Source organism: Medicago sativa, chromosome 1, assembly GCF_051527215.1.
Source record: "Medicago sativa cultivar Bolivia chromosome 1, Bolivia_mono, whole genome shotgun sequence".
In the NCBI taxonomy this organism is placed as follows: Eukaryota; Viridiplantae; Streptophyta; class Magnoliopsida; order Fabales; family Fabaceae; genus Medicago; species Medicago sativa.
Window position 1 is genome coordinate 85,337,778 of NC_140749.1, and position 53,268 is coordinate 85,391,045.

Consider the following 53,268-nt stretch of genomic DNA (forward strand, 5'->3'; position numbering starts at 1 on the left):
TTGAATTATGTGATTTTGCTAACGAGATCAATCAAGTTGTTCGAAAACTTGAATTGAGTCGAGTTTAAGACAAAAAAAAGTTTATATTAAACTTCGAGGTAAATCAATTCTCGAATTGAGTCGATCTAGATCAAGTTTGACTAGACTCATTTTTAATCCGATGAGAAATATCCTTATTTTTAGGATAAAATTACCAAATTTCAACATGGCATGCCATCACTTAGTTGAATTATTCTGTTTTGACATTGCTAATAAAACATATTTATTTCTAAATATGTAATAAGTAATAATAGTACATTACGTGCATTTGTGAATGAATGATGTTAATGAACAATGTTAATGATAATTACTTGAATTTTTTAAAATATACACAAGAGTAGTTAACTTCCTTCATCCACATTGACATTCCAATCTTTTGATCTAAAATTATACAAAATTAGAAAAGGTCATCCTATTCCTCTGTTTCTACCCTCTCCTCCCCTTTCCACAAAGACAAATTCCTAAAAGACATCTCTCTCTTGTTTTTTTATTTTGGTACAAAAAAAAAAGTTAATCAAAGTTAGACCCGTGACTGTTTATCTTAATAATCTGAGTCAGCAAATGATTAAGAAGAATATTCCTTAATTTCTGCTTTAAGTAACTTCTCTTCATCAACTTCTTTGCTGTCATCAACAAAAACATCACTTCTTGTTGTTGCTTCTCCAATTCCAGTTAATTTCTTAGCTCTTAGTGCTTCACAATCCCAATCCGTTTGACTCAAAACAACCAACATAGTCACAGCACAAGTTCCCTGAGCCACAAGCAACCCAAGCCACAAACCTTGAAAATCAAACCCAACATAAAAAGCTAACCAAATTGCCACAGGCATTCCAACAATGTAAAAACAACCAAAATTGATATTTGCACCTACTTTAGGCCTTGCTGTTCCTCTTAACACCCCACAACCTGTTGTTTGTGGACAATTTCCAAGTTCACATAGCCCTATTAGAGGTAACACTAAAGATGTAATTTTTATTATCTCTTTGTCTTCAGTGAACATGCTAGCCCAAATGTTCCTAACCATTATAGCAAAAAACAAAGCAAACACACCTAAAATGAAGCTACAAGAGAGTCCTACTATAGCTGAAAGTTTTGCTTTTGATGGCTTTTGAGCACCAAGTTTGTTACCAACTCTAGTGGAAACACTAAAACTTATTGATGATGGAAAAATATATAGCAAAGAAGTAGTTTGAATCAAAATTCCCATAGAAGCAACGGTTGCTCTTGGATTTATCAACAAACCACATAACAAAATCATGATTTCATACCACCACCATTCAAGGCAAACAGAAAGACAACTTGGTACAGCTAAATTAAGAAGTGATTTCCATTGTTTGAAACATTCTGATGAAAAACCACCCCATGTTTTCTTGTGTGTGCCAGAGAAAATTATGTAGAGAATCAAAGATGCAACAAGGTTGAAATTTGTCCACACCCCACTTAAAGCTACACCTTTGATTCCCATGTTGAGGTGAGAAACAAGAAAATAGTTTATGGGAATGTGAAGAAAAATTGCTAAAGTAGCACAAAGTGTGAGAGGCAGAGTAATGGATTGGCTTCTAAGGTAAATTCTTAAAGGATGTAAAAAAGATTGTGCTAAGAGATCAGGAATGGAATATAGAAGATAGATTTGAGCTTGTGTAGCTATATCTTCTTCTTGGCCACATAAAAGAAGGATATGTTTTGTGTAAAGCCAAAGTAACGAAATAGGGATAGAAGTTAAGAGTAGCAAGAGAATGGTTTTTTGTAAACATAGACCAAGGAGAGTGAATCTTTTGGCACCAAAGGCTTGTCCACAAATAGGTTCCATTCCTACAGCGAGACCGGAGAGGATTGAGTAACCGGTAATGTTCGCGAAGCCAACCGCAAGTGAACCACCGGCTAAGGCAAGTTCACCAAGGTGACCAAGAAAGAGCATGGAGATCATTGAACGACAATAGAGTAAGAGACCGGTGAAAATCATTGGAAAAGCAATTTTGGATATAGAAATAACTTCTTTGAAGGTAGCTCTAAGATGGGTTTTTTGGAATTGTGTTGTTGGATTTTCTATGTTTGTGTCTTTTTGGATAAGTGGATTGGTCATCATGTTGTTGTTGGACTCTTTTGTGTCTTTGATTGAAACTATTAGATATTCAGATTTTGAATTGCATTTGGAAGGAGGTTGAGAAGTTAAATGACACATAGTTTGTCTATTTTGAAAATAGAATGGTTTAGAGAAAGATTTTGAAAGTTGAAAGAGAAGGAGAGTCAAGGAGAATATAGTAGAGAGGGAGGGTTGTACAAATGGTTTTGTGTTGCATTTTATAGCATTTGAATGAGTACAATTGCCCTTAGGCACTTTTGGAGGGCTAAAACATTTAACATCGACCGGCCTAAATCGTATCATATATGACATAAAAGATATAAGATATCATATATGTCTTTTTTGTATTAACTATAATTTAGTAAATTATGAATCTTTTGAAAAATTCTTTGTTTTAAATTATTATAGTTTAATTATTAATATTTTTCAATAAAGTGTTATTTTTCGTTGATGAGGGGCCGTATAACACTTTGGAAGGATGATATAACAAGAGATTTCAAATATAACATTATCCATGAGTATCTTTTATTAAATTGACAAAAATATTCAAATATAACAAATGATTTGATTTCATGACGAGGGGCCAAATCAAATTTGGAAGATTTAGAGGCGTTAGAAATTTGTTTGTTTTTTCTTTTGTTCTTGGTAATTCAAAAATAAAGTTCTCCAATAAAAGAAACAACCAAAATGATTATAAATTTTAACTTACGCATATGCTAAAAGACACGAGGGTAAAGGATAATCCAAAAGTGATATTTTAGACAATAGTCACAGTTTGTATAGTAGTAAGGGTCAGTGTTGCTCTAGACACCAAGGTTGTCCTTGGACAGTTAATAAGGATCAGGTTTTGTAAGTAAACCAAAAGCCAAAAGACCATTAGAGTCCTTCAATGTTCAACCTTGATTTATAAGGAATTCTTCATCAGTATTAGAGGTACCTATATTGCTTAATGTCAAAATTAAATTGTTTGCTTCATAGATAAGACAAAGCCACTTAACGGTTTGTTCAACTGAGTGGGGTCCATCAAGAGATTCCATTGTATTGTGTTGTTTTCCGGGTGGCACTTTGGTGACATTAATGTCACCGTGCCATTGCATCTGGACCACACATTGTCATTGCCATTGCATCTGAACCACACAACACATCTAATGTCACCCAATGTGTGGCCCAGATTTAATGTCACCGTGACATTAATGTCACACAAGTATTTCCCGTTGTTTTCTACACCACGTGTACAAGAGAGATATATCACTCAAGTAAATGCGTGTTTGGTAAAGCGTTTGCAAAACAGTGTTTTGATGAAAACCACGGTAAAAAACCATATTAACGAAAAAGATGGTATTTAGAGATTTTGATAAATGTATCAAGAAATGTGCAAACGTATTTTTGTGTGTTGTAAACGGGAAACTAAACACAATCTAAGTGTTAATTTATATCATTGGTGAGACTTAAGAATTTTATTGATATACTCCCTCCGATGGTCCTTATTATAAGAAACAATTGACGTTTTAGGTTTATTGTATAAGTGATGTATCTAGTCTATATTTATAACAAGATACATCAATTCTTCATTGAATCTAAAAAGTCAATTGTTTCTTATAATAAGGGCCGAAGGGAGTAATTTTTATTAAAATTTACGGTGGTTTTTTGTTATTTTACCAAACTCAGTCAGTAAAAGTATGCACTTATTCTTTCCTTGAATCTTATAACTAAAAAGCATGTGTTTCATTGTCAATGTGTGCTGTCTATTAGCTATTAATATAACATGATTTAATTTAATCCTTTCAATTGTTATTGTTCATTGAATCTACAGAGTCAGTTATGATTACTCTATCGTTGAGTTTAGTTAGTTGAAAAGAAAATTGAGTTTACTTCTCTTGATTTTAAAAAATTAACATGGAGTCAAAGGTTGCACCGTTTGGAATATGCAAAAATAATTATATTTTAAAGCAATTAGTCACAAATTAATTGGTTTAATTTTTTTTTTTGACAAAATCTGATTGGTTTGTAAGTTTACCTATTCATGAGATAATCTATACTATGATACTATTAGAATATAACGAAAACAATAAAAGTATCAAATTTTGGTCGGATATTTTTATATAAATTTGTCATCAACAATATATATTTTTTTAAAACTTAAAAACAAATAGATATTATAAAACTGAAACAACCGAATTGAGTTAAAAAATACTATACCTTACAATAAAATATAACATACACATAGTTCATCTTTTTTCTTTTTAATTTTTTTTTCATGACTTTTATTACACTAAGGCTATGTTTGGACAACTTAAACTAATGGAGAGGAATAAAATAGAACAAAATAAATATTTTATTCTATTGTTTGGATATTTAATGACGAAATGAAACTTCCATTGTTTGAAAAGTGGACGAAACAGGATGAATTATAAATTTTAGGAGCCCTCACCTTAGAAGTCGCCTTAAAAGAACTTCAACATGTTGAATTCTCAACTTGATTCAATCAATATATGGTTATTTTGGCATTGTTCATGAGTAGCACCAACATGTGTGGTTCTTTTAAATGAGTACCTTCGTTCATAAGTCCTTAAAGTTAATACACCTTCGTAGTACCATAAACAACATAAAATCAATACAATACAATGCGCAAAGTCACACACATTTATATATCATCAGAAAACAACCCAAAATATCTTTTACTCCCTCCATTCTTATTTATAAGAAACAATTAACTTTTTATATTCATTTAATAATTGATGTATCTCATCTAAAATATAAACTGGATACATCACGACTAAAAGTTTTGGTTTGGTGGGTCACATTCAAAACGTGTTTGGTTCGAATGTCTCTAGTCTTTCTCTTGTGGAGGAGAGGTTTATCTCTTGGCATCAACCTCCTTTGGAGTTTTTGACACTTGATGTTGATAGTAGTGTGGTTTCTGATTACGGTCTTGGTGGATTTCGCAGTCTTATTAGGGATCATAATGAGATTTTCTTGCATTGGTTCTTTGGTTATGGCAATATATGGTGTACTAATGTTTTTTATTTTTTTTATTTATCAAAGTTTGCTTCTATGTTGGTTGCTGGGATCCAAGAATATAGTTTATCATTGAGACTCGGTCGTACCATACAATATTTAGTTGGTTCATGATACTTCAATTGTTCATCGTAAGTATGGGAACTTGATTTGTGCAATCATGAAGCTAATATTAAGGGATTATAATGTGACCATGTGTCATCTTACAATGTAACATTGTAATATTACAATGCGACATGTTCGTGGGATATGGTTTGCATAAAATGTTTTTACGTTGTAAGTTTAGTTGGGATTTCTCCTTTATCACGCAAAGCTTCATGTGGTGATGATGGTGGGATTATTCACAATTACTTTGGCTCTTTTAGTAGAGATCCTAGTTCTCGTTTGCTCTATATCCTCCACAGTCCACGTGGAGCTGTGGGACTCTTCAAGAGCTATTAAAAATTTAAGGATTTGTTAAAGAGTGTTCTGAGACACTCTTTAAGGATTCTATATTGAAAGACTGTTTATTAAAAAAAATTAATACTTCAGATTTTAATGTATTTGATACTAGATAAATTTTCATAAAAACATACTCCTATTTAAGATCCTTGCCTCAGGAACACTGATTAGTATTTCTCAAAATTTAAAAACAGTGTAAGACTGTAAGTAATGGTTGTTAGTTTGTTCATCCTTATTTATCTCGTCTCTCGTACTCGTAACTTCACCCATGATGAGGCAGATATGTTAATGTAACATCTTTCGTGAAAGCCAAGTAGGTATATGGAGACTTTAGGCAGATATGTTCTCTCCTTGATAATTGCCTTTTAGATTGTATGTTCTTAATTTGTTTATTTCCTTGCCTTTGCTAGATGACATTGTTGTATTGATTTTATGAGAAATGAACACTCTTTTAGCAACATTTTATATGACATTCACTCTTCTATTGGATGAAATTTATGTAGGTCTCACTTTTTTTATATGTGATTCATTTGAATGTTAAAAAGAGAATGTTGATAAGTTATGTTATTGTTTCTTTCCCGTTTATGCTTAAAAAATAAACATATTGCACGTATCTCAAATTCATCACCCAAAACTATCCAGCAAAGGTTTGAGCTAGACACGGGGCATTATAATCTTGTTATCATGCTTACAACCTTAAATTAAAGTAAAAAAGGTTTAGGATTTTCGGTTCAATTTTCTTTATGCTTAAATGTAGTTTTGAACTTTATATTTATTTTTTATTTCTTAAAAATGGAGTTTTGATCTTCTTATTTTAAAAAATCAGTATTTTGGTCTCTCATTTTTGGATTTTGATCATGGCTTAAATATATTTTCCGGCCTTTATCTTTTACTGAAAATTCATTTTGGTTATTTTTCCTCTTTTTAAATTGTTTTAGTCATTTATCTTTTTTCTAAATCGTTTTAATCCGTTATCTTGTTAAAAGGGTGATGTTTTAGTCCTTATTTTCATTCGTTGGTATGCCAAAAAGACTAAAATATCATCCTTTTAAAAATATGAAGGACTAAAACGATTTAGAAAAAGAAGGATAAAGAACTAAAACGATTTAGAAAAAAGATAAAGGACCAAAACAAATTTTTAATAAAAAATAAAACGATTTTTTTTATTTTTTTTTTAAATAGAAATGCATTTAAGCCTTTTCTCTGTCCATTTGTTTTTCAATTGATAAGAGTAAAACATGGGTGGATATGAAGGGATGTTTCATCATCTATATTGTATTCTTGAGATTTGATTAGGAGAGGAAGATAACTTGCTTCATATATGATTGCCATCATTTGAGAATGAACATTGGCAAATTATTCGTTTGTAGCTTATAAATCATGAGTAGGAGATGACGCATAAATTTTTGTACTTAGCCTTCTATATGTGGTAGCTAAATTATAAGAATATGATAGAATGGAGAGCGGATATTATTGAGCACTAGTATTTCATTTGGAGATTATTGAGCACTAGTATTTTCAGTTAGCCAATTGAATACTTCTATTAGCTCAAACGAAGTTTCCTAGCACCTCTAGACTTAAGTTGGGAAAACAAAAAAAGCTTGGAAAATATTTTTTGAAACTGGGTCGATCTTCTTCTACATGGTTAAAGTGTCGACCATATAACACTCTTATTAGGACGATGGGGCTAAAATCGTTAAACAAGGATTAGTGTTCCCTAGTAGGAGTAGTAGTTCTTATCATTAGGAGGATTTTGTAACAAAAAAGTTCTCTTATGTCAATCTCTCTTCATATATAGGAATCTATATTTTTTTTTTCTTATTGGATTCATGCGTAATATCCAAATTCAACTTCAGATGTTTTCTGAGGTGGAGGAGGTAGTCTACAACATGCATATTTGTTTCTTTGAAATTATTAGGAGATTCTTGGGAGTTTTTTTTTGTGAAAATCCCTCTGCATATATTAGTAACCTTTGTATAGAATAACACAAACTGCATAAATAGAATTGATAACGGTACGGATTAATGTGACCTTGAGGAGTTCTGATATACATAATTTTATTTGTTAGCAGATCAATGGTTTTACTTTGTTCAAATCAGATTTGAAACAAACCTTTAGAAGTCAAACCGTGCAATCTTCGTCTAGCAATTCTAGACGGTGATTGCCCGTTTTGGTGACTTCTGAGGATTTATCTCCATTCGTGGACTGATTCAGCTACCCAAGCTTTCTCTAAATCTGGCTGATTCAGACCTGTTCATACAGATTATCTATCATACAAAACGAGTGAATCATCAACTTCGTCCCTGAATTTTCATGGATCGGCCAACTTCGTCCCTCAATTATGCGAAATATCAATTTAATCCCTGAATTTGTTAAATGTCAATCAAGTTAATCGTTCTGCTCAAACGGAGCGTTAACGGGGCTGACGTGGTCGTTAACCTCTCACATGTCAGACGCCACGTAGGCAGGGACTAATATGGCCGATAATAACAAACATTTCGAAGGACTAAATTGAGTGATTTGCAGAAAATGTTTTGGTTTTCTTCCCAAATGACTCTTTTCTTCCCCAACGGCTCTTTCTTCCCCAATTGTATAAAATTGGAACCCTAATTACACAATCTGCAATCAACACTCTAAAATCACCAAAATTTCCTCCAATAATAAGTGGTCCAGTTCTGCCCCAATTCAAAAAACTTCAAACCCTAATTTTTTCGTATTGAATATGAAAGCCAAAATCCTCAAAATTTCTTAAAGCAAAACTATTGAAATTGAATCTCAAATGATGGGGGGTGGGAATATGGGAAAAAACAGTTATGAAAGTCGACCTTCATCTTCAAGCTCCAAGTTTAACGGTGTTGTGAGAGTGCTTGAATGTTGGTGTCCTAGAATTTGTGTTGTTAGAAAATCCAATACTTCAAAAAACCCAGGAAGGTCATTCTATGCCTGCCCTCTGCCAAAGGTTTGTTTAACTAATGAAAAGAGGTTGAAGATGATTGAGAAATGTAATCTTTCTGTAATAATATTACCATCAAAATAGTCCTTGAATTATTTCTCTATCTATCAAATAGATCCCTACGTTATATTAAAAAACCATCAAATAAGTCCCTGAATTGAGTCTAGCCCCTTGTGCTAGACTCAATTCCAATAGGTAGAATGCCTACACTTAAAAGCCATTACCTAGAATGCTTCAAGGGCACACGACATGACAACTACACAAGTTCGATAATATTCATGGAAGATATAGTACCACTATTAAGAAAAAATTCTACAACATTAAACTGAGAGTATGGAGCTATCTAAATGAATGGACACAAAAACTGTCAAACCAAGTTTCGAAGCTTTGTCGACTCTACACTAAAGCATTTTGCTGAAACTAAATTTAGTCCTGTAACGACCATGTTATACAATCTGTTGGCCCTTCAGGCTTTTTCATCAACGACTGAAATCATTCTTCTGCAGGGGGTGACTGGCTCTGACTGCAACATCACAAATATGCACAATTAAAATAGCGACCATATCAAACAAATGTAAAGAATGCAGGAAAGAATAAACAAAAACTCCAACCAATAAATAAAAAAATGTCTGCAAACCTGCGATATTGTTCATTCATGGGACTTTCAGGACCACCATAGTTGGGACTGTCCCTGGGTTCCGGCATAGTATTTGGGCTCCCTCCATAATCATTGTATGGGCTGGGGTTCCCTTTTGCATCAGGACTAGGGCTCCCTCTAGAACCATTGAATGGGCTGGGGTTTCTTTTTGCATCAGGACTACGCCTCCGGTCATGGCCATTGTCGGGGCTATCCTTCACAGTACCATAAGGACTAGGGTCAGATCCATGACCTTTTTGAGGTTCTATCCTCTCTCCTTCTTCAAGACTATGGGACCGAGATCTCCGCCGCTCTTTGTGATAAGGACTGCGGCTGGTGTCGCGAACAGCCTCAGCACCATCCCTCTCCCTTCTGTAAGGACTAGGGTTTCTGCGCCCATAAGCAGGACTACCTCGCTCCCTTCGATGGGGGCTTCTACTACGGCTGTTGCCACGCCCATAGTCAGGGCTGCTCCTCTCCCTCTTATATGGACTAGGCCCACGACCATAATCAGGACTACCCCTTTCTCGACGATAGGGACTGGGTGATCGCCTTCCATCACGGCTTCTGTCACGTTGACGATCACGGCCTCTATCTGGACTATGTCCATTTCGCCTATCATCATCTCTAGCAGCAAATTCAACTGAAATAACCCGATCCATCAACTTGCTGCAAATTAGGATTTGAGAAGTCTGGTTATCATTCAGGTTGTAAGACAATTACAAAACCTTAACAAGAAGATAAAACTGCCTAGAACTTAAAAACTTTGGCATCCATAATGATAATACAATATTCGGCCATGCAAACCGACAAGAGGACAAATGGATGAATGCATAAATATTGGCCAAACCCCAAATCCACCTGAAGTTGATAATAATCAAGTAATAATGACAGACAGTTTCAAAGGAAGGGAAAATATTGACCAATAAACAATTACCTGTTATTTGTAGCTTCCAGTGCTTTGCAAGCATCATCTTCTGATTCATACTGAACAAACGCAAAATTCTTTCTGATCCTCACACTGACTATCTTACCATATGGCTCAAAGTGCCTCTCCAAGTCCCTTGTTCTGGTCTGGTATGTATCAAAATTAATTACAAATAAGGTCTTTGATGGTCTCGCATTAGCTGAAGATCTTTTTGGACGCTCAGCAGGCCTTCTGACACCACGTTCTTGCTGCAGCACAATACACCCAATGAAGATAAAACATAATCAGCCACAACAACAACATTATAGCTTCAGCATTCTAGTGGAAAAAATAATGCCTTACCTTCGTCCATTCAACACGAAGTCTGCGCCCCTTTCGACCATATTCTATCCGATCAAGAGCACGGATTGCAGCCTCAGCATCTCTCTCATCTTCCATATAGATAAAAGCAAATCCTGCACAGCACCAAAAAATAATCTCAACTTTATATTAACATTTATCATAAAACTGAGAAAAGAAAATTCAGTCAAACAGTCCAATCAAGAAACACTTCACTTGTAATGTGGCAACTGACCCTTCTGCTATGCACAAACACAATACTAACAACTTGGAAATTAAATAAAATTTTGGTAAACCTCTTCATTTCTATAAACTAATTTGACCAACAGAATTAGTAACAGACCTTGGATAATAAACAAAGTGGTGTCAAGAACAAGAATCCAAAAGTGTAGGTCTCATGGTGGGTCAGTGGAAAGTGAGTGCCTTCTCCATTCATTCAGCTGCCTCTGCTGTGAGGTTTATTTATCATGTCCAAAAGTGGAGTGGCAAAAGGCACGAAAATTGAAAGGCAAATGTGACTGAGGAATACGTAGAGGTTTGCCATTGCGGATCAAATTGAATGATTCAAAGATGTGCATCACAGGCAGGAATCGGATTTCTGAAAAGCCCATCCATTAGCTTGGGAGTAAATGGATATGCAAAGATAATCCTGCGCCAAATAAAATGTTGAGTATGGGGGTTGATGCTTCATAAAAACATGATTTTTGACTTAAAATATCTTGAACCCCCCACAAATGCTCAACAAGGTGCTATACACCAAGGTCCAACTCTGGTCACTGAATCACCAATCTTCTATGATACATTGCAGTTGCTGACCCGCGGGAGGGTGGCTCCAAATGTCGGATAAAGACTCTGATGCTGCACCGTGACTGCTGGATGTCTTAAAGGTCTACTCGCAGATGTGAAAAACCATAGAGATAGGAGTTCGGGTTTGCTCCATTTATCTACCCACCATTTATCGCCCATTTATGATAGAGATAGATGCAAATGATAAATTAGTGGGGTCCACTTATTAAATTAAGTCCCACTAATTTATAACTTGTGTTTATTTATCTTATACATGGACAGAATAAATGGAGGTAGATAAATGGACCAAATCCGGACTCTAGAGATAGAGGTACTTTCTTTGTCAAGTGTTTTCAGTTCTCATGTTGAAACACTTAAATTTCAAATCAAATTAATTTATTATTTTAAACAGCAGTGGCATGTTACAAGGACAATTCTCATGAGACCCTGTCCCACTGTAAACCATCCTGAAAGTCCCTAGAGAATGCAAGTCATATAGTTTCTATTCAACTACTGAATTCAATAATATGGAAATTGATTCAGTCCACATTCCCCAAGTAAAAAAACTCTGTTTCTTAAATTGATTCAGTCTACTTCCGAGTCAGCAATCTGGTGTAAAACTCATGTACAACTATAAACTTTTCTGTTAGGAAATTATATAATCTAGTCAATTCAAGGATAACACATAGTAAGTTATTAAAACTCAACCTTTTAAGCATCCATTTTAAAATGTACAAACAAATAGATAATTATCAAATTGTGAAAAAACCAAAACAAAACCTTACCAGCCTTCATATCCACCCTATCAACCTTCCCGTATCTTCTAAAAAGCCGCTCCAGCTCAGACTCCCGGCAATCATATTCAAAATTTCCGCAGAAAATAGCTTTCATTTTCACTGAACACAGGTTAACAAACATTCAAAAATAAACACCAAGCTAGGCATACATACATGGATGAGCATAACTACATAAATCCCTGTTTGGATAACCAACTTATTTGCAGCTTATAGCACAAGCACTTAACAGAGCTTATAAGCTATTCCTATAGCACAAGATAGAATAAAGTTAATTCTTTTTTGTTACAAAGTTAAATGGTTTTTGTATAAGCCAAAAGCATTTTCATAAGTTCTCCGAAACAGTCTCCCAAAACTTATAAGACTAGATAAGCTCAACAAAATCAATTCAAAGAGACCTTAACCATCAAACTAAGAAAAATCATTTTTTTGAGTCTTCAATTAAAAGACAAAAACAAACCCCTTGAAGCTTCAATACATGTATATAAAGTAAAAGAAAAAAAATTAAACTAATACAATTATCATACATCATTGTTATGAGTCTTCTACTCAAAAAACTAAATTGTTGTATAAGCCAAAAGCGTTTCCATAAGTTCTCCCAAACAGAACAGTCAGACAAAACGTAAACCACTAAATAAGCTCAAATAGGTCAATCCAAACGGACCCTAATTATCAAACATTCAAACTAAGAAAAAAAAAATCATTTTTTATGAGTCTTCTACTAAAAAAACACAGACAAACAAACCCCTCGAAGCTTAAATTCATGTTTATCAGCTAAAAGAAGAAAAAATAAACTAATACAATTATCAAATACTATTATCATACATCATTTATATGAAAATTAAGCATTCCAATTACACGTTCTAAATGAAAAATTTAACACTAACAACTATAAAAATCAACAGGGAGAACAAAAGTTATAAATCTCAGATCTAGGTTTTTGGTGTAAAAAAAAAAAACAATGTTGAATGAAAAAGTGAGAATGAAACAAGAGATTTTTGATTGAATTGGGAAGAGAGATGAATTGTGCGAACCTTGAAAGAGAGTTCGGTAGGAACCCTAGGCGGAGAAGAGAAGAGGAGAGGAGAGAAATTCACAGATATTTCTCGGGTTTTGACCAACAAAGATTGTAATGAATCGTACCATATATTTGTATGGATTGTCTTTTTCCTGGTTTTGCTTAGGTGCCCTTCTACTCTTAAGTTTTACCTGCTAGTCCTTTTGTTACTTTTTTTTTTTTTTTTTCCAATTTAATTTTCTTTGTAAATGGATAGAAATTCGTCTTAAGATGAATAAGTGGGAGAGTTTTAGGGTTCAAATTTGGTCCCTACTTATTATTACATTGTTTATACCAGTTGAATTATGCTCACATAGACTTTTCTAATTCAATCTAAAACCGACAAAACATAAAAAAAAAAAATATGGCCTTGAATTTGGGAGGTTTTGGATTCGAACTTCACTAATTTCATTGTAGGGAGATAAATGTAAATATATATCTTTATAAATATTATTTGAGTCTCAAGGTTTTCTTTATTTTAGACCAAGACATCATCCCATCACCTTAAATTTTTCTCCTAATAAATGATCAAATTAATCTCTTCTGTGTTTTTTTTAAGGAATCTCTTCTATGTTTTTATTTTGAATTTTGAAAATATATAGTAAAACGCACCAAATTAATTTCTCACTTACTTGAACAAAAATATGTCTCTGATTAATTATTTCTACTCTTTCAAATCTCAGTAAATTATCATTGATATTCGTCTCTGTCTTTTCGATCAATACATCTCTCATGTATTATGGTCTCTCATTGTATTTCTTACTCATCCTAAAAGACTCAAATTAGTTCATCTTTGGACAAAATTTTTTGTATACACACAATAAATATTGGAAATCAAGAGTTGCTTTATCAATGACAACTTTAAAATGTTAATATGAAGATGAAGATTGACAACATCATAAGGTGGCATGTCACTGCCGCATCATCATTTGAATAAGACATGATAGCAACCAATAACTCAAATATGAACATAAGTAATAAAGGGACTAATTTTTCCTTTATAAAAATGATAGAGAGTAATTTAAGTGTTATTTTTATCAATAATTAAATTTAGCCGTAAGTAAATTGTGAAGGGCCAAATTACATCTTTAGTCTATTTTTTTACACTTTTTGTTTGTTGCCCTAGGTATCCCCCATTAGGAAGCCAGAGACTAATCATTTGAGGTAAGAAGGTATTCTTAAGGGGCTAATAATTTCCATATGCACCAATCAATGATCTCGAACCCGTTATCACATACATAAGGGCTTAATTATCTTCAAACTTTGTCATATTATTGAATTATTTTGCACTTTATTATTATCAACTGAAGTCATCAACGAATCCTATAACGTAACATAGTTGGACAGATATTTGATTCCACGAAATGTATAGACCAATTTATCATGTTATACAGGTATGCAGGTAGCCATTAGCACGATAGAGCTAGTTCAGTACGAACTTTTATTGGGTTGGGCTACAAAAAGATTAAAATTTAGATAGTTACTTTACATGCTCTATGCATTATTGCAAAAATCCCTCAAAACACTCATCAAAACATATCTTCCAATAAGTTTTATGAGCAATCTATCAGAAGATAGGTTTCGATAGGTTGAGTAACTAAGAGGATCTCGTCAACAATCCACTAAAATTCACGTGTAAATTTAGTCCAGGCCTTACGTTTTATTGGCCTTTCAAACTTGACCGGTCGGACTAGTCATTATTCAGCTTGATAAATGATATGTACTACTACTCTACTTACAAATTATTATTACATTACATACTGCAGCTAACTCAATCATGACAACAAATCAGCATTACATTCTGCAGCTAACACATTTTTTCATGAAAGAACCAAACACATTGAATTGGACTGCCACATTGTTAGAGACAAGATTCAATCTTGTATGCTACACTTTTTCCTATCCCTTCCGGATATTAATTAAACCACAAACTCTTACTAAACCTCTTCATCATGGTCCTTTTTCCTTTTTCTCATATATATGTTTGTGTGTGAGAGTTGGCTCCCATTTCATCAATTAGAATATTCATCTCTGTAAATTTTTCAATCAATATATGATGAATCTCAGTTACAAGTTCTCTTTCATATTCATATGAGAAATTACAATATGGAGTATTCTCTTTTACACCAAGAGGGGTGAATGAATCTACCAATATCATGTGACAGTATTAGGCCGACGTGTTCCCAATATCATCGAATGAGAAATGTAAATCTTTATATAAATCTCAGCTTTTCGAGAGATTAATCAATGGCTGGAGTTTACTAAAGAAATGTACCTGTATCACTTTCACTGACTAGAGGTTAATATTGATGATAAAGAAACTTTTACTACATTTGTATATATGGATCAATGATAAGTATTACTTACACATAACCTTCCTAGAGCTAAAAAGAATACATCTTATAAAGATCCCTTTCTTCCTAAAAATCACTAACCGGCTTTTTGTGAGTAATGATGTTCATTGTACAACTAAGAACTCATCGTTTATATCTGTGATTTCTGACAAAAATGAAAAATATAAGGCCCCTTATATGTTCCACCATTTATCTAGTCAAAAAGAAAATGTTCCACCATTTATGAATTCATATAAGGCCCATAAGACAATGCCAATCACCGTGTCCCTCACTAAACTCTTGACTAGGTCATCGATCCAGCCATTAGAAGCCCCATCATTTGAATTTTTCCCAGCAAGGTCTCGAAATCTCAAATTCCCTGTATCAGCTAACAGTGCATATATTACACCATTCATGTGGCCTTTTCCAATCACACCTACCACCCTTTTACAGTTATTCACAGCCTTGCTCCGCTTCAGAGACCATGCAAGATACTGCAGAACAAGCAAAAAATACTATTGTTTACTTGGGAGTTGTAGCCTTGTAGGACTTGTCACACGCAAAAGGATATTACGATGCAATTTTTGAGTGAGAGGAAGAAAAACTTACAGTATCTCGTTCATGTATAAGAGGCGGCAATAGGGATGGATATGAAAAACTCAGCTGCTCATAAAGCTGAAGTGTACCATCATCTGAACTTGCTTTCTGCAACTAATACCAAGATTTGGCTCTTCAGTTTTTCAAATAACTACTACTAAAGCAAACTGTTGCATAGATTACACGAGAATCATAGATATTTATGCATCTCCCTGGTTGAGAGTTTTATATATAATATACATATAAACACTTTGAGTACCTTTAATTATGCATCTTACACACAACTTATAAAACATTTCACTATAACTGAATGGCTGGAATTAAATCAAAACTTATTTCAATACCCTTGGTCTGCGAACTGTTTAATCGGCCCAATTAATAAAGTACTCGGAAAGGGTTTATATGACATGAGCCGAGTAGAATCCGAATAGGCACAGGTTCCAAGGATTCCCAACGAAAACCGTAGCTTAGTAGGGTGCCCAGAGAGCGGAAATCTTAGCTAAATGGGGAAAAGGAATAGCATAAAAGGAAAGATCAAAACAAAGAAAACCTAAGCCACTTTGTTCAAAAAAAAAAAAAAACCTAAGCCACTCATTTAACCTAAACACAAAACACGGACCTTGAACATGGCACACTGCCGGTAGATATCCTAGACGCTCTACCCGGAACAGGACAAAATATCATTTTAAAAGGGGATCAAGCATATAAAAGCAGGACATGTAACATTAAAAATAGTAGTAATTGAGATTGACATTCTAGGCAAGAGAAGTAACCTCAAGCTTATTTGTAGAAATGTCTGATGAAGATGTTATTCCACGGATAACTATCGTCAATAAACTCAACTTCTGAGTCCAATTCAAAGCCTTCCATGCTCTCTGAAGCTACAAAACAGATTATATAGACTCCATTATCCTAAGATCATACAGAATACTTCAGCTGTTTTCAAAGAACATGCATATAATACTTCAGCTGTTTCCCATTGTTTCAAATTCCGTACATAAAAATCTGAAGCAGCTGTTGAACTAATTTATTTCCTTTAAAGAACACTATGGAATATGTACATACTGTGATTTCAATTGGCCTATCTCCCAAAACTAGTTGTGCGCCAACTTCCTCTGACACTTTTCGAGCAGCGCGGAACTGCATAATATTAATAGACATTTTTTATTTATGAAAACGAGTTCTACTACCAAAAGCTACAAATACAGAGAAGAGTTTGAATTACCTCATCTCCAAAAGGGCGGTCAATATTTGAAGATATCTTTGATGAAAAAGCAGCCAGGAGTAATCTCAATGCCAAAGCAGTTTGACCACCTGATATTTCGATCATAAAACAATAAACATGTTTCTCTTACAGATATTAAATAGACATCTCAAAACCAATTCATGGGTACAAAATAAATCTGTTTCACCCTTATCTTGATTTAGATTAAATGGAGTTTAATGTGTCTTTAAGATACTAGGATTCCCCTGAGAAAAAAGATAGATATGTAGAACAAAAATGTGCTTACCGAGGTTTATGCTACGGCCAATAGCTCCAAAAAAACCAGTCCCGCTCAAGGAAAACATAGTAGACCTTAATTGTTTGTCAAGCTGATCATCATCAGCATACATGATCCCAGCTCTGGAAATGAAATCTGCAACAATTGAAGTTATGATGCATATTGACAAATGAAAGTAACTGAGTCTTCAACAATTGAAGGTACCGTATAATGCATATTGACAAATGAAAACAACCGAAATATGCAATAATACAATACCCTATGATTTCAGTCGGAAAATAAAATTAGGAGCTATATATGGACAAAGGGAAGTTTTTCATATTCATATTAATTACAATAAATAGTACAAGCTGTATGATTTTTAAATTTGTTAATATATAGTAGCCACTAGCCTGAATAAGAAAATCTCAACATTAACTGGTATAATAATTTAGATTAAAATTCATGTTCTGAAAAGAAAATATTAGTACTTGCCTGCTTCTACATAGCTCAACAACCACATTATCTGGCTTCACAGCTTTTACTACGCGCTCAACCTCCATAGCTGACTCTTTAGAAACATGTGTAGTTCCAATCAACCAAATATACTCAGGTTCAACAAATTCATTCCTCCAAGAAGGAACAGGACCAAACCTCTTCTTCTGAACCAAAACCAAGCTACCATTGTCAGCCAAATCAAGCAACTCAGGGTAACATTCTTCTATAACAGCTCTAGATTCATCAGAAATCTCTAGCTTGTAGTTGAAGTCAGGTGGTGGAGGTTTGACTGAAACCTTTAAGGGTCTGAGAGATGTTTTTGAGAGGAAAAATGGATTGGTTGTGAAAATGGGGAAGGTTGATTTTATGATGGTGGAATCCATGGAATGAATGAGTAAGGTGATGATGGAATGGATTCTAAAGATATTGAAGTGAAAAGTGGGAGGACATTATATAAAACTTGTGACTCTGAATTTAGACTAACGTTCAACCAAGGAAAACCAATCATCTTATTTTAATTTGTAATAGTTTTTTCTGTCACATTTGTTCTTTGGAAAATTATACGGTGAAGTTTTTTGGTGAAGTTATCACTTTAGCATCAAAATTGTAGTGAGTAACACCCCACTGTTTGTACAGTGGCATCAAAAGTTCAGTCATCATAGTATCATCAATTCATCATATTAACAAGACGACACTTGATCTAATTCTATCATACCTTGTTTTAAGTGTAACATTTAAGACTATCACATAATATCATCAACTCTGTTTGCATGTTAAATATGCCAACGAAAAAAGAGTACATGTAAGTCCGAGATGTTGCAAGCATTACTAGATGAATTACTATTGATCAGTAATCAACAATTTAAAAATGAATCAAACATTAAGATTAAAATTAACTTTTCCAAAAAAGTCAGTTTCTTGACTGCAGCATAGAAGCTTCCTTGTTTATTATGTACCACTATGATTTTTGGACGTGATGGACCTTTTATATATATTTAAGTTTGGTTAGGATTTTCTAACTCATAAAAATTCTCTAAGACAACTCACAAGCACGCTAATGCATAAGTTTTTCATGAAATTTGTGGTTAAATATACAATCCTACCATCAATTAACTTTATCAACACCATTTTCATTTGGAAGTAAAGGTAATGTAACAAAAACCCCTATGATTGGGTTTTTTCTACATTACCCTCTCTTGTTTAGGGGGTATTTACCCCTTCGAGATATCAACCAATCAAAATGTAAAATACAAATGTAACATTAAATGTCAAATAAATGAGTCATTTTTTTCTATAAAAAAATGAATTTTAATAAGGTAACTTTTAATTTTTATTTAATTATATTTAGGTATACAATCTTAATTAATTTACACTATAGGGCTTGTAACAATTAAAATTTCACATCAAATTCAACCCATCATGGTTGTGTTTGGTAACACGAATAAGCTAGCTTATAGCTTGTTGGACTAGTTTATAAGTTTGTTTTGAAATAATAAGATGTGTTGGGTAAAAAGTTTTTTCCACTAGCTTATAGCGTTTTTTGAGAAGCTATTTCAAGTAGTTTTTGAGCTTATAGCTGGTAGTTTTTTATATTTTCTTCCAATTTTAACCCCATTAATTTAATTTAATTATTTTTTAATAAAACAACATTTTCATGGCTTAAAAAATAACGGCCAAGTTCATAGCTTATTTTTTAATAAAACAACTGTCACGTTTTCTTCTTTGAAAAAAAACTACCATGTTTTATTTTATTTTTTAACTAGTAATAGACCCGTGCGGTTACGCACGGGTCATGTAACATTGTGGTAATCATATAAAAAATAATTACTTTGTTAGTACTATCAAATGTTTTTATTTCATATATTATATATAAAAAAAATGTTAAATATTTGAATCGCGTATGTTGTGGATTTTATTTTCTTATGTACACGAAAACAAATTTTTATATACGCATATAATAAGAAAGTCAATAAAATAAATTTTTTAAAACTCATGATTATTTTCAAAATATCAACATCAATGTGGTGTTTCTATTAAATAACTTTTTATTTTATATGCAAAACACCGTTCAATTTTTTCACCGTACCCGTTGCAGATTTTATGTGATTTATCTGCAGAAAATAGAAATAATTTTTTATGTTAATATATGAGAAAGTTGATATGATAAACCGTACCCGTTGCAGATTTTATGCGATTTATCTGCAGAAAATAGAAATAATTTTTTATGTTAATATATGAGAAAGTTGATATGATAAAATCGTATAAACTCATTAATATTGTCAAAATATAAACATTAATATAGTGTTTCTATTGAATAACTTTTTATTTTATATGCAGAACACCGTTCAATATTTGCACCGCTCCCGTTGCAGATTTTATGTGTTTATATAAGCATAAATAAATTTTTATGTACATATATGAGAAAATCGAAATGATAAAATTTTGAAAACTCGTGACTATTTTCAAAATATCAACATCGATGTAATGTTTCTATTAAATAACTTTTTATTTTATATTTAAAACACCGATAAATATTTGCACCGCACTCGTTGAAGATTTTATATACTTATATACTAGCAACAGACCCGTGCTAAGCACGGGGCCCGTGCTACGCACGGGCTGTGCGTTGAAGTGCGGGTTATGCGTCGAAGCACATTTGCAATGTTATATGCATTGAAAAATAAGAAAAAAATAAACGATAAAGTTGACGTTAATGATAAAAACATTGAAATAATTTTATTAAATATTATAGCGTAGAATAATAAAAATATGTCAAAATATTAAATATAGTAAAGATCTCGTGTTTTTTATATATTGTAAATTGAGAATATATGAAAAAACTAATGATAAAGCCGACGTTAATGATAAAAGGGAAAATTATTTTGACTTTCGTTGAGATTTTCTTAAATAACACAGACACCCCATCTAATTTTTGAAACACACCAATCTCCCTTCATTTTATCCATTTCAATCACTTTGTAAATATACAATTTAATCCGTCAGTTTGGTTTGTTTGTATCAGCTTTCTCTTTTCACAAATAAGTTAAATGAAGTGTTTTTCTCGCAATGGAGAAACAATAACAACATTTGTTTTTACCACCAAATAGAATCTAACATCGACAATTACAGAAGAGGTCAAAAGAGAATATAGAAATGAGAAATTTTTTGGTGGATGGACATTATGGTTGATCAATGAAAAGTAAATAATCTTCGATATATCCGTTTTATTACATTAGAGTTTAAAAATTAAACCACCTTGACCTAGGAACAATAAGCTGGGGAAAATTACCTACATGAAAAATGGAAAGAAAAATGGTCGAAAATTAAATGAGTTTCATACTTGTATGAAGAAGTTAATTGCTCAAAATAAATGGAATTAACAAAGTTTAAACCATGTTATATTATAAGAAAAGTGTTTGTCAATTTGATTAAAAAAAAAGGATATTAATATTTAGTTAAAAAATAGAGCGGGTGTTTGTGTTATTTAAGAAGATCTTAAATAACAACCGCTCAGCTTTTCATCTTATATGGTTATCTTGTGTGTGGGTGATTTGGCTTGAAAGGAATGCTCGGGTTTTTCACCAAACAGAAGCTTCGATTAATCAATTGCTAGATAAAGTTAAGCTTCAATCTTACTGGAGGCTGAAAGCAAATCGTCCTAGTTTTGTTTTCTCCTACCATTCTTGGTGGTTAAATCCTTTACCTTGCTTGAGAATAATTATGTAACAGGGTAGCTCTCTTTTTTGGGTTTTCCTGTTTTTGTTCCCCGTATTTTTTTATTGTATTTGATACTCTTTCAGCTGGGTTTTTGGCACTCCTTGTGCTGAAATCTTTAGGCGTTCAGTAATATATTCCATTTTAGCTTCTTCAAAAAAAAAAGATCTTAAGGGAGGTTAGTGTAATTATATGTAAAAATATTTAAAAGTGTAAAGATTTCATTATTGATAAAGATGTCGTTATGAGTCTTGTTTATAAATTGTACAACTGTATTATTTACTGTGTTGACGGTCGATCCATTAATTGTTTTTCGCAGAGGTTCAAGTTTCATATTTTTTTGTAACCTGGTTTCGCGCACGTATATGGGTTTGCTAGGTTGCGCCCGTGATTAGTGAATTTTTGTTAGGATAGATTTGGGTCGATCCTCTTTGTCTGATTTATTATGTTGTATCCCCATTTTGGGTTGTACCTGAGTCAGGTCTAATGCCCTCAGACTCTTTATCTATTTCTTTTTATTTAATATAAGTTTTCTTTAGAAGAGAAGCAATCTTTTTTTTTTTTAAATGTCTAATTTTTTAAAAATAGATATATGCCTTGTAATAAATATTTTGTAACTTTCTTGAAGTTATGTTATTTTTTTTAAGAATGAAGTTTTGTTATTTTGTGATTATCAATCAGAAATTATTGAATTTTTTTTATTTTCTTAATGAAAATATTTTTTCAATGTTTTGTTAGTATCGAAGTTAACCGTCTCAACCATATTTTGTTATTTTATTGATAAATGAAATGTATTTATTAATATTTTTTATTAAAATTTATATTTTTGAATATTTTTTTTGTTTAAATATGTAAACAATTGTCATTTTTTCATTGGATTACCTACAAAAGAAAAACTCATAGGAAGGTAGTTCTATTGCATCCTAAAAACTAAAAAATCATAGGATATGTAAACAATTGTCATTTTTTCATTGGATTACCTGCAAAAGAAAAACTCATAGGAAGGTAGTTCTATTGCATCCTAAAAACTAAAAAATCATAGGAAGTTAGTTATGTTGCATCAATAGACTCAGTGTCAGATAAAAGCACATGAACGTCATAAAAAAATAAAAATTGGTCAAATCACAAAACTTATTTTTAATAAATGTAAATTGAATATATAATTTGCTTTCAATAAAATAAAAATATATTTTGATATTGAATAGAAAGTTATATATATTTTGATATTCAATCATTTAGAGATTATTTTTGAAAAAGTGGAATCAGTTTTGTGTTTGTTTATCATAATAACAATCACTTCTTTGAAAAAAAAAAATTGTTTGGATACAACTATATAAAATGGATTTTGTGGTACAAAATTATCTTCTTGTTTGAAGTTTTTTTTAAATTTATAGAAAACCCCGTAGAGCTTATTCGTTACGAATTAAAATAAAAATAATTTTGACATTCAATAATTTCGTGATTTTTTTAAATTTCAATAAAAATATCATAATATATTTTGTGTTTGTTTATGGTAATATAAAATCATTTTAAAAAAATAATATACTGTAGTTTGTTTATATACATCAATATAAGTCCTCGTGAACTTAGCTCAGTTGGTAGGGACAATGCATAATATATGCAAGGTCTGAGGTTCAAACCCCGGCCACCACAAAAAAAAGATACATCAATATAAAAGAAACTTTTTGTTGCAAAATCACATCAATCTTTTGAAATTTATGTTCTCTCTCAGCTAAATAGGTTCTTTTGTTACAAAAGACACAAAAAAATAAATATAAGTTGAGGTGTCAAAATATTCAGATGTGGCAAAATTGTGTTTTTACTGATCATTAACTTTCATAATTAGAGAAAGATAATAGATTGTATTTGTTTTTTAAACTCTTTAGATATTTAAAAGTTGAATTATAAGAAAATTTGTTTTGATTGGGATTAAGATTAAGTTTGTTTGCAGATTAAGTTAGTGTGTTTTATTGAGTGAATTTGTCTTAATTTGTTTTTAAAAGAGAAAAAATCGGGGGAAGTTGAAATAAAAGACGCAAAAGGATATAATTTTGATGACGTGTCATAAGATTAAGAATGGGTAAGATTGTATTTTTGGTAGACATTAAGTATCATGATTATTTTTTTTTTTTTTTTTACGTTTAAGTATCGTGATTAGAAAATAGAAGATTGTAATTTTTTTAACTCTTTAGATATTTAAAAGTTGAATTATAGGAAAATTTGTTTTGATTGGGATTAAGATTAAGTTTGTTTTTTCTTTAAAAAAGATTTAGTTAGTGTGTTTTATCGAGTGAGTTTGTTTTAATTTGTTTTTGAGAGAGAAAAAATAGGGGAAAGTTGAAGCAAAAGACACAAAAGGATATAATTTTGATGACGTGTCAAAAAATTAAGAAGGGGTAAGATTGTATTTTTGGTAGACATTAAGTTTTATAATTAGAGAATAGATGTAGAAGATTTTTTTTTTTTAACAATATTTAATAGTCAATATGATAAAATTTAGAAAACTCGTGACTATTTTTAAAATATCAACATCACTGTATTGTTTCTCCAAAATACCGTTAAATATTTACACAGCACTCATTGTAGACTTTATGTGCTTATATTTCCAAAATTAAATTTTATGTATACCGATATGAGAAAGTTGATATGCTTAAATTTTGAAAACTGATGGTTATTTTTAAAAAAATTAACATTATTGTATCGTTTCTATTAATTTTTTAAATGTGCAAATTATTAAGATTAAGATATTAAAATAGATGAGAACAAAATGACGATATAGAGAATTAGTTAGGCTTGGAAGTGATAAATCTGAAAAATGAAGATACATAGAGAATTAGTTAGGCTAGAAAGATAAACAAAAATATATATAATAATTTTTTCAAAATGAATAAATTTGTATTTTATTTTATAAAATGACGATTAAACCCATAAAATTAAGAAGATTGTGAGGATTATTATGAAATTTTACTCGAGTAAGATTTTCTAATTATCTTATTATAGTATTAGTAGCAGTAGATTAGTAGTAGAAGTAGATATTTAAATTTGTTGTGTGGAATTGAAAAAATAGTTGTCTGTAATTATCATGATAATATATTGGCTTTTAAGAAGGACACTTATGAAATTTTGTTGGATTTCGATTTTGATATATTTTTTTTAATAAATATATTGTTTTTTCAATAATTTTTTTATATATTGTTAGTAGATTAAAAAAACAAATAATATTTAAAATTTTAAAGTATTCCAAAGACTTATTAATTTTGCAACAAAAATAGGAATATTGGTGGAAATTTGTTATATCAACTTATCCGTGGAAGTACAAATTAGGAACAATTTTTTTTTGTAGAGAAAAAATTGGCTACACATTTTTGTTTTTAATTAAAAAACAAATCATGTTTTAAAAGTATTCCAAAAACTTATTAATTTTGCATCCTAAAAAATAAATATTTATGAGTTGAATTTGATGTGAAATTTTAATTGTTACAAGCCCTATAGTGTAAATTAATTAAGATTGTATACCTAAATATAATTAAATAAAAATTAAAAGTTACCTTATTAAAATTGATTTTTTTTATAGAAAAGTTGACTCATTTATTTGATATTGAATGTTACATTTGTATATTACATTTTGATTGGTTGATATCTTGAAAGGATAAATACCACCTAAACAAAAGAGGGTAATCTAGACCTCACCCTATGATTGTTATTTTTCGTGCACTTTCTTTGTTACCAATACGGAATATTACCGAAAGGACCGATAAAATTACCAATACGGAATATTACCGAAAGGACCGATAAAATCAAAAAGTGTGTCTACATCATTGAATTATGTGCTTTTAGCTGTTTTTTTTTTTAATTATTATTTACATTTCATGATATTATTTTAGTTATTGTGGAACTCCTGGTTGATCTGAATCAGAGGATGCTAAAATAGTTGTTGAGGATTTTGTGGAAAAAAATGCTGCAACTGATAAAAAATTCACCTCTGAAGATAATTTATTGGATTGGATTTGTTGTTAAGCAGCCAAGTCTCATAATTGTTTATATGGAAGACATGAAATGATGAATCTTTTTCGGATAATAGATTTCTTCTATGAAAAATTCTTAATCAAATTAAATTATTTGTCAAGCAGATGCACATGAGAATTTTTCATAGAGGAAATCTATTATTCGAAAAAGATTCATCATTTCTTGTCTTCCAAATAAACAATTATGAGACTTTGCAAAAATCATTTTGTTAATCTCAATTGTACAAATATCAAAAAATAATTGTACAAATATCATTTCTCATAAGCAAAATGACACACATTATTAAAAATCTCAATTGTTCTCGGTGTTGTCTAATCTCATGACTTCTTTGAGCAAATATTCGAGTGCTTTCTCCTTTTTCTTCTTGATTTGTACACCTTTAATATAACATCGTTTATAAGGTGTAAATGATATATTATTTGCGTAGATAAGTTAAAAATATTGTTATCTAAATAATACAGTAATTAAGTGAACCTCTCTAACTTGTCAAAAAAAAAAAAGTTGAACCTCTCCAACATCCTAAAAAAAGAAGTACCGCTAACATCTTTCCAAAAAAAAAAGTGTACCTTTACTCCTCATAAACAAAAGTGTACCTCTAATATTTTTTATGCCATAATAAAGCTAAATATCATAACATTCTTAATTATAAAATAAACGACATATTTTATTTAACAACAAAATTGATTGTCCGCATTTTATTTAGTAGCAATTCATATAAAACTCAAGTGAATGGATGATATATAGAGTAATTACAATGTTTGACCAAATTAGAATTTTTAATCAACATTGAAGTAAACTAAAAATATCTACTTTAGATTATAGAAAGAAAATTAGAAAGAAAAAAAAATTTGTATCAATTGTGAATTGTCATCAATGATCATATGAGTTAAAAAACACATGAGTTAAATACAAAGAAGGTCATATAAATATATTGAGATTTAGATAAATGTGATGAACAAAACATGCAAAGGCCAATCAAAGTAAGTTAAAAATGTAAATCATTAGATGCTAAAATCAAATCTAAATTATATATGATTTGTCAAAAAAAATTGTATGATTTGAAAACAATATCACGCTACCTTGAAAAAAAATTACTAACTACAAAAATTACTTTTTAGTGGCGAGATATTCAATTACGGTGGCGAGGTAAACAGAAGCAATGACACCGACACACTCAATATATTCGTCGGACCGAGCGATCCATGCAACACGAACGACTTGAATAAATCAATTTGATTTTTGGAAGTGGTTGAAAAACGAGTGTGTAATGACCATGCTGCTAAACAAAGAAAATATATGCTTCTTTCTTTTATCAAAAAGAAATGATAAAAACAAAACCAAACTCCAATCTCAAGCGAACAACTCCAAGAGCATTAATATGTTAAACAAACAAACTGAAAAATGAGTGTGTAATGAAAACGTTGCACAATATTACAAACTGCGAGGAGGGAAAATATTTTACAATGCAATTAAATAAATCAAAGAAAATGTACAAATTAAGAAGAAAAGGAGAAAGCAAGCTTGTCTCAACCATTAGATCATTAAAGCTCTTGCTTTATGCCCCAAATTTATTTATTTTTAACTAGTTTATATGTATATATAATTATCAGTAATGAAATAGCAATTTTTTTATATTTGTAGTTTCCACAAAAATTTAAAATTTGTGATTCAAACTCCTTTTTTTTGAACAAATCAAAATGTGATTCAAACTCCTTAAATGTGATTAATATTGAATTAATACGTATGAGTCTCTTGCAATACATTGTAATTTTCCACGACTAACTTTTGTAGTTTCCTTTATTAATGTTGCAATTCACACTACTTTTTTTAATGTTTGTGCACTGTCTTTCTTTTCGTCTTTTACTCTTGGTCTCACAATTATCTTTTGGTTTGACTTTATTATCTTTTGAAAAAGAAATGTTAAAATAGACTATGATAACTTAATAGACGTTTTTGCATCTCAAAAAGTCTGAAAAATAAAATTTACATAAAATATTAATTTTATTAAAAAGGTCTCATTCTTATAGTTCACTTTAGATCTCAATATTGGTTGAGATAGTGCTGAGAGAAAACCATAAAACACTTACAAAACACACTTATTCATTTTCATTTATAATAATAATAATAGAGATACACTTATTCATCTTCATTTCTACATTGATCAACCTATTTTTGTTACTAATCATCATAACTAATGCTTCTAAGACAAAATCAATAGCAACACACACTCACTGCAAATGAAGTGCTAATAATTTTTACTTAAAATCCGCACAATTATCTTCGACAGAAAGCCAATATGGGTGAGATAGATTTCAAGTTCTTAAGTAACAGTAGATGACAACTGTACACAATTCATACTAACGAATATACTCAACAAAAAGGAGGCAGAAAACTACAATTTTACCTCTGGTTTGATCCAAATGCTAATTTTTCGAATTACATCATTAATTGGAATCTCGCACAAATTTAGAACATACTACATTTATACTTGTGAAGTAGCCATGTGTCAATTAATATGTAACAAAACAATGAAATCAACTTGTAACGGTGGATTTGGAGACCATAAGAGTGGAATGACAAAATCTGGATGACATGATAAAAAATAGAGGCCAAAATTGAGATGAAAAAATGATTGTCCAAATAAAAACTTATTGCAAATCAATTAATTGTTTATTTTTTATGGGATCATTGTTATAAAACTAAATTCATCCAACATTTAGTTTAACAAATGACGGTCTAATCACACAGTTCATTTAATTTCCTATGCTCTGAAATTCTCGAGTAAAAAAGAATCTTAAATATATGTTTTACTGTTACATAGTACTACCTCCGTCCCTAATTATAGGGTCCTTTTGAAAAAATAACGGGAATTAAGATAGTGGATATTTGTATTAAATATGTTTGTAATTACTATTGTTTTTACAATTTTATCCTTTAAGAGAGGGTTGGTTTATGTTTTCAACATGTTATTTATTGTTGATTTAAGAAAAAGATGTATATTAAATAGGGGCATGTATGTAAAGAAATAATTAATGTAGTTGGAAATAGCAAAGGGGTCTTATAAAAAGGGACAAAAAAAAATCTCAAAAGGGTCTTATAATTAGGGACGGAGGTAGTAGTATAAAACATCGAATGAGACTAAAAATGGACAGTCAATTGATTTGAGGAGATTTTGTGCACGCACATACGGACAAAACAACATCAAATGTTGATTGGCTGGATTGGCCTCCTTTAGTTGTCCGTAAGACATATATAGTTGAACTGATACCACCAAAATTATTGACTTAAGTTTTTTTGTTTGTTTTTGTGGATAGTTGGTTTTGTTTTTGTAACATGATATTTATTTGTGTGAGTTTTCATAGGTGTTTTTTTTTTAATTACATGCGAAAATAAGAAGGAAAAAAAAAATGAGTAGAAAAGAAACCAGTCCTTTAAAAAGGACATCTTTAAAGCATCCCCTAAACATATTACTCCCTCCGTTTCAAAATGAGTGTTGCTTTAGCCAAAAAAAATTGTTTCAAAATGAGTGTCGCTTTCAGTTTCCAATGCAATAATAACTTTTTCTTTTCAATTGTACCCTCCAATTAATGTTCTGCACACTACTTCCAAAGTATTGAAGTGAAAGAAATAGTCACAAGAAAGGGGGGTTTGAATTGTGACCCTTTTTAAATTTAATCCTGAAACTTAACAAGTTTATGCACTCAAGAAAATTCTTGGTAAATGTCAGATAAAAGAAGATTATAAAATATTTAGATATTTAAACAGTTGTGTTTGTCAAGGACTAGAATATTCTGGATAGAGTAAGGTTAAATAATTAAGCAGTTTTACTAAGAACCAGAATGTTCTAGATAATAATTATATAATTAATAAATAGACTGAAATAATAAAACAATATTAATAATTACCAAGGACCAGAGAACTCTGGAAGAATATAAATGTTAAGCAGTTATATTAGGACCAGAATGTTCTGGATAACAGTTATAAGATTAATTATTTAAACTGAATGATAAAATAATATTATGGTTAATTAAGGACCAGATAACTCTGGATAAATATAAAGCAGTTATATTTAATTATTAAGCTGAATGATAAAACATTTTTAATGTTTATTTAAAGACCAGGGAACTCTGGATTAATTTGGTTGTGATTAATTAGGACCAGAATATTCTGGAGATAAATAAATATTAATGCGTGTGATAGTGTGTGCATCTCGTGTAAAAATAAAAGAGAGAGAGAGAAAGAGAGAGAGAGAGAGAGAGAGAGAGAGGGGGAGAGAGAAAGAAGAATAACACAGGAGAGTTATCCTGGTTCACCAAACCCGGCTACTTCCAGTCCCCACACTTCGTGTGAGATTATCCACTATAGTATACAGTTGGTAGAAACTTCTAACCAACACTATAAGGTCTTGATCACACCAGATCAGTCCGTAACCCCTGTATTATCAACCTCAGCAGGCTTCTACAATTCTTTGCTTTCGCACAAGAAAGGTTGGAACTTTTCTATCTCAAACTATTAAGCTCAATAGAATTGAGACCTAGCTCTTTACACTTTGTATGATGGATGGTTTTAGATCGCGACGTCTCAAAAACAAAAGAGACTTTTACAAACACAAACTCAAATGGATATCTCAAATAAAAGAGATGGAGAGAATAAATATAGTGATGTTTATGGAGTTTGCTTAGTGTTTGTTGAAGAGAATGATCAAGATAATGTTCTTCCTTTGAGAGAGATGGTTTATCAAAGCTTTACATTTCAAACTCTTGCATTTAACCTTCATAGACGTCCTCTATTTATAGGAGATGTATGTCTTGGAGATCAAGCTAAAAAAGAGCTGTTGGAACTCAATTCAAACTGAAAAAATTGGCTCCACTTGATGCTTGGAGAGAAAGCATGAAAACTGTTCACTGAGAACGTTCTTCAGAACGTTCTTTCTGTGTAAGTCTTTCTTGAAATGTTTGATAGATTCCAACCAGTCTTGTGCAAAAGATTTCCACACGTTTTTGACAGTTGGTGTGCTGTAACCTTGCTGTATAAACTTGCAGCCCACTTGTTGATGTCACCTTGATGTCATACCATGATGTCACTCAATGATGTATCATGCTTTATTCCCAAGGAACACTTTGTGAAGATCTTTTTCCACTTGATTCCTTGTTGGGTCGAAAATTGCAAAAGGCTTCTGCTGATTTTATTCCACAAGAAGTTCCAAGGCCCATGTGCAAATACACTCTAGATTTGCTACACCTTTAAATGCCATTTTAAGGAATCTTGATCTCTTATGATTTTGATCCTTCTTTTGGTGGGACAAAGAGAATAACATTTATTCTTGATCTTTGATTTTGCACATTCTTGACATTTATCAAAAGATCATATTTGTCCTTTGTTTTGATGAAGATGCTTTGTTATCTTTGTGAAGTCAGAACGTTCTCGAGAACATTCTCACTGAAACATTCTCACAAAACACATTAGTAGATAACAAGATAATAAATGTAAATATGTGTTATCTTTTAAAAACATCAAGTGAGGATGTTCTCTTCACTATGTATGACCAGAATGTTGTTTGTAAGAACATGAGAAACCTTTCTCAAAGTAAAAATTCTTTTGAATGATTATTATTCTCCCAAATCATATCTTGAAAAATGATGGAAGATTCTTAGATCATCATAAGTCTTATGATAGAATCTTCATGCATATGATCATGAATTTTCTTCTTTGATAATTCTCCAATTGATGAATGACTTAATGAATAATTCATTCATGGATTGCCTTTTCTTCAAAGTTAATTCTAATCATTTCGATGAAGGAATAAGAATAATTTCGAGTGTAATACTCATCTTCATCATGAGAACATTCTTTTCATCAAAGTTGATAATGTTCTCTTTTATATGAGAAGACAATATCTTCTTGGTCAATTAACCTTGAATTATTTTGTCTGGTGATGTGATTTTTCTCCTAATTTCTCTTAGTGATTTCACACAATGTTTCTTGCCCATTGAGTATCTTTGAGATGTTTTAGTTTAGGCATGCATGTAATCATGAAGGTACATCCATTCATTCTCTTGAATGAAACTTTTGTGCATTTTTCTTAAACTCTTTTTAGAAACTATTTGAAGATCATTTCTTTCAAATATTAACCCTTTATTCCTCGAATCTTTAAGGCTTTGTTGAAAACCATGTGGTGACGAGGATGAGTCAAATAATCATAAAATTCATCTACAATCAACACTCTTTTGATTCAAACAATATTCTTTTTATATCATGTTTGAGCTTGTGATGCTACTGTTTTGTTATTCTTTCATCCAGTATATATATGCACTTGTAAGAGACTTATTTCTTGTCTACTTCTCTGAAAAGACTAAAGTGCAAACATCAGTAGATCACTATTCATAAAACTTAGCGTTTTATTCCATAAAGTTTGTTATTATTAAAACATTCATCAAAAATATTTTTGGTTCAACAAGTATTACTTTTAAAACTAACCAATAGTTAATAAGGATAATTTGGTAAAATAACCATTCTCATTCTCTTAATCATTGCATTTCTTAATATGTGTGTAAACACCTAAAACGACACTCATTTTGAAACGGAGGGAGTAGTAGAGAGACACAACATAGGCAACTATTCTTTGCAGATTGTGCCGTTGGTAATTATTCGTAATGATATATAGTATTTCATTATTATGCCAATCTTTGATTTTTTTTATTTTTTTTTTTGGGCAAAGATTGGAACGTTGCATCATATTCTTCGTGAATAATGGAAAAGTGTGGATATTTTAGCAAAATTGGAAGCAAATGACATCGATCTTTGATTGTTGTCCATATGAACCCCTTTCATGAAATGTGTCTATGAACCCCTTTTATAATAGTAGAACATTGAGAACAAAATTTATATTTAATTCTATTAAAAATTATTAATAAAACTATACTAAAAATAGAACGGTACACCTGATTCATATTAGATAGACCTATTTGCGATAGTGTTTGTAATTTTTTTTTGTCAAGTTGTTTATTGGTTATAATTCATCTTGATGTTTGAGATTCGAACGTCGGCTCCTGCATATATATGCAATGTGTCTACCAAATGACTTAAACTCACCAGTACATGTTTGTCATTATCTCTATTGATTTCATTTTTTATATCATTAATCATTATTAATACCAACACTTTTTTTTTAACTATTGTATGGTGCAATATCATCATCATAGTTTCTTCTAAGTTTGTGTTTGAATTAATTCATCCATGAAAAGTTACAATTTTTAAGAAGAACTTTGCTATTCATTGTGATCACATCTAGCAAGAGGGATAAATCTATGCGGTTTCGTGGGGAAATGTCACAGAAAAATACCATGTACTATCATATATGTAAGCTAGTTTATGGCTTTTTGATAAAAGAAATCGAACTCTGGCAGACATTATTCGGTTGCTTTTCATATATGATAGATACCCGATGTCGGTGGGGGACGCTGGTCGTTTGATCTTTCTTGACCTAGCCATCGTTTTCTTGTGCTTCTTTGTTTTTACCCAGTTTTCGGGTGGCCCTCCATCTAAAACTTGAACATTATTGCACAGAAACAAATATATGTATCTCCATGTGGTTATGTTGGACAAGAAACAATAAGTGGTACAGTTTTTTTCCGGTAGTTCTTGTGTTAATGTTATAACTTAATTATGGTGAACATGTATCCTTCTTCGAAAAGAAAAAAAATAAGTATCCACAAGTTTGGTTGGATATACTTAGCATCAAATTATTAAATGACATGTGATATTTTTATGTTAGTTCATGTTAAAAAAATTCAAGTTTTGAATTAATTTTATTTAAAGGATATTAGTATTCAATCAAACGGCAAAGTTTCTAAGAATTTATGTTATGATAATTTTATTTTATTATTGATGTGGAGTAAGTTATACTAGTATACATCCTTTGATCATTATTATAAGTAAAAAATCACTTTTTAAATTCATTTAATAAATTTAGTAAAAAAAATCATTTAATAAATAATGTATGCAATCTATATAACAGACCACATGCTCAATACTAAATATAGTTACTTTTCTTACAATCAAAATTCAAATATTAATTAGTCGTACTTGAAAGCCTATCAATATCATTTCTAATAGATCCCATATGACATGTTGGTTAATTACTTATTTGTTTAGTTTATTAAGGCTTAATTAGTCGTTTAGTCCCACAACTTAGTTGTTGTTTTCATTTTGGTCCCATAAGTATAAAATTTTCCAATTTAGTCCCTCATGTACACCTCTGTCACGACTACTGGTCCATTCTGTCAAATATTGGCTTCTGCCGTTAGTGTGTGCACACGTGGACAATCCCACGTGGCACGTATATAAGTGTTTTGTGTAGTGTAGAGAGAGAAGATCCAGTTTTAGAAAGAGGAAAAGATAGATAGAGAGAAGAACGAAAGAAGAAGAAACGTGAAAACGAAAACCGAGTGCGAATCTGAGCAATCTGAGGAAGAAGACGACCGATTCGAGCTGGAAGGACACTCCAATGGCTGAGGACGACGATTTCGATATTGATGCTTGGGTTGAGGTAAGATTTCTTCAACATTTTGAAATTAGGGTTTCAACATTTCGAAATCTGGTTTTGGGTGTCTGGTTTTAAGGTTTTCTGGTTTAGGGTTATTTCGTTTTCTGGTATTCTGGACTAGGGTTAGTTTGATTTGTGAAAAACAAAGTAAAAATCAATTTTTTAAGGATGTAGAACCCTTTTCGTTATCTTCTTCGTTGTATCAGTTTTTGTAAATCATAAAATAGCCAAAACTGGTTTGAAAATGTTGTTTTATGTATCTTCTTCGTTGTTTATGTTAGTTAAACACAACACACCATTGTTTATTGTAGGGTGACGATGGGAGGTTTGTGCTTATACTACACCACGGGGTGGTTTTGTTGAGTTCAACCATGCAGCATATAATGGCATTTAGACTGTTTTGGAGTGTGAAGAAGACTACTGGGCATACTTCTCAGTGTTATCAACTGTAAAGCGTTTAGGTTACCACATGGTAAATGCTCTTTGGTACTATGAACCTTACCTGGTGGATGAGTTGGTTCGTTTGAGGGATGACCAGGGTTGTAGAAGGATGAAAGCAATTGCTGAAATGCATGGAAGGGTTCATTTATATGTAGAACATAGTGTATGTGCACCTGAACATGCCCCCAACTTAAACCCTTTGATTGAGTACCCTTTAGGGCATGTGGATCCTCATGGTGCAACTGATGTGGAAGAGGGGGATGCACATGTGGAAGAGGTGGAAAAGGTGGCTGGTGATGAGGCAGAAGTGGCAGAAGTGGCTGTTGAGGTGGAATATGATGTTACTGAGGTGGAAGAAGTTGAGGTGGACAAGGTGGGACCAGATATGGGAAGTGGATTTGCTGATGTGGACACTGAGGTTAATGAAGTGGGGACCACTGAGAAGGAGGAAACAAATGTTGTGGGGGCCAGTGAGGATAATGAAGTAATTGATGTGGGTCCCACTCATGTTAGCTTTGAAGAAAATCATATTGGGCCAAGTGGTGGAGTGAATGGGCTTGCTGGATCTGCTGGACTAGAGGGTGAATTAAGGACAGGGCTTGATGAGTTAATAGATGTTTATGGGTCAGAATGTGAAGCTGCTGAGAAGGAGGATAATGCACTTGATGTACTCTTTGGTGATTCAGAGGAAGAGATAGGTCAAGAAGACAATTTTGGTTATGAAGTAGGTGCATCTTCTCATCATCAGTTTGAAGATGGGGTTAATCTTGGTGAAGATGTGTTTGTAGGTGGGGCTGGGGTTAATCTTGATGCTACAACAGAAACTGAACCACCAACTGAAGGTAATTACTTAACTTCAATCAATTTATTAAGTTTATTTTGTAATGTTTTTTATTCTTTTAGTAATTAATTGAGTTTAACTTCAATGCATTTTTACTGGTTTTTGCCTTGTAGGGACTGCAACAACAGAAACTGAACCAGGGCAGAGTAAAGAAAAACACAAGGCTGGGTCAAGTAGAAAGGGAAAGGGTGCAGCTGGTAGTAAGCCAAAGAGGAAGAGAGGAAGACCAGCAAAGAAAAAACAAGTTGATGTTGAAAATGTGTTTGATGATGAAGTTTTACAAGAGCTGCTTAACAATGGTGACAATGGTCAGTCTAGTAGAACAGGCAAGGATAGAGGACTGAGTGACAATGAGGAATATGAAAGTGATGTGCTAGATAGTGGCTGTGACAGTGAAGATGAGGATGAGTTGCCTAAGAAAAAGTACCCAACATTCAAGCTACCTGACAACATGCATGATTACAAATGGGAAGTAGGAACCTTTTTCTGTCTAGAGAACAGTTCAAGGATGCCTGCAGAACATATGATGTTCATTCTGGAAGAGCATTAAAGTTCTTGAAGAATGATAAAAGGAGGGTTAGGGTGATCTGTAAGGGAAACAAGGGAAGCTGTGAGTGGGAGGCTTATTGTGCAAAAATCCCAGATGAAGAAACTTGGCAACTGAGGAAGGTAACTAAACATAACTGTTGGTCCAAGCAAGGCATTCAGAGCAAGAGGGATTGCCATTGATATGGTGGATGGGTCATTCAGGGAGCAGTATACCAGAATTTATGACTATTGTCATGAGTTGTTAAGGTCTAATCCCCACTCAACTGTCAGAGTTAGCACTCAACCATTTGTAGGAAGTGAAGAAGCATTGGAGACACCTGGAGCTGTTATGTGTCCACACTTTCAGAGGATGTACATTTGCTTGAAAGCTTGCAAAGATAGCTTCTTCCAGTGTAGGCGAATTATTGGATTGGATGGATGTTTCCTAAAGGGTTACTATGGAGGTCAACTGTTATCTGCAATTGGAAGAGACCCAAATGATCAAATGATGCCAATAGCCTTTGCTGTGGTTGAAGGAGAAACAAAAGAGTCTTGGGCATGGTTTTTGGACCTTCTTGTAAGGGATCTTGGTGGGGTCAGATTGTGTAAGACATACACTTTTATAAGTGATCAACAAAAGGTAATTACTTAACTTCAATCAATTTATTAAGTTTATCATGTAATGTTTTTGTTCTTTTAGTATTCAATTGACTTTAACTCAAATGCATTTTTACTGGTTTTTGCCTTGTAGGGACTGCTGCCAGCTCTTGAAGAATTATTGCCTGATGTGGATCAGAGATTTTGTGTCAGACATTTGTATAACAACTTTAGGAAGAGGTATCCTGGTAAAAAATTGAAGAAGTTAATGTGGAGAGCTGCTAAGGCAACATACTCAAATGCCTTTGATGATGCTATGCAAGAGATTAAAAAAATCAGTGAGCCTGCATTTGAATATCTGAAATTGATCCCTGCTAAGCATTGGAGTAAGTCCCAATTCACTAATGGGCCACAATGTGATACCTTAGTAAATAACATGTCTGAGGCGTTTAATTCAACAATTGTGATTCCAAGAGGAAAATCAGTGGTAACAATGTGTGAAGACATAAGGGTGTATATGATGGAAAGGTGGGAAGCAAATAGGCAGAAAATTGCAAGATATGAGGATGGAGTTCTTCCCAACATCAAGAAAAGGCTTATTAGGGAATCTGCATACACCAACAATTGGTTGGTTAGGTAAGTTTTCTATGGTTTATATAGTTCATTATGTTATTTATTACTGTTATGTCATGTATTTGTGTTATGTTTATAATTTTTCATTTCAAATTTGTATTTCTGTTATGTATTTCTGTGATGTCTTTGTAATTCTGAGTTGTATATTGGTTGGTTAGGCGTTCAACTGAGTTTGATTATGAAGTGAGACACATTGCTGTTGGATCAACTGAAAAGTTTTTTGTTAATCTGCAAAGAAGATCATGTGATTGTAGGAAATGGTACTTGACAGGTTTGCCTTGCTGTCATGCCATTGCCTGCATGAAGAGCCAAGATATGGACATCAATGAATATGTCCCAGACATCTTCAAGAAGGACCAGTATGCAGCATGTTATGCTCCTGTCATATATCCAGCCAATGGTCAAAGTTTATGGCAGAGGACAGAGTACAATGATCTTCAGCCACCACCAATAAGGAAGCAACCTGGTAGGCCAAAAAAGAAAAGGAAGAAAGAGTCAGGAGAGTTGATGAAAGATGAGTATGGAATGAGGAGAGCTAGGTGGGGTCTTAAGTGCAGCAGATGCAAGCAAAGTGGCCATAATAAGGCCACTTGTAAGCTTCCACCACCACCAACTGGTCAACCTGCAACTGCTCAATCTGCTCAAGCAACAAGCTCAACTAATGCAACTGCTCAACCTGCAACTGTTCAACCTGCAACTGCTCAACCTGCAACTACTGAACCTGCTCAGAGAAATAGTCAAGGTGCTCAAAGGAATAGCCAAGGCACTTATGCTCAGAGAAACACTCAAGGCCAAGGCACTTCTGCTCAGAGAAACACTCAAGGCACATCTGCAACAACTTCTCATAACACAAAAACCAGAAAGAGGAAGCAAAAAGAACAACCATCATCAACACAACCAGACACATATAAGGGAAAGAATAAGAAAGTTTCTGCAAGAAGGGATGGTGCAGCTTCAACCCAGCAGTGATTTGAAAGAGTCTAATATGACCTTATTTTGATGTAATTTTGATGAAATGTAATGCCTAAGTGCATTTAACATTATCTTGCTTTTAATATTTTGCTTGCTGTGTAATACTAACCTGAACTGCTGTTTTGGTGTGATGTAATGCCTAGGTGCATACATCTCCTTTTTTGATGTAATGGTTACCTGTGATGTAATGCCTAAGTGCATGCTTTTAATTAGGTGTAATGGTTACCTGTGATGTAATGCTTAAGTGCATGCTTGAATCGTTATTTAGGTGTAATGGTTATCTGTGATGTAATGCCTAAGTGCATGCTTGAATCCTTATTTAGGTGTAATGGTTACCTGTGAAGTATTTTTATGGTTAATTTCTCTTGCAATTCTTTCATTTATATACAACTTCATCAGTATACATTCATCAAGTATACCTTGCTAACATCATGCAACTTAAACAGGTTACGAATAAAGCAAGAAACATTCATCAATTATAATTTCGGAATAACAATTTTTCATTAATAATCAACAAGATACATTCTCATCACATGACATTACACAGACATCACATTACACAGAAATCACATTACACAGACATCACATTACACAGACAATTTATATACCAATTTACTTCAGTCACATTACACACACCTTGTTCTACTACAATCATAACATACTACTATTTCAAATACATCAAGTTCCATGTTCCACTCATTTTGCAGATCAACACTGTCCCTAACACAAGGCATACCCCAAAACATGTTAAACCGAAAATCAAAGATATTTTCAGCCAAAATCTTGTATTTTGCAACTCATTCTTCCGCTTCTTGTTTTTTTTCTCCACCTTTGCAAGCTTCTTTTCCAACTCATTCTTATCACTATCTTCATTATAATCTTCATCAAGAAGCTTAAAAAAACTGCAGCCTTTGTCAAATTGATTCTTGTAATTTCTGCACCCCAAAAATTTTCTTCCACAATTTGGGTTTGCACTATCCATAACAGTGCGAATAACACTTTCCTCCCCACACCTACACTCTGTAATTGTTCTTCTCCTTAGATTCGAAGCAACAAACCCAGCAGAATGACCCATTTGCCACGAATTTGTGTTAGGTTTTGACATCATGAAAGAGGAAAAAATTCGAATTCCAATTCGAACTTGACAGATTTTTAATTCGATTTCGAAACTTTATAAAAGGATGCGATTCAGACTACAATTTATGTTGAGGTTGGTGTTTGATTACAATTTGGGTGTTAGATTTGTCATGGATTTCTATTTGAAGGAGGAGGTAAGGATGAAGAAAGAGGACGAAGGAGATAAGGGGGAGGACGAAGAAGAGAAGGGGGGAAAACCCTAATTCTGGGTTCTGAAACACAAAACACTTATATACATGCCACGTGGGATTGTCCACGTGTGCACACACTAACGGCAGAAGCCAATATTTGACAGAATGGACAGTAGTCGTGACGGAGGTGTACATGAGGGACTAAATTGGAAAATTTTATACTTTACACTACAAGAAATGATGGTAATTCCGACCAAAAAATTCCGAGGAACCATCGTTTCTCGCTAAATAGAAGTAATTCCGAGGAACTTTTTCCTCGGTATGCACATGTCAGGAATCTCTGCTCTTCCTACTGCATAATCAGTATGACCCGCCTTTCTAGATTAAATACCGAGGAAAAAGTTCCTCGGAATGCAAGTTATGTATTGTTTAGCACGCTTTGTCAGTATTGGTAGACCCAGTTGAAGTCATAACAAACGCAAACACTCTATTCTTATATGACTGTCCTACTTGTGTTGTTTATCATCCCTCAAAAAACATAAACACTTCTTTATCGCTACAATTCTTTCTTAAATTTATCATCCCTCAAAAAACATAAACACTCTATATTCTATATCACTATAATTCTTTCTTAAATCCCTTAAAAAACATGTTTCACGAGAGAAAGATAGAGAGGCTCCAAAACACACCACAACAGCATCAATAAAGAAGGAGGAAACAATTTCCAGATTATGAAGTTCCTGTTTTGTGGCAAGAGTTTAGGTAAAATCAAAATTTTGAAGAAAACACGTGGTGTTGTATATTTCACTATTTCAATGTGTTGTGTCTATTATATCTCCCCCTGCATCTTTTCCAGGAAAATTACAGACTTTGTATTTTTATTTTCATTTCATAATTTCTCAGTCATTTTGCCTATTAGGTTCATTTTAATATTATACCACTGATGAGTTGATGACTAAGTTCTGTTTTAGTGTTCAGTCTTGTTGAGCACTTGACCACTTGTCCATAAGTACCAATATTTATTTGTCCACAAGTACTTGTTAAGAAATCACAAGGAGAAAGGAAAGAGGAGATTGAAGTTATAGTGAGATTTTCATCGATGAAAGTTGAATTTTGTGACACAAAAAACAAATACAAAGGAGGCTGGATTTACATCAAACAGGGACAGATCTGAAAAATATAACAGATCTAAGAAGTCTAGGCATAATAGAATGTTGATAAGAAATGGTGGAAGTTGTTCAAGTAGGTGAAGAAATTGGGTGAGGTTGCTGTTACACAAATGGCAGCGTTTCTGATTCTTCTATGGTATACAATGAACTTGTTAACCGGAGGCGTGTATGGGGTCGTGAGAGGCGGAAGAAGAGAAGAAAGATGATAACGTTTCTGATTCCGTGGAAACAGATAATGAACCAACGGACAATAATTCATATTATCTGGCGGTCCAAAATTTAATTAATTTTTAAACTAAATTACATTCCGAGGACAAAGTTCCTTGGAAATTATAGTCACTTTAGTGTCAGTCGCGTCAGTCTGTGGCTCAGCTGTCAAATCAATATTCCGAGGACATTCTTCCTCGGAAACAAAAGTTCCTCGGAAATTTCCTCGGTAATGGGATTGCAACCAACTATTTTTCCAGGAAATGAGTTCCTCGGAAAAAAGCGACATTCCGAGGAGAAATAGACGATTACCCAGGAGTTTTGTGCCTCGGAATTTCAGTGATTTCTTGTAGTGTTATGGGACCAAAATGAAAACAACAATTAAGTTGTGGGACTAAACGACTAATTAAGCCGTTTATTAATTACTTTTTGTTCTACAATAATTTAACAAATCCGAATGATAGTAAAATAAAAAAGGGAAAAGTGTCGTTATCTTTGGGGCATACTCCCTCCGGTCACTATTATAAGAAAAAAAAAAAAAACTACTTTTTAGATTCATTGAATGAATGAATGATGTATGTGGTATATATTAATGGCCACATACATCACTCATTCAATGAACCTAAAAATAGATTTTTGCTTATAATAGTGACCGGAGGAAGTATGTTTGTTGTTAGTCCCCGTTATTCATTAAAACAGTGCCGCAAACGAGTGAAGTTCATCCAACGATCCTCCTCGTATAAGTAATTACTACAACAGCTAATAAAAATTGTGTGCTTAAGACGTGTTCATAGTGTGGCCTCAGCCTCAAATCAGACGTATATTATGACCTACACCTCCCCATTACTTTACTACTAATAAAGTCTTTGTCCTCCGCGACTTTCCCACGCTTCATCCCATTCGTTCATCACTTTCACTTCCTTTTTATTCAAATCAAATCATACAAATCTCCCCACTCATTCCATTCCATTCACCTTTCCTACTTTTCTCCCTCTGTCTGTCGTATATGTCTCTGCTATAGTATAGTACCTCTTTCATTTATATTAAAATATTATTTATATTAACCTAATATGACTATTATGTACTACTACTGCCACTATCATATATTCTCTCTTAATATCAACTCCAAGATAAAAACAAACAAAAACAACACCACATTCATGTATGCTTAGCTCCTATACCTACAACAACAACAACATCATTTCTATTTTTTTATTTTATTTTACTTGTTCTTTCTTCATGGATGGCACCAACAACAACAACACTTCATCGGTGCCACCACCAATACAACTTCCTGATGTAGTCACATCTTCATCAGCACCAACAACTCCTTCATCTTCTCCGGCAACTACCGGAGTCATGGGAAGATACCGTGGAACTCGTTGTAGGAGTGGGAAATGGGTATCAGAGATACGTGAGCCACGTAAAACAAAGCGCATTTGGTTAGGAACATACCCTACAGCTGAAATGGCAGCTGCTGCTTATGATGTTGCAGCTCTTGCTTTAAAAGGACCTGATACAACTCTTAACTTTCCCAATTCAATACTATCTTACCCTATTCCTGCTTCATTGTCTTCAACTGATATTCGTGCTGCTGCTGAAGCTGCTGCACAAGCCAGAATCATGAGACCAGCACAACAAGAACAACAACAACAACAAAACCCTTCAGCTTTTAGTTTTGAAGGGTCTTCTTCAAGTAGTGGAATGCAACAACAACAACAACAAGGTCATCATCATGAATATATTGATGAAGATGAGTTGTTGAATATGCCGAGTTTGTTGGATGATATGGCTAGAGGAATGCAGGTTAGTCCACCAAGGATGAGTTCATTCTCTAATTGTTCTTCAGATGATTCACCTCGCAATTCTGATGGAGGAGATAATCTTTGGAGTTACAATTTTTGAAGACAGAATCATTCATTTTCTGTCTTCATTTTTCTCTTTGAATTTGTTTGATTTTGAATATTTGAAGTGTTTGTATGGTAGATCTTGATTCACCCTCTTTTTTTTTTTTCTAGCTATCTAGCTAGGTACGTACGGACTGTGATTGATTGTTTTGTTTTGTTGTTAATTTGCAATATAGCTAGTTTTGATCTTGCTGCTGATTTTGGATCTATGTGTAAATAGGAAGGGATTAGGTCATTTTCATTTCATCATTCATATCACTACAGATTTTTATTTTAGGTGATAATGATCTGAATGAATCTGATAGAATTCCATATGATCTAATCAGTTGGGGAGGTTACCTATGTGTATATGTGATTTGAGTCTAAGAAGATTCAACTTTTGATTCTGGATCTTTTTAGTTACACTCTATCAATATACGATTTTATCTTTGTATGGGGATTGCCCTTTTTCTGCTGAATAAAATTACTTCTGCAAGTTTATAATCTGCTGCTGAAATCATGCTGTGTTTGTGGATCTTTCTAGATATATTATATGTGCAAGCTAGGTTGCATCTGTGTATATTGTGCTGTTAATTTGTACAAATTTCTACATGTAAATGATGTAATTAATTAGTAGAACCTAATTATATCTCTTGTGCTATCTGAAGCCAAAAATGACAGTGTTTAAAAGATGTTTCTGCATATGATCATAACTTTCTTTTTCTCATATATAACTCATTATGAAACTTAAGATTCATTTGATTTTTTATTTTTTTTTTTACAGAATTAAGATTCATTTGATTAACCATATGAATTATCATTTAAAATGTTATTAGGATATGATTAATTTTAAACTAATAGATGATCTGTATTTCTCTTTAATGCTTCAATCACTACAACTGAATCTCAAAGAATTGGCACTATAATCATGAAGTCTTGAGGCTGTTTCAGTTCTGTGTTAGTGGAACAAGAGATTAATTAATTTATGAACCATACTATAATAATATTCATGGCAATAGCTATGGCCTGATATATTTCTGGCGTGTAGCAGGTTTCTGTTTTTGATACTTAAAAAATTTACATTAGGGAATGGTTTTATTATCTAATATTATAGTTTATTAGTTATTTTATATTTCACAGATACTAATTTACTCTCGATCACTTTAAAAGATCTCTAATCCTTTAAATACTCTCTATGTTATGTGTTTGATCTGCTAAGAAACGAAGAACAGAACATAACAACTTCAGTTATACAATGTTTGATTTGTAAAACTGTTTCTGCGATGGGACAAACCGAGGATTCAATAGACAACATAAAAACATAAATTTTTGTCCCTTACTAAACCACAACTCAACTTTTTGTATAAGTTTCCCTCAAAAAGAAAACTTTTTGCATAAGTTATCTAAAATACAAAAATAGATTTGTGTCCATCAAAAATCTTAGAAAACCAAAAACTATTCAATACTATAAAAGTTTGTCTTGTGTTGTTCTACCTTGTGTTATGTTTTTCTGTCTTGTATTGTTCTATCTAGTGCATACTGTTTAGCAAATCAAACGCACCCTAAGTTTATAATATAAAAACAAAATGAGATAGAAAAATAATTTGTGTGATCACTTGCCTGATGCAGTATAGTGCAGCCATTGCAATTTACATCCACTACATTTGCGGCCATTGCGGTGTAAATTGATTGCAGACACAGCCGCAACCACACTATTGTGATCCGCAGTTTAAAACAATGGCCAGAAGACACAATACTCTATGGCACTATACAACAGGTCTATAACAACTACAACTTTCCAATACTCCTCCGATTTTATTTATAAGAAATATTTGAATCAAGAGAAGTTGATGTATTTGATCCACTTTTGTAACCAAATACATCAACTATTGTTTATCCAAACTTCTCTTATAAATAGGACAGAAAGGTATTATATTTTTTTTAACACCAAAATTTGGAAGATAACTAGGGAAAAATACAAAGGATACTCGCCCAACAAAGTAACAATCACCCTACTTCAAGAAATTAAACAAAGAATGAGGTAACTAAGGTTCAGCAATTGGGCTTCGGCCCTCTCTTGTAAAAAAAAAAAAAAAAACTAAGGTTCAGCAATCTGTATTAACTCAGGGTTGGTAAGTTGGTATCTTTCTATCAATAAATGATATTAGTGAGTGCATCAAAACCTTTACCAATGAAACAGACAATTATTACACAATAAGTTCTTGACGCATTAACACAAATGACAGTTACTGCTTTTTCTTTTCCTTGCTCTGAGACCACTATAGCATGTGGAAAAAGTACTTCTTGGCGTAATAATAGACCTAAATTACATATAAAAGTGTTCTGGAAAATGAAACATATATGAAATAGTATGGATCAAAATATATAGAACACTGGTAAATTACTGCATTTACCTTTTTTGGATCTCTATCTTTGCCGACAAGATGCAAAGTTTGTGCCTGATGTTATGATAGAATGTTGATTTGCTGATCTTACCAAGGCGCCTCTATTTGAACAGAAACAGCTTTTTCTTTGAAATTAAGTCTCATATTATTTATTTATTATTGGTCATGTTTGACATATTTGTACAAATCACCAGTTACTAGTTTTATGTTTCTGTTCATTTGTTTCTGAGTATGATATATAGGGCAACATATCATTGTACGTATAAATCTAATTTAAAAATAGAAAGTGGAAAAAGAAAGTGGTTTTTGTTGGTTAAAGAAAGTGGAAAAAGGAGAGAGAAATATTAAAAATAATGAGAAAAAATTATGATATTAATTATTTTTATTATTTTAATGAGATGTTTGATTTTAATTGGTTGAGTGTAAGAATGATCTCTTAGGTAAGAGTTCATGTAAGAATTTTTCTTTAAAAATTCAAGGTTTAACTCGGACTTGTTATATGTCATAGATTTTCTAGGTATGACCTAATATTTTTTAATGTCTAGTATGACTTTTTTTTAGAGGAATGTCTAGTATGACTTAGCTTGTAAGCCTATTTATATGTCTTGTTTGGATTGACTTGAACTTAGTTTATAAAATTTAAGTGTAATTTTCTCCTGAAAAAATAGTTTAAATATAGTTTTGTTTGTATGATATAAATATATTTTAAGGTATAACCTAACATTTACGTTAATGTACTTTTTTTTAATGGCAAATTGAATATATTGAAAAAAGATACAAGTCATACTCAACCACAAAAATATCTCAAAAAAAAATAAATACTCAACCACAAAAATAAAACAAGAGAGGCAAAGGAGAAAGAAAAAGAAAAACAATAACATAAGCCAAAGGAAGATGTGTGGGAGGAAGTTTTGTAATTGTTCCGTACCTAACCGGCACAAGGAGTGTCAAGGAAGAATAATTGAAAGCAAAAGTAACATTGATCGCTTTCAACCACAAAAAAGTGAGTAGCATAATTTTATCTACATGTTGTTGTAAAGATTCCTCTGTAGCCTTAAAAATTCTACTATATCTTTCTTTTTAAATCACCCACACACAAGCAGACCAAATTAAAGATAGAAATGATCGAAAAAGTTTTAAAAAACCCCCCCAACTGACCAAATTGAAGAAATGGACTGATAGAAACAACACATCAACAAAAATTAAACCAATCTAATGTCGAATAATGTGTCACGTAGTCCCAAAAAAGTTGCACCTCAGAAACAAATTAATGATCTACTAATTCTTCTGCTCCACAACCACTTACACAAAGAACAAAAGTTTACTGAATTATGTCGCGTCTAAGTAAACTGTCCCTTGTTGGAATTTGATTACGAATAAGCCATCAAACAAAAAGAAAAGTCTTCAAAAGAGCTGTTTTGTGCCATACAATATTACGCATGAGAGAAAAAAATGAAAGATAGTGAATATGTTGTTGGAAATTTAGGTCTTAATAAAACACATTTCATAAAGCATGTTCAATTATCATGAATCAATAGCGGAAGCAAACAAAACATTGAACATGATTATGATCGAATCTACGACATGTTTGATTTATCAAGAATATTAAGAATTAGGTATTAGGAATACCTGGATGAAGCTTTAATTCAACCCTCTCAGCAACAATCATAAACAAAGAGGAGATGTGATGATCTGAAACACAAAACAGGGTTAGCGGCGGCTGATTTGGTTCTTTCTCAACAGGTACCTTTATGCCTCGAGTTCTCTTCAGATGTGTACGGTGTATTGGGGACCATAGTCTCTTTTATATTGGATGGCCATTAGGGTTTCCCATTATTCCGTTAATGGGTCATCCGGACATCCACTCATTGAGTCCATATCAACTAATTAAATATTTAATTAATTATCCAATTAGAAATCTAATAGCCTTATTACTTAATTTGATCACTAATCAAATAAGACTCACAATTAATAAATAGCTAATAATTATATAGCTAATATAATTATTGTTACGATATTTGCCCACATAATGATATTGGAATATAATAAATAATAAAATATTCCAACATATGTTAATAGATTGAAGTTATAATATCGGGTATAATTAACGGTTGAAGTATGAGATAAATATGAAATGATATAAAAAATTTGATAATATTTATTTTTTCCAATTGAGATATTAGGGTTAAAATTGAAAGAAAGAAAAAAGTTATAAGTTCAAACACCGGTTAAAGTGACTTATAAAAAAACTTTAAGCTAATAAAAGTTTATAAACTTGTTAGAAAAAATTTGAAATCTAACATGTTTATTTTAGTCGGATGAGTACATAAGTCATTGGAGTTTGTTGGCATAGAGTTTGAGACTGATTAAAAATAAATTCCAGAACCTGCAGAAGGAATTCTTTCTTCAGATATTATTTTTTCTTCATAAATAATGTGTGTTATATACACACAAAAATTATAAAATAAGTGGAAGATAATCCAACATTAAGTTGCGTCAGTTAAATTTTTTTAGATCGCAAAACTAATATTTTTAAACATAACATTCATGGATAAAAGACATAATATTGTTGTGTATGACTCTTTAAACTCTTGTAGAAGGTCAACAATATCTTGTGTTATAAAGTTAAAAGTGTCAAACACACATGGTGTAAAAATATTTTGATTGTCAGAACACGTTTTTTCGTGATTGGTTTGCTTGACGCTGCTTTAAGGGATGTTTGTCCCACCATAAACCCCTGGTCTCCAATTCCACATTGGTGAAACCCCATTCAAATTCACGCATGCATGCTTTTCTGCTACCCACCCGCACATCATAACATCTGTTGGCCTAAATGTCGATCTTCCAACAAATGAGTCAGATAAAAAGCTCACATGTGCCTCATTCTTCACAAATACTCCCGCTCGTCTGAATGTATCAGAAATGACTTCTTTAACAAATTAAAGTCATGTTTGTATTGAAAGTCGGAAAGCTCCTTACAATTAACGGCATACTCTCCAAAGGTTTTCAAACACCAATAAATAAGACATACTACATCAATAGAAAATAATGAAATCGTGACATGGTATCAAAGTATAGAGCGGTGTATGTGGGTTATTTTTATCACCATTTGAGAAAATTTAGTCGGTTGCTTAAGATTTGCTTAAATACTATGTTGCAACTAATGAAGTTACCTTCCATTTGAGATGGTCTAACGGGAGTATCTAACATTAATTAAATATTGAGTGTTTCACCTTAGTAAGTACACTGAATTAAATGTTGAATGTTTCACTTAAACATTTGTTCGATGTTAATGGAATTGCTATCAGTATGGTTGAATGAAAGTTTAGGGTGAAGAAATTGTGACCACGAACAACATAACCCAAACGGGAAAATACTTGGGTGACATAATGTCACCGTGATATTAAATTTGGGTCACATAAAGGTGTTGTGTTGTGTGGCCCAGATGTGTTGTGTGACCCAAATGTTGTGTGGCAATGTGTGGCCCAGATTTAATGTCACGGTGACATTATGTCACCCAAGTGCTTCCCACCAAACTTACTACGTGAATTGGATAAGAGGATTGGCCCACTACTGTACTAAGTAAAGAAGAAAGAGATATGGGTAGGTAGGCTACTGTTCATATCACGGCTGTGTATAGATTCTGTTTATTATTGCACCAATTGGAGTAACGTCGTCGGAATAAGTACTAACTGCCATTTAACTAACAGAAGAATCAAAGTTAAAAAACACTGTTCATAAAGCGGCTAAGGTGATTTCAGAAATCAACATGGCGTTAGCTTTAACGTAACAATCAGTATCACACCAATTTTATTTTATCGATCTTGATTGTTCTAAAGATATTACTAGTAATTCAAGAAACGAAAACGAAAGGGTGTCTTGAAAATAAAAGCTAGCAAGTGGTACAATTTTTTAATCAAAAAATAATGAACTTGTGTTTCCCATTTTGCAGTATGAATTGTAATGGTGAAGGGATATTAAAAAATGAAATTCAGTGCCAATGGATTTGTCTTTTAATTAAGCTTATGTTAGTAGACGGTTAAATCACTCCTCCGATTTTGTCCATACTAGGATACGATATTGCGTTATTCTCTTTTTAGGTAAAATAAATATTTGTTTATATAACAAATTATTACTTGTATTCTACCATGTATTTACGATAATAACTTGTGTAAAATTGTTATACTCTTTTATTTATCTACAAAAAGTTTTTGGTACATATCTACAATTCTTTTTAATATGTATGAAATAATATAAAGAGGGTTCTAGAAGAAAAAGATAACAAAAAATAAGAAGTGAATCTGATAATGTATAGTAATTGAGAACAAAAATGATACTCCCTCCGTCCCGATATAATTGACCTACTTTGGTTTTTCATACAGATTAAGAAAAGTGTATAAATGAAGGGAAAAGTGGAATATATTGTATTGGGAATGATAAAAGTAGTATTATTTAGTGTTATATTGTATTGGAAATGATGAAAGTTGTATTGAAAATTGAAATGGGTCAATTATTTTGGGACACTTTTTTTTAGAAAATGGGTCAGTTATTCCAGGACGGAGGGAGTAAATTGATATCTATAAATTTTATATATTTATTCAACATCTCATTTTTTTTTCTTTTTTAAAGAAAAAATATCTCATTTTTTCTATATATATATTTCTTTCTATCAACATCACTAAACATTTGCTTCTATCAAACAACTTTTTCTTGTTTGTTTTTCTCTATTTATATCAAATCAAGATGTACACAAAATATTTTTCAATTGAGAATTTGATACTCTCTTGGCAACAAAGTCTATGTTGAGTGTGGAGTCCCTTTCAAAAGATAAGGAAAATATATTTAGTACCAAGTACCAAAAGCAGTAGGAAAAGTTGAATTGCAGTTAATATTTCCAGATAAAGCTTATTGCTTATAGTAAAAAAATGGCCCACCTTGTTCCTCTCTCTTTGAAGGTTTTCTTGGTTTGGACTTTTGTGTTATGATATGATAATTAGTGGGATTTTATTGCAGACCCAAATCCTATGAAGCCCCCGATACGATACGGGTGCGGGTACGACACGATACGGGTATGCGAATACCTGAATTTTTTTAAATTTAGGATACGATACTGTTAGGATACGTTAACAAAAATTTATAATTAAACTTATATGTATGTAAAATACTTGAAGAAAATTAACATTTATTACTCTTCATTATTGTATTATTATAAAAGTTACATTTTTAAAAAAAGTAATACATGTGATCAAAATAATTTTTTTTTGAAAGTTTTCTTATAAACCATATTACATTTTCATATGTTGGGATATTGAGAGAAACATCATTAAAAGAACTCAACGCAAATTTTATCTAATGTTGATTAACTGAATCACATCTTTCGCTATGTTCATCTACAAGAAGTATAATTTTAAGTGTTTCATCGAGAAACAATTCTATTGATGCATATCTAAAATTGAGTCATATACATCTATAATGAAATTTTACAACATTGACTCACTTTTTTACTCGTCGTCTTTTTTTAGGATACATGTCTGTGAAGTATCTTAGAAGTATCCTTGTGTATCTGTAGAGTATCACACAAGTATCCGATAAAATATTTATTAAAAATTAAAATAATTAATTCTGATACTTCGTGGATACGTATCCGCGAGTATTCGTGGAGTATCGATATTTAATACGTATACAGTACGGATACGTCTCTGTTTTGGAGTATCCAGGCTTCATAGCCCAAATCCAATCCAATATTATTGTTGAAGAGAAAATGCCGCAATTAAACGGAGCCACGGCAGCGGGGCCAGTCCCATTTTGGCGCTTTCTGCTCCCATCCAGTCACTATCATATATTATGTGTAATTGATATGCTTCTCAGTCCATTGAATCAATCGGTCAATCCATTACTTCAAATACATGGTCAATATACTATTTTAATTACTTGCTTGTTATAGTATATCGCTTGTTATAGTATTCGCTTCCTTTTAAGAAATGAAGAGAATCTTAATCCGCTTAAAAGGTCTGACTCAATTATACAATATATAAATTATCAAAGAAGTTTGTTTCAAAAGCATTGTATTGACTTACGTTCAATCTCAAGAGTAAGTTAGATTCTCACCTAAGCATATATAACATATAACACATCATGGTAATATGTCTCTGACATCAAGTCAGGGAAACAATGTAGTTTGGAGGTTAGAACTCACTCGATTAAAAGGAAAAAAAAATTAGTTATAATGAATATTATATATATATATATATAACACAATAACAAAAAAAAAGATCCAAAAGCAAACATTAAACCCTAAACCACTATCACTGAATTCCACCAAGACCACAAACCTCTTTTCTTAATCTGATTTAACTTGATCACTTTATCCGCTCTTCTTCATAAGAGATTATTCGTATTTTTTTAATCAAGTATAAGAGGAAAAGTCCTCATGTAGACTTTATCTTACTTTCTCTAACAAATTAGTCATTTATATATTTTTTAAACATTTTTGTCCTTTATTAAACTTTTCCACATATATTTTTCATTTTAGATTAAAAAACGTTGAAGTGTAGCTTATTAAGTCAGGTTTTAATGTAAAATTGGAAGATAGTTTCTGATAGAACAAACAAACATATAGGAAGATGACATTATTTTTTTTCTTTCTACTAAAGTCTTTCATATCCTATAGTAGTTTCAAACCTTATTTATTTTTTACCAAAACAAGACTTGATGACGGACAAAAAACGTGATGGTCTAGCCAAACTAAGAGCAACACGGTTATCGTATTTCTTATACAACTAACCTTAAAATTTGATAAATATTAAGCAAAGATAGACATTTATTAATGATGAATACAAACACAGTTGGACACTAATCGCTTAATGCACCGTCAAATTTAATCCAACGCCTTCCAAGATGCATTCCTACGAGGTTATCCATTAATCTAAAACAGTAATTGAAAACATTCTTCTATTCAGTGTTCAAATTGTTTTTACTTTGTCTATCATTGTGCTAAAATGCATAAAAGAGACACCATGTTGCTTTTCAGGCCTTTGCTGATTGACATGCATGATAACATTGAAGAGATACATGAAGATGGTTCTAAAGTTCTAAACAAAAGAATCTCCACAAAGTATATGTCCATGCAAGAGATGCTTTTGTGCCTTGGAGGAACATCCCTAACATTTTAATTCTTGAAATATTGATGCATCCATGTTGCACTTCAGCTGACCTTCTCTTGGGTCGACTTGCTAATTGGTTGTAAAGAATAGAGTACCCTTGCATATCAATAAAAGAAAGAAAATTGGTCATTAGACCCCCTTTAATGGTTCACAGTCCCCTCAAATTGCTCATATATGAAGTAATATGTGAATAAAAAGCATGTGAATGAAATTATATAGAACTACGGCCATGAAAACAAATGTGAATAAAAAGCATGTGAATGAAATTATATAGAACTACGGCCATGAAAACAATATAGAGTAATTATCACAAAGTCCAAGTGTGACAAAACTAATGAACCCAATTATTCCATCTTCATTTTTTGTACATAATGATTATATTACATTAGATTTTGGCAAATCTTTTTTTTAAAAAGAGAATTTCTTTTCCCTCCCTTCTTGTTTCTCTTGAGCAACTTTCAATTTTATCCAGTTTGAGTTATATAATTCAAACCTAGAAAAAAAACGATTTGGGGGGTTTGAAACTGGTTTGATGGAGCATTTTATATAGTTCGAATTATATAATTCAAACTATCAATATTTTTCCGAATTATGTTTTCCGAATTGTTTTGAAACAATATTTGGAGGAACCAAAGGTAAATTGTAGGTGTTATTGAGTTTTTATAGAAATTGAATAATATAATCCAAAACATTATAGAATTTATTTGGACAAGGTAAGGTGAAAAATCTAAATGGCCAGGCTAGAAGGACGGATGGTGGAAAAAGAAATTTTGTTTATAATGCTAATCCAACCTGTAGTTCAGCTGGTCAACCAGGCCCAACCCATTAATTCTGAATATGCAGACCAAAAGGCCCGTAAGTAAAGTCATTTTTTCTTTCAAAAAAATTG

General features: G+C 32.2%; 3 protein-coding genes and 2 pseudogenes across 9 annotated transcripts; 2 read left to right on the forward strand and 3 right to left on the reverse strand.

Annotated features, from left to right (window-relative positions):
• Nucleotides 1-377: 377 nt before the first annotated feature.
• LOC146958481 (protein DETOXIFICATION 49 pseudogene) lies at nt 378-2,502 on the reverse strand (annotated as a pseudogene). The gene has a single exon (XR_015024653.1). The product of XR_015024653.1 is annotated as a protein DETOXIFICATION 49 pseudogene (transcript).
• A 6,307-nt stretch (nt 2,503-8,809) lies between these two features.
• LOC146958482 (serine/arginine-rich splicing factor RS40-like) lies at nt 8,810-13,140 on the reverse strand. 3 transcript variants are annotated; one of them, XM_085740004.1, is made up of 7 exons: nt 13,053-13,140; nt 12,010-12,120; nt 10,782-11,087; nt 10,442-10,554; nt 10,109-10,347; nt 9,172-9,840; nt 8,810-9,057 (listed from the first exon to the last, which is right to left on the reverse strand). In XM_085740004.1, the coding sequence occupies exons 4-7, from the start codon at nt 10,535-10,537 to the stop codon at nt 9,027-9,029; spliced, it is 1,035 nt and encodes a 344-aa protein (XP_085596130.1). In that variant the 5' UTR covers nt 10,538-10,554; nt 10,782-11,087; nt 12,010-12,120; nt 13,053-13,140; the 3' UTR covers nt 8,810-9,026. The 3 variants fall into 3 exon arrangements, with proteins under 3 accessions (XP_085596130.1, XP_085596131.1, XP_085596129.1); XM_085740005.1 differs by lacking the exon at nt 10,782-11,087 and adding an exon at nt 12,175-12,188; XM_085740003.1 differs by lacking the exon at nt 10,782-11,087.
• A 2,219-nt stretch (nt 13,141-15,359) lies between these two features.
• On the reverse strand, nt 15,360-18,409 carry LOC146958483 (TraB family protein). Of its 3 annotated transcripts, none has more exons than XM_085740007.1 (7): nt 17,982-18,409; nt 17,517-17,629; nt 17,231-17,319; nt 17,071-17,145; nt 16,779-16,886; nt 16,018-16,113; nt 15,360-15,902 (listed from the first exon to the last, which is right to left on the reverse strand). In XM_085740007.1, the coding sequence occupies exons 1-7, from the start codon at nt 18,365-18,367 to the stop codon at nt 15,627-15,629; spliced, it is 1,143 nt and encodes a 380-aa protein (XP_085596133.1). In that variant the 5' UTR covers nt 18,368-18,409; the 3' UTR covers nt 15,360-15,626. The 3 variants fall into 3 exon arrangements, with proteins under 3 accessions (XP_085596133.1, XP_085596132.1, XP_085596134.1); XM_085740006.1 differs by having other exon boundaries at nt 16,018-16,119; XM_085740008.1 differs by lacking the exon at nt 16,018-16,113 and having other exon boundaries at nt 15,382-15,902.
• Nucleotides 18,410-36,167: 17,758 nt separating this feature from the next.
• On the forward strand, nt 36,168-38,364 carry LOC146958484 (uncharacterized). Its single transcript, XM_085752197.1, has 3 exons — nt 36,168-36,719; nt 36,831-37,312; nt 37,468-38,364. The coding sequence occupies exons 1-3, from the start codon at nt 36,282-36,284 to the stop codon at nt 38,276-38,278; spliced, it is 1,731 nt and encodes a 576-aa protein (XP_085608323.1). The 5' UTR covers nt 36,168-36,281; the 3' UTR covers nt 38,279-38,364.
• Nucleotides 38,365-41,816: 3,452 nt separating this feature from the next.
• LOC146958485 (ethylene-responsive transcription factor ERF027 pseudogene) lies at nt 41,817-43,328 on the forward strand (annotated as a pseudogene). The gene has a single exon (XR_015024649.1). The product of XR_015024649.1 is annotated as an ethylene-responsive transcription factor ERF027 pseudogene (transcript).
• The last annotated feature ends 9,940 nt before the right edge of the window (nt 43,329-53,268 follow it).

Bases quoted from the DNA above. Each gene is read 5' to 3' on its own strand.
- LOC146958484 (XM_085752197.1), top strand. From the start codon at position 36,282: ATGGTGGATGGGTCATTCAGGGAGCAGTATACCAGAATTTATGACTAT. The intron at 36,720-36,830 runs GTAATTACTTAA...TTTGCCTTGTAG, and splicing joins TTATAAGTGATCAACAAAAG to GGACTGCTGCCAGCTCTTGA. The intron at 37,313-37,467 runs GTAAGTTTTCTA...TTGGTTGGTTAG, and splicing joins ACCAACAATTGGTTGGTTAG to GCGTTCAACTGAGTTTGATT.
- LOC146958482 (XM_085740003.1), bottom strand. From the start codon at position 12,115: ATGAAAGCTATTTTCTGCGGAAATTTTGAATATGATTGCCGGGAGTCT. The intron at 10,555-12,009 runs GTAAGGTTTTGT...GGTGCTGTGCAG, and splicing joins TAGGGTGGATATGAAGGCTG to GATTTGCTTTTATCTATATG. The intron at 9,841-10,108 runs GTAATTGTTTAT...CCTAATTTGCAG, and splicing joins CTGGAAGCTACAAATAACAG to CAAGTTGATGGATCGGGTTA.
- LOC146958483 (XM_085740006.1), bottom strand. From the start codon at position 18,367: ATGGATTCCACCATCATAAAATCAACCTTCCCCATTTTCACAACCAAT. The intron at 17,320-17,516 runs GTAAGCACATTT...TCGAAATATCAG, and splicing joins TGGCCGTAGCATAAACCTCG to GTGGTCAAACTGCTTTGGCA. The intron at 16,887-17,070 runs GTATGTACATAT...TCTGTTTTGTAG, and splicing joins ATAGGCCAATTGAAATCACA to CTTCAGAGAGCATGGAAGGC.